General features: G+C 38.1%; 2 protein-coding genes across 2 annotated transcripts; both read left to right on the top strand.

Moving 5' to 3' along the window:
* The first annotated feature begins 15,981 nt into the window (after positions 1–15,981).
* Positions 15,982–26,096, top strand: LOC139712113 (uncharacterized). The gene is made up of 8 exons (XM_071623948.1): positions 15,982–16,017; positions 17,392–17,647; positions 18,463–18,596; positions 19,664–19,857; positions 20,572–20,746; positions 21,957–22,758; positions 23,503–23,706; positions 24,330–26,096. The coding sequence occupies exons 1-8, from the start codon at positions 15,982–15,984 to the stop codon at positions 26,075–26,077; spliced, it is 3,549 nt and encodes a 1,182-aa protein (XP_071480049.1). The 3' UTR covers positions 26,078–26,096.
* Positions 26,097–57,556: 31,460 nt separating this feature from the next.
* LOC139712103 (lipase lipl-1-like) lies at positions 57,557–68,224 on the top strand. The gene is made up of 2 exons (XM_071623938.1): positions 57,557–57,896; positions 66,229–68,224. The coding sequence occupies exons 1-2, from the start codon at positions 57,863–57,865 to the stop codon at positions 67,980–67,982; spliced, it is 1,788 nt and encodes a 595-aa protein (XP_071480039.1). The 5' UTR covers positions 57,557–57,862; the 3' UTR covers positions 67,983–68,224.
* Positions 68,225–72,089: the final 3,865 nt, after the last annotated feature.

The raw sequence follows: 72,089 nt of genomic DNA, 5'->3' as shown, positions 1-72,089 counted from the left end.
AGTCAAGCGGCAAAACTTCCCCAGATACCGGATGGCAATGCCTTTCGTTGTGCATTTAGCATGCTCAAAACTTGTTCCGAGTGAGTCATGGGAGTTCGCTTGCAGAGGTACACGCAGAACACCAGTAGGAGACCCTTACCGGCGGCACCTCGCAGGCAACTCCAACGAAGGTACTTCTCAGTACCCGTAAGTCTCTCGTATGAACAGGAAACGGATCGGTTTCAAAGCTCTCACGCTGGTCATACGGAATACACGCAAGTAGAAGGTAAAGGCCGTGTCACACCATTCCGGGCAAGCTACGCGGGCTTGTGGCGAGGAGGTAGTTTCCAGCACGAAGAAGATTTTCAGCGGGCGAACAAGAATGTTTGCAATTTTCATTCATGCCTTGTCATACCGTACGGGGGAACTTCTGCGGCTTGACTTGCGGGGAAACACATTTACTCCCCGGAGCTCTCCGCAGTTGGTCCGCACCTGACAGTATCTAGCGCGTAGTTGCCCGGAGGTGCTCACGCAAGTCCGATTTAACCGCAGCCAATTTTTTAGCATGACCAAAACTTTTCCGGGTGAGTCGCGGGAATGCCCGTAGAGGTCCACGCAGAACGCCAGTAGGAGACCCTTAGCGGCAGTACTTCCCAGGCAATTCCCACGCAGGTACTTCGCAGTCCCGTATGCAGCCAAGATAATGAAATTCTGTGAGATTTCAGCCATTCCATTAGAGGAATTCCTTCACTGAGTTGTCAGCCCCCACGCGACTGGTACAAAGGTCACACAGTGTACTCGCAAGTATAACGCGTCTAGCAAGTAAGACACATGCGCTGACTCGCACAAATCCTTTTCCGCCCTCAGGAATGTCCGGTATGCTAGAAAATCCCTACACGTAACAAGCCCGAGTAGCTTGCCCGGAAAGGTGTGACAGGGCCTAAACACGGTTGAGGGTAAAAAAATATGCGTGCGCACCTCCGGGCGACTACTTTTGAGATACATGCTGGGTACTGTCATGTGCGGATCATCTACGGGGACCTCCGGGTAGTCGAAATTGTTCTTTGCAAGTCGCAGGCAAGGCTGGCGTGACACGGCCTTTAGAAACAAATGCGAAACTGGCAAGCATTCTCGTCCGCTCGCGGAAAATTTTCCTGCGTGCTGCGTACTCGCTCCATCTTTACAGTGTGCTCACGCAACCACTCATACAACGACTCCCTCTTATGATCAAGGGTTGAACATTGATAGCCATTATCCCCAAAACTTGTGCTCTACTGAACAAAACAAAATATGAAAAATATCAGGAAACGTATGAGGGAATCAAAGGATGGATGATTAAAGCATCAACAACAGCACTTAAATATGGATCAGGAATACTGAGCCCTATAATATATGGAATTTTGTGAAAAGTCACCGTTTTGTCTTTTATGTGCGCTCTCTCATGCATGACAGAACAGATCATTCTCTCTTAAATAAATGTAAAAATGTCCTTGCCAACTTGTCTTGCTCAAAACTGTTAAAAGATTTAAAAATTTATGCTATTTTGATTAAGGGGGATATATATTCAAATATTTGCCTTTTTTACTGTATTATCTTAGTGCTTAAAAATGATGAAAATATGGCATTTTATTGTAGTAACATGTTCATGTGATTTCTTGTGTGAAAAAAAGGAAAAGTAGCCCTCAGAGCCATGAAAGTGACGAAACCTGGAAAAAATATAGCTATTTCCCATGAAGATTAAAGGACAAGTTCACCTTCATAAACATAAGGATTGAGAGAATGTAGCAATATTAGTAGAACACATCATTGAATGTTTGAGGAAAATCGGACAATCCGTTCAAAAGTTATGAATTTTTGAAGTTTTTGTGCAGTAACCACTGGATGAGAAGACTATTGCAGTGTGTGAATAACTTAGATGTCACATGCGTACAACAATATAAGGAAAATATAAAGAGAATTTCACAAAATTTCATCTTTTGAAAAAAGTACACATTCCCCAGACTCGTTACCGACAAATGTTATGGGTAATATTATTCCCCCTGCCTTTAGAAAGTGGCAAGTCAAGTGCTCTTTTATTATGCGAAAAAAGTGAAAATATGTTGAATTTTCTTTACATTTTCTTTATACTGTTGTACGCATATGACTCACAAGCTGTAGTAGTCTCCTCATCCAGCGGTTCCAACACAAAAATTTTAAAAATTCATAACTTTTGCATCGATTGTCCAATTTTCCTCAAACTTTCACTGATGTGTTCTACTAATATTGTTGCATTCTCTCAATCCTTATGTTTATGAAGGTGAACTTGTCCTTTAATAAAAAGTATACTGAGTACATATACATCGATGTAGATTTTGATTAATCCAGTGGATTAATCAAAATCAAAAGACAAGTTGGCAAGGACATTTTTACATTCCCTTGAGAACGGCGAGAACATGCTCGCCGAAACGTCGGGATTGGGTAGGCCCTTTTCTGGGCCACTCACTTACTCCAGAAAGAATACGTGGTGCACCGTGAAGCCTTCTACCACCCAACGTTCTACCACCACGGAAGCCTTCAAAGATTTAATCCAGTGGAATCAAGGGGCAGGTGGGGAGGGTCACCCCCCCCCCCCCTCCACACACACACACACATTTTTTACCCCTGAAGTGGCATGAGAAAAGATGAAACTTTGAAGTATGAGCGCCGTTGTTTGTAAGCGGATGAAACCCGGAAGTGACACCAAAAGTATAAAGTGCCCTCCCCCCCCCCCACCCCCCTTCCACTTTTGAAAACGTGGCGCGCCCATGACAATCTGTTTGGCTAGAATAACTTTTGAAAATCACTCAGGGAACAGTAAGTTTCTTCTTCCGCTCATTCTGTCTGGCTGGGGAGCATTCACCCGTGATGGGCGAATGGGCGCTATACTGCAACAGTGTACCGCCTTTTATTGTTAAGACGTCCAGGACTTTAATCTCGTTTCAATAAGCAGATGAGGACCGCAGTGTATACGTTGATCAGTATGCGATCGCAAAGCCACACACAAACAGGCCAGCCTTTGCCGTATGGACTCTCACCCTGGCCACCCACTTATCTACAAACCTGAGGGGTACAAACTTTATTCCACGGAGCATCCTACCTCCCTTCATGTGAAGAGGGTAAAGGAAAAGGAATACCAACACATGCCCACAGCTCCTTAAAACAATCACGTGTGGTTACAGAAACTGGAGCTTTATTAAAAAAAAAAAAAAACCTTTACCCCTCGAGAACGCGACGCCAAAGCCAACGGGCATCTAACGCTACGTCCCGGTCGCGGGACAAGTCGGACTGCATAGAAAAGTGTCGAGAAGGAAAAGAGCTGGTTTGAACATGGAGCTATGTATTTCGATGGATTGAACATGTACTTTACTGAGTCGGTGAAGCCTGTGTATGTGAACACGGAATAATATCCTTTCTTCGACATAGAAGGGGGACTCCGACACAACCTACAACCACCAGGTCGCCGATCCGGATAATTCCTCAACGTTCAAACAGTAAGGACAGGAACATCGCCCATTCATTCATCACGGATGAATACTCACTAGCCAGCCAGACCTAAAAAAGTGACTCCGACAAGTTACGAAACTTCTTTCTTCGTGATTTTTCACAGGTAAGTCTAGCCGAATAGATTTATATTTACGTGGTATCTTACAAAGTACAAGTGATAAATATTTCAACTATGATTTAATGCTGATTTTCAGGGGGGGGGGGGACGGGACTTCCGCCGTTCTGTAATTTCTGCTGTTGATCATGTAACCAACGTCCTTATCGAGTATAGAATCTAAAGGAAGAATGTTCTTCAAAGTGTTATACTCTATGTTCTGTATTAAAAATGATGCAAGGCTCCACACAGTCTGAACTGTGTTGTTCAGCTTTATCGTAACCGGAGCCCAGGAGTATAATTATGGTAGGATATGGGAGGAAAAGCGATACAGTCATGTATACATGAAACTGCCAACCCATGCAGTGGTGATGGCTAGGTCATAAGTAGCGTGTACACCACAATAGTCCTCACAATAGAATACACAACACAATAGTTGTGTATTCTATATGCTACAGTCTTCAAAGAACTATAATACTCCATTTTCATTTTTACAGAAACTGAAACATGTTATTAAATACATAGCATGTTCCTGTTCGGAATATCACTAGCGTGAGTTTCACTTTGTTTGTTTGTTTGTTTGTGTGATTGTTTGTTTGTTTTTGTCCTCACTGAGTGAGCACGTCTTGATAACAGAGAAGTCCGCGTGTTAAAGAGAATGGACGGACGGACAATCGAAGTCGGCAGTAAAAAGCTATACTCTAATGCGCTACTATTACTACTACTACTAGTACATATTTATACTACTACTACTACTACTACCTTATATTACTATTTCTGCTACTACTACTACTACTTCTACTACTACTACTACTACTACTACTACTACCTTATATTACTATTTCTACTACTACTACTACTACTACTACTACTACTACTACTACTACTATACTACTACTACTACTACTACTACTACTACTACTAACTTATACTACTGTTTCTACTACATGTACTAGTACTACTATTATTTCTAGGGCCCCCTCTACTACTACTACTACTACTACTACTACTACCTTATGCTACTACTTCTACTATATTACTACTGCTACTTCTACTCCCACTTCTACTACTACTACTACTACTACAATGGAATATACAAAACAATAGTTGTGTATTCTATGCTATGGCCTTCAAAGAACTACACTCCATTTTCATTTTTACGGAAACTGAAACGTCATTAAATCCATAGCATATTTCTGTTGGGGAATATCACTAGTGTGAGTTTCACTATGTTTGTTTGTTGTTGTTGTTTTTTTCGAGCCCACCGGAGGTGAGGAGAGACTAAGGCCCGGTCCCACTGCACTTACGGATGCAAAGAGGATGCAAAACGTTAAAAAAAAACTTGCCATCCGTTGGAAAACGCTACGCATCCGCTGTGTACTCATCGCATACGTGTTTCATAAGCTCTATCCATCGAGCATCCATCCACTGTGATTTCATCCGCGCAAAAAGTTTTAAGCTGCTTAAAACTTTTAGAACGGATGAACTTTCCGCTGTGTACGATGTAAATCCGCGACATACGAGCAACAAACGTTGTATGTCCGTTATCATCCGTTAAACGTCCGCTGTATCCTCTCTGCATCTTCTGGGCATCCTCGCAACTCACATGCGCTGCAGCTGAAAACGGAAAGAGGGGGAAAAGATATGGTACATGGAACGTCTATACATCGTTAATAGCACGGAAATAGAAAGGATGTAAGCGTATGCATCTCGTATATAAAGTATTTAGAACGGACAAAGCGTTTGTTTCCGTTAGACGTACGTGATGCATCCGCTTCATACGCTCTGCATCCGCTCTTTCCGCTATGCGTCCGTTTCGCAATTATTCCCGGTAACCCCTTCGGAGCTGTCAACCACTTCCATCCGCTTTCATCCGCTAGGCTTCCGATGAACATCCGTTTAACATCCCCGCTACATACTACCCACGTCCGTTCTTTTTCCGTTTTGTTTTCGCCAATTTTCGCGAATTTTGTCAATTTCTGGAGCGGATGAAAGTGGATGGAACCATCCCCGAAATTTTGCTCGTCCGCTGTGTATTTTCTGCATACGTTTTGTGTCCATCGGCCAGTGGGACCGGGCCTTACGGGATCGCCTGCGGCGTCTGTCCTTCCGTCGTCCGTCCGTTCGTTGTCCGTCCGTCCGTTGTCCGTCCGTCCGTCGTCCGTCCGTAACGCTCCGAAACATCAATAACTCTTTACTCTGGGCTTCAATTGCAATCAAACTTCGAGGGAAGAGGGGTCATACAAAGTTTCACATTTTACCATGTTATATGAAAGTCACCTCAAGGTCAAAGCTCACAGGCAGGGGTCAATAAACTGTAAGGCCCAATGTTAAGTTTTTATGGCGCGTTTCTATTATGGGTCATTAATTTTGATCCATAACTCCATTTGTGACGAAACTTGGATGGTAGATGTCCCTTGGGGAGTGGATGATCACCACAAGGTCAAAGGTCACAAGCAGGGGTCAACGAACTTTTAGAGCCCAATGTTAACTTTTTATGGCGCGTTTCTATTATGAGTCATAACTTTTGATCCATATACTTCATTTGTGACTAAACTTAGACGGTAGATGTAACTTGGGGAGTGGATGGTCACCACAAGGTCTATGGTCACAAGCATGGGTCAACGAGCTTTTAGAGCCCAATGTTAGGTTTTTATGGCGCGTTTCTATTATGGGTCATGACTTTTGATCCATAGATCCGTTTGTGACCAAACTTGGATGGTAGATGTCCCTCGGGGTGTGGATGGTCACCACAAGGTCAAAGGTCACAGGCAGGTGTCAACGAATTTTAAGGGCCCAATGTTAAGTTTTTATGGCACGTTTCTTTTTTGCCATTAATTCTTGCGCTTTTATATCTCTTTTTATCTGTTATATCTCTTTTTTAAATCTGTTATATCCCATTCGCGTGCAATTTCTTGTACGTGAATGGGCGAGACACATTATGGCACTTGCCTTGTTTTTTGTCCTCACTGAGTGAGCACGTCTTGATAATAGAGAAGTCCGCGTGTTAAAGAGAATGGACGGACGGACAATCGAAGTCGGCAGTAAAAAGCTATACTCTAATGCACTACCATTACTACTACTACTACTACTACTACTACTACTACTACTACTATACTACTACTTCTACTACTAGGCCTACTACTACCTTATATTACTATCTTTACTACTACTATATCCACTAGTGTACTACTACTGCTACTACTACTACTACTACTGCTACTGTACTACTACAAATTGAAGGACGCATCCGACAATGCCCTTCCAACTGTAATATTATGTTTATCATCGGTGTTTGCAATATGCTCAATATCTCATGCCATGCAATAAACTATTTATACCTTGTATTTGAGATGTCTTCGTCTTCTGTATGGTAATCGTGTATGTATGACATAAAATAAAATATAATAATTATGTTACTCGGCATGGAAGCGATGACCCAAAAAACATGTTCTACAGTTAGCTATGACAGAAGAAATGGACAGATTGTCTCCGTAGATCTATCCTCTTTCGTTTTGTTCTCTATCCACCTGATCCAGTAATTCTACACTCTCATAAGAAGCCGCGAGTGTACGTATGTGCATTCAAGCCGGTCCTGTATGATGTTTTCATGGCCCATGTCCTCGATCCATATAAGAGTATATGCAATTCTTTGAATACAACCTGTTACAAAAGGCAAATTTTTAAGACCTTGAATCGTTTTTACTGCCAGATGAATGCAGTCTTTTACATGCGTGTTGTTGTTGTTGTTTTTGCAGGCATTGTGTCTATTTTTAGACTGACAATAGAGGCGAATAATCCCTTCACAAATCTATTTAGCTACAGGAAAGAGCGAAGAAAAAAAAAACTAGAATTAGGGAAAGTTGGAGATAATCTGCGTACAATGTATTAGACTTTGCATGTGATAGTCTTCTGCATTATCTCAAACTCTTCGTTCTAATTCTTTCTTTTTATCCTGCACGTTGAATGGATACGTACAGTGATTATCCAAGTAGGCCTATAAACTATGTTTAAAATCAGACACAACGACTGCAAAAAGTCTGTACATGAGCGGCGATACAGCCTCAACTTTTAGGTAAACGTATCCACAGTGTTACTGCATGTGAGTCAATCAATGCATAAATGTATGTTCATGTTTAAATATGTCGTTCCTCTCAAATTTTCAAAATGAAGCGAATGAAAGAAATTAGTGGGACGCGCTGTGCAATTTGAGGGAAATTATACAGTCAGTTTAAAAAAAATCTTTGTTCAAAAAGTTTTGTTTGATTGTATATTATGGTATAGTTCGACCTTTCTGTGTTGTTTGAAACTTTACAACTTATGATGTTGCAGTATAGTAAAAGAAAAAGAAAGAATGAAAACATGAAAAGAATATTGTTTAAACGTAATTCTTCTGGTACTCCAAAAGAGCATCTGACCTAACCATACAAGAATTTGCATGAGATAAGCAAATGTTTTAACACACAAGTAATGAGGCAAGGGAATACGTATAACGAATTATACTTTTCATACAAAATGAAAATGTGTAATATCCTTTTCCTACATTTCAGTTTTCTTTGTACTCTTATGAGATCACAGATTCTTGAGGAGTTTCAATGCTCCGAAGGGACCGAAATAATTAACCAATAATCAGAAAACCCAGGGATTTTTAAACAAATCAACGTTTGCATTTGGGGGAAATTTTCTCTCCAAGACCAAAAGACAAAAAAAGGAAAAAAGATGACCCTGCATATGTAGACGGCATTTCGAAGACTGGCTAAACCATTCAGTTTATTTTTCAAAGTGATACACAGGACAGAAGGTCCCTGTTTGATTATTGCCAGGTTATTTTTTTTTTCAGTTTATCGTGTATAATGTCCTTGTTATCCCTGTGCGTGCTTTGAGTGTTGATTGGCATAGAAAACCATGCCAATTATAACGTCCCTGGAACGGAAAGGATTTGGGGCATGTATGACACCCTAAGGGAATTTGTTGCAACATAATATGTTCCAACAACTTCCCCTAGGTTGTCCATGGTGTTAGGGTGACTATGGTGTTAAAACCAGGGTGACTATTTTATTATAGTCCAGAGGGGGGTCATCCCACTAGACCGACACCCATGCACGAATCATACAGCTCATGAGTTCGACATTGAAAAAGGTCCATGAGTCATACAGCCCGCGAGTTATTCAGCCCATGAGTTCGACACAAAGTAAAACACCCCACGAGTTCGACATTACAACACAGGGGTTAATAATGTCGGTATCTGGGTCCTTCCTGGACCTGGAACTCTAGTTTTGTATAATTACCTATCTATAGAGAAGGGGTAGCCGAACCGGGGGGGGGGGGGGGCTGCATGCTCCCAGACCCGCTCACACATACACACATACTTTTGCCCCTGTAAAAAAACATAAGCGAAAAAATATAACCGGAAAAAAAAAATCAAGAGCCCAGCAAATGCCATGACTTTCGGGGGGGGGGGGGGGGTTCTTATATTTTGTCTTGGATTATGGAAGAGCGGTGTATATCGAAACTATTTGCCAAGACCCACCCCCGTATGCAGCCCCCATAAGTCACACTAGAAATCCTTCTGCAGCCGCTGTTGAGTATCTCCATCATAAAGGTACTCTTGTCTGCCTGTGTATAGGGCCTTTGATAGTTTTGCCCGGCATTGCCAGCTATAACAAATCAATGGGTATGTACCTATGGAATTAAGCCACATGATATAATCAGGTAAATCCGTGATATAACTATGAAGTAGCCCCATGATATAACTGTGGTGCTACAAAATCTCTCTATGATGTAATTCAGACATTTTGGGCAAGGGATCGTGCCCTCCCCGAGGATATACGCAGAGATTACGATTTAATGCAACAATAGTTTAATTTTGTGTCTAAGCATTGTGCATTAGGCAACAGAGCTTCAACGCATGTGATGTCTACCGTGTTCTCGAATGAGTGAATCTGCGGAATGGCGTCCAAATTTTTCTTAGACAATGTATACAGTTTGAGAAACCTGGGTCGGTATTTCACAAAATAGATAAGCATGCTTAAGTAAAAAAATCTGAGCCATTTTACTCATTTTCTGGTTACGTCGACATTATTAGCCAAAGCGCATATTCCATAAGAATTGGCGAAGAATTTGTTTCAGCATTTGGATAGGAAATTTGCTAAGAATTTTGCCATTTAAGACAGATCTCGGCTTGTTGGCTAAGCGAATTTTCTCAAAACTCTGCCGTCGGTTTTCCATAATTATACTGACATTAATTTATCTAAGAAATTTGCTCTAATTTTGAGGCAGCTGTGAGTTGTTTTAAGTTGGGTTGCTGTAGGAAAATTTCATATGGGTATAGCTTTGATAATGTAGAAGAGATGACAACTTTAGCTCATAATTCCACCTCTTGTGCACCACAGTCAACATGAAATTAGACAATATCTGGCAAATAAACAGGACTTTCATCTGAAATGAAATGAGTGTTGATTTTACAGTGTCCTCTAACATGCTACCAAAGTCTCTAATTCTCACGTATTATATCAAATTGATAGATGGAACAATGGGTTGAAAATAAAATGCGAGTGTTTCGAATAAGATAGAAAGCGAACAAACGCATGTATGTGAGTGAATCGATTTGATATAGGCCCTATTCAGGTAGTATTTGTACAATATCAATTAAGTAAATACGTCAGCAGCATCACGGATCTCTTGATAGTTATAAAAGTGACAACACAGTTCTCGAAACCTTTGTGTAATATACTGGAGTATATTCATTATGCACTGTAACATCCTTATGCAACTTAATAAGCAAGGTTCGAAAAAAATAACACTTTTGTAATGGATCCACCATAAGGTTGAAGATTTTGATCGCAAAATGATTGAGTCAACTCCATTTTTGTTGATTTGAGGTATCTTTGATTAAAAGTTCCAAAAAGAAAAACAAAGAAAATGATATAAAAGTATCGAATATTCTTATTATCATCAACTCGAGAATGTTCTTTGCTATTGGACAAGAGAAGAATCGTTTTATCCGACTCTATTTGATTGTGGACCAAAATAACCAGAATGTATTGCAATGAGATATTACATTTCGTGTATTAGACGCTAAGTGATAGAACGCGAGACCTATATCAAGAAGACCACCAATCTAGTATGTCGAACAGCAACCCGATTCTAGGAAGAGAATCCACATCGGAAATCCAAATGTATAATTTTAACCCACTTTTTTTTTTTTTTTTGGGGGGGGGGGGAGCGCAAGACCTATGAAATAATACTCGTAGGCTTCAAGTTTCACACTTTCCACTTACATTACAACCCGCATTACAGGCTGGATTTACTCGAATTGTCAAACTTCCGGATGTCATTGGTGGATTGACAGTGATGATGTGCCTCAGGCAAATCTTAATTGTGGTAAATGTGTGTGTTCAAAACCCATAATTACGTTCTTTTTCTCCCGTCAGATATTTTCCCAAGCATGACATTGTCCTATGATTAGTGATTACAATCTGTGGCTTTTCGAGGAAAATGCCACACCACGAAATATTCAATGTTGAATTCAAGGCAAATCTATTTCTCTCAGTTGTCAATAATCGCTTCGGCTGCAGCAGAATTATTGAAACACGAAGAAAACCAAAGTCAAACGTAAAAAATCATTTTCCCCTTCCTCTGACTGCTTAAATAAACTCTGCTAAGAGATCGGTGTTAGATTGAACACAATGGGTGTCAATAAAGGACCACACCGACAGGTGTAGAAAGTCCGTTGTGATGGTATTGAGAATTGTTCACCTGGCACTTCGTGGCGTTTATTTGACACTGGAGCTGGTGATATTTTTACCCTGTGCTGGTGTTAATTCAACAATGACACTACATGGTGTTGATATGATATTGCTTGTGTTAAATATTGATGGTATATGAACACCAGCCCAGTGTCAATAGAAGGCCACACCGACTGGTGTTACTGTGGTTTAAATGTGTTCACAATTTAAGTACTTTATCGACAAGTTCTTGTTCGTCTTGTTAAAGTTTTAAATCAACAAGAAGAACAGCAACTACTAGTAATTACGAATCTAAAATGTTTTATATTTTGAAGTGACACCCGGAGGTATCAATTTAACACCACAAATGTATGAGCACCGGAAATTTAACATCAGCTCGGTGTTTCATATTTAACACCCGACTTTTTCCGGTGAAGTTACTTCGCCCATCACTGAATGATGTCAGGGACTGTTTTTTTTTTTTTTTTTTTTTTTTTGTCTTCTGAATTGAGCGTGTCACACAGTGCTATCATAATCACAGTTTAATCTTTAAAAAAAAAATAGAGCGGAATGGTATCACTGTCATTGCTTACGCTGGAGAACAGAGCGATATCTAACAAATCAAAAGTCCGAGTTTAATCATTTTGTCAATAATTATAGGTCAGTGACCACAACTTCACCGCATTGTTGTTGTTTTTTAGTCGAATATACACAACATTCGCATGAGTGATTTTCAGTGAAAGGCACACTTGTTTCTGCGCGAATTAGTACCTGAAATAGCGTGTTTTTACTTTGCACTTGTATGTTATGTAAAGTAAATATGATAATATTAATAAGCAGTAGTTGATTTACATAATCATCAGGTTAGGAGTAAATCTAGGTATTTGTCTTCATGTATCTGTAAATTTGTACATAGTCCCTGTATATTTATTCATTTGTTCATTTCTTAAAATCTTTATTTATTCATTTAAATTTTTGTACTATTAAAAACAATTTGATCTTTAGTAATGTCACAGATAGACGAGGATTGAAAGAAACTGCAAAGAGTATTCAACATACATATTTAGGATAACATTTGGCTTACCTCTTTCAAAAAAATGAATAAAATAAAGGAGAATAACATCCTCAGAAAATGTCGGTATTACAAGCGGAAGAAATATGTCCGATCCATATGAAATGAACATTTTGTGGAATCCTTTAAAAATTTCTGTATACGTGTATTGTTTTCAAAATTGTGACATCATAAATTGATGGATTCTTTTCATCTAGAGACTGCAGTACAAAACTATATACGAATATCAGTAACTTTTGAATGGATTATCCGATTTTCACTGATGTTTCTTCGAATGTTTTAATAGCATTCTCTCAATCCACATTACCATAATTATATTTCAGCTTCAATCTTCTTTGAAACCAACTCAAATGTATCTTGAAACTGCACTTTGATGTCATATATAAAACATATTTCCTTTTTAAAACAATATGCATCAGTAGTTTGGTAGTCAGTAGGTAGTTATTTTATGATATGTCTGCAAAATAAAGGCTTTACTTTTCAGCAGCCTCCTCCATTTCCGACAATTTTGACTTGTCTTGTCATAAAATTCACATTTATTGCACTTTTGTTTGTTCGAAATGAAATGAAAATATAAATATATATATATATATATATATACATACATACATACATACATAATATATACAGATATCACATACATACATACATACATAATATAGTCAGATATCACTCTACAAAAATATAGATGCGTTGCTCTGGACGGCTTGTCCCAGGAGTAACATCGTGAATTCTTTAATTGGGTCAACCACAGCAAGAGGGGGTGCGGTGGTGTCACTTTTAGTCTGTGAGATATAATTTACCTTGACAACGCCACAAACCGCCACAAAATCCTTGATCATAGTGCGTGTCATGTTCCAAGTATTCGTCTCTCTGGTCAATGTCAATGCCGAACAATATACCACCAACACAGCAAACATCCGGGTGAACGCCAAATTTCGCTTTGCTGCACTGTCAAAAAGAAATGTGATTATCACTCGCAAGATTTGGAAGGACGATAATGATAGTGCAGTGTACCGTAGTAGTGATCGTACAAGTAGTATTAGTAAAACTTTCGAGTACTAGTGCTGTAGCAATAATAGTGGTAATGATGTCAGATATAATGATGCTAATAAAGGGGATGATAATGATGTTTAAATAGATAATACTGATAATAATGATGATTATGACGATGATAGTAGTGATAATAATAAGAACAATGACAATGATAACAATATGATAATAATGGGAAGAAGAAGAAGAACTGTGATGAGGATAATAATGATAATATATGTAGATATAACAGGTGTTATATACACATTCCTGGTGATTATGCCGATAATGGTAGTGACTATAGTTAATGTTTGTAACAATATTAATGACGATGAAAATAATGACAATGATAATTGGCGAATCAATATCGGTTCCCTAGCGAAGGACGCGAGCGGTATTTCTCGTAAATAATTGCAGTGGTATGATGTAAACATATTTATGATCCATGGATATGCCAATGGCAAAACAAAAGGAGAAAAAGTTCAACGTCTTTTCTGTAAATTTCAACCGCATAGCAAAAAAGGAACCGCATACTCAGTATACTCCGTCCAGATGAAAGACCATGGTCAGATGGTGGATTCGCTGCCTTGGTATTTCTAGGGTTGTTGGTTTGCTAGTTGGTTGTTGGGTTTGTAGAACTCTGACCTATTTCGTTCACAGAATTCAAGTGTGAAAAATCAGAGGGTCACAAAACAAACAGGGAGTGATATGGGAAGGGTATCGACAACCTCATGTGGAATTTGAAGCAAATTTTTGCACACCACTGTCATCCCCTCACTTTCCTTATGTCCTCGGCCATCCGAAATTCCAGAGGAACCGATGGGGAAAACGTATTGAAGACAATGGCGATGATGTTTATGATGATGATGATGATGATGCACAGAAAGAAGATCAAAAACAAGGATAGGGGGATAGAAGAACGGAAAAGAAGGCGGATAGCAAGTTGAAGGGAAAGTGAAGAAAATGGAGGCGTAGAATAGGGAACATGTAGAATGAGCATGATTAACAGTGATTAACGCAAACGTCATTTTGAACGTTGAGAACTGTTGTGATGTGCGTTTCAACAGATTCTGTGCGCTGTATTTACGTTGGCCAAATTTGTGAACAATGATATACTTCTGCATTGTTGCCTTGTCTTGTTCTTGTTGTTCTTTTTTGTGTTACAATTGTAGTTTTTTTCTTCTGGAAGAAATTCAGTTATTGCAGTTGCCTGTACTATTCACCACACAGTCACTGGTACAATAATCAGAGGCACTGTCTGATTGTGGCGTTCCGGTCAAACGGAGTTACATTACCCTTCAGATTGTATCAAGGTCGTTTTGTGTTGTCATATTCGTCACGATTTTCAATTCATATGCGGGTAGTAACTACCTCTCTCTCTCTCAACATCTCTCTCTCTCTCTCTCTCTCTCTCTCTCTCTCTCTCTCTGTTTTGCTTTGTTACAGCGTTTTATCTTTTTTTGGCATTAATACAAAACCACCTATGACGATTGTAACTTCGGACGTAACCTTCGGTGAAGTTCGTGGAACGTTTACAGAGGATTACATCTAGATAAAAACAGGGGCATCCGACACCGACTTCGTCATTTCGCATAGTAAATCCACGAGGTGCAGAAATCGTTCGAAAGCAGCTGTCATCGAAAGAACGGAGCTGAAATGGTAAGTGCAGCCAGTCCCCTTTCTAGAGAGACGGGTTAGGGAGCAGAGAGGAATAGCCCAACACGGTAGGCCTACATACTGGCAGAAGTGGATAGGGGCGTTTCCACCAATTTTACAATGCATACAGCGAAAATATTCTTGTGCAATGCTCGCTTTTGAGTGGTTAGTGGCCACTCCAGCAATCAATTGAATAAGTAGGAGAGTAGATCGTATCACCGGACGCTTTTTTTTTTTCTTGGCTTTGAATTCCGTACTCAGAGGATGAAATTTCGGCTAAAAATAGCACCACTTATTTTCAGACTCCTGGAAATTACGAATTCAGCTAACTTATGTCAATTGTTTGCTCCAGTTTTTAGAAAATATGCTTCAAACATACCCCTCTAAAAAGTTGTCTTTTTGAGCGGTGCAAAACCGCATTGTAGTACCGGACACGATTTTCGCAATGAAATAATCGACGTCTTTCGCACCTAGTCTTTGCACCAGAATCATAATTCATCCAACAAATCACCATACACATTCTCACCGAGCGGATGAAAAAGAAAAAATCGGCAAATGAGGCTCAAATTTCGTATTTTACGGTAAAATGTCTGTCTTGAACATTTCGAACAGTTCACGCAATAAAACCTTTTGAGAAATCGACTACTTCTATTTTAGGTGCTTTAATGGGAGCTGCAAGCGCGGGTGACGAGTTGCGGGCCCCTTCCTTAGCGCACAACTATTCCGCATCGTTCGCGTTTGAGGACGATAGCTACAAATTTCCGATATCGATCAGTGAACTTTTGGTTCTATTGGAATCTTCAGCATTTTTCCTGTGTGTGATATGTGTGTATTTCATAAAATTTGTGTCACGAAATTTCAGTCACGAAATGTGATTCAAACATGCATAAGTATTAACTATGACGAGGTGCGGGTCACTCAACTCTAAATTTGAGGTAACATGTGAATTTCTTCGTGCTTTCATATTTTTATGTCGCGTTTTTTTGCGATTTCAGTCCACACAAAGTTCTGTGAGGCAAATCTACGAAGTCTCGCGCGTACTGAATGTCATTAATACGCAAAAACGTGCGTGTCCGGTAATACCATGGTGTCCGGTAATACCACATTGCTTTCGTACCGGCATCTATTGCGATAAATCACAGCAAAAAAAAAAAACAAAAAAAAAAGAATAAAGATAAAAATAAATAAATAAATAAATAAATTGTCATCAACTGCGGACGTGAATTTAAAAGTTTTAATGCACAGATGACGGCGAAATGCGCAAACAATAATACTCTAAAGAAAGTCCACATCGAAACAAGCAAATTAAGAACAGTACTGAATAACTAGTACTGCGAAGATTATGAATATATATATATATATATATATATATATATATATATACATATATATATATATATACATGGTTGTAATGTCAATGTATATGGCACGTGCTGAATTCCAGATTCCGATGTAAACCAATCCACCTCAAAGGGAAACAAATATGATATTTCATTCTGCAGTTATTTCCTTTCAAAATATAAGTCAACCTATCGTTGGTGCATTAATGAAGGAATTCCTCGTCATTAATTTTCTCTGAGATAAGAGTATTTACTGCCTGACGACCAAATTCTATCTCATCGTGCTTCTCTTTGTTGCACTTATTCAGTGGATTTGTTGTTTCTTTTAACTACATTAACTAGATTGTAAGTGACATTTCATCGATGTGTGACAGAACCCATTTCATTTAATGAGCAGGTGTTACAATTCCTGTGCAACTTGTCCATATCTATACACGTAATATTGACGGATATCCGCGATGCCGACAATTATAGCAAACATGTATTGTAATCTCGATCATTATAATTGAACAAAATATATGTCTACGTGTGATGATTGCTCTCTCATACTAATCTGCTAATGTATCACGGATACAATTCTCTGCAGGATTATCAAAACATGACAATAATGTCGGTAAAAGCTCAAGCACGTGGTTTTTTTTTTTTTTTTTTTTTTGGTCTACATGATAATCTCTATCTGTGTGTTAGATGAGGCTCGTTTTTTTTTTTTTTTGTTGTTGATTTACTTCCGAATAACGTTCTCAGTTTAACACCTCCCAACTGCCTCCCGAAAAAGGCGGAAATTTGAAACGATTAGTGTTTTTAATGGGAATAGAGAGAAGTCATCGGTTTGATCAATCCAAGGCCAAAGGTAGTTGGCTAGCTAGTGCATATATAGCTGTCCGTCCACTAACACATAGCTTTCCGTGAGACTTGTGATTCGTTAAGATATGGTTTTTTTCCCCTTTCATTCATTTCCTGCAATTCCAGGGAGATCGATTCGATTACTCCAACTATCGGCTTTCGTCACCCCTGAGTGACGTCGAGCCCTATTATGACGTCATTGTGATCGGCTCGGGATACGGCGGTTCCATCGCGGCCAGCCGGTGTTCCCGGGCGGGAAAGAGAGTTTGCCTGCTGGAGAAAGGGAAAGAATGGTGGCCCGGGGACTTTCCCGAGGACATCAGGGCAGCCAGAGACATCCAGATGACTTACACGTCGGATAGACGCAACTGCCTTCAAGTTGGTGAGTATCTTACACTCGTCTCGATTTTGTTCATGTTGTTGTTAATGATGTTACTAATCATGTTGTTGTTTTTTATGCTGTTGTTCATGTTGTCGTTGTTTTTATCGTTGTTGTTGTTGTCGTTGTTGTTCATGTTGATGTTGTTCATGATACTGCCGATATTGCTGTTCATGTTGTTGTTCATGTTGTGGTTGTTATTGTTGCTATTGTTGTTGTTGTTAATGTTGTTGTCTTTGTTGTTGTTGTTGTTGTTGTTGTTGTTGTTGTTGTTGTTGTTGTTGTTGTTGTTGTTCGTGGTGGTGGTTAAGGTTTTGGTATCATTACCCGCATGTTATTGTAGTTATTGCATTTTCATGCTTTAACAGTAATATTCAGTGAAGATTCAGAGCAAAATTATCCAGTTAAGGTCTTTTCAGTCTTTCCGTCGTCACAAATAAAAGTATTACATCCACAATCGAGACAGGTGAAAAACCCGAATAAAACAAAAACAAAGGTAAAAGTGGGAATTGGAGAAGCTGTGTTGTAGACAGGGGACCATGGGGGGGGGGGCATTTTATGAAGCAAATCATAGTTTGTCAGACGAAATATCTGGCAAAACGCTTCATGAAGAAATGCTCCCCTGTTGTTGAAAAAACTCAAAGAATATAAAGTATATTTCATTGTCATTGTCGTGGTTTTTTTTTTCTTCCCACTTGTACTTGGCAAAGATATTTATATTATTCTTTTTATTATATTTTATTTAATATCAGTATTTGAATGTCACAACGTCCCAACGGTCATTCTTCTAACCCTTTTCATAATCATGCCTTCCGTAGGTAAACCAAGTAATCTGTACGACTTCGTCGTCGGTCCCGATGTTGCCGTGGTTCAGGGAGTGGGTTTAGGTGGGACCTCCCTCATCAATGCCAATGTGTGTCTCGAGGCTGACCCGAGGGTGTTTGAAGACGAGGTAAGACTCCAAAATACGTGCATGTGTGTGTGTTGTGTGTTTTGGTATGTGATGGTGTGTGAGTGACAACTGAGTGTGTGTGTGTGTGAGCGTGTGTGTGATTTTTTTTTTGTACATGTCAATACTTTCTCGTGAAGAAATGGTCAGTAGGATTGATTTATAATCGAGTTGTTTGTTATGTTTGAAGGGAGATGATTGGCAGTATAAGTTGGTAATGGATTTGTCTTTTGAATGGCATTTGTACCGTTTTTATGTTCATGTTACACCCAGAATGGGTTGATTTATGATTGATTTGAATGAAATCAATAAAATATCATTGAAAAACAAAAAAAGTGTGTGAAGGTAGTGGTGTATGTGCGTAATGGTTCATTTGATTGTGTGTGTGACGGTGTGTGTGTTTGACTAAACTTTATGTCGTGCATTTCCCTATCAAGTCCCGAGGAAACTTTACTCAAGAAATGAGAACCTCATCAAATTGGCAACTCTGATATTCACAGAGTAACCTGTGAGGGACAAAGGCTGGATGAAGTAAGAGAGCATATATTATGGACACGGGAAACATAGATATTTTGCCAATTTGTCAAGTAAAGGATCGTTTTTAAATTTAATGATTCAGCGGTTTTTGATAAATCTGTAATGGATATAAACAACGACATATTACATAAACTTTGGCCTGTTTCATAAAGATCCTTACGTTTGATTTAAAGGTCCTGTTTACCTTTGGGAGCAGATCTGAAAACCTATATCGCATTTGTATATCTGACATCAGAGACTTAATTAGTCGTTCGTGGAATTGGGAAAAACCTCTTCATATATTAAAAATATTGTTCAACCTTTATCCACATGAAAACAACTTTACCATATATTCATAATGATGATAATGATGAAATGACACTTCCTCCTCAGACAATTGCTCCGATTAAATATTTGCATGCTAAGCCAAACATAAATTCTACCCGCAAACATAACACTAAAACCCTAACCCTAAGTTCATGGAGAAAGTAAGGCCGGTGCAATGAACGTCGCGGACACAAAATGATGTTGAGTCTCCCATTTTGACACAATAGGCTTGGCCCAAGGAGCTGCGAGACGCTGTTACCGCCACGAACAACGTGGACCGTCAGCACTTCATGCAGATGATGTCCCCAAGTGAATACCCGGACGGCAATCCATCGCTGCCGAAGATGAACGCCATGAAGGACATCGCCCACGACTTCGTCAAGGACATCGAGGATCTCGTTCCCAATGACGTTTTCTACAAGTGAGCTTGCACATTTGGATGGAAGGGAGGGGGCTGATGACCGCTAAAATTTCGTGTTTGGCTTCATCAAGATCATTTGCCTTTGGAGAAGTGGCTTGCCCGCTCAGAAATTTTGACTTCAGTATTTCTGCTGGACGTACTCCCTATATCGATCCATCCTACAAATATTATTCTGTCAATATCTGTCATTCCTACATAATTAACCAGTTCCATACGGAAACTTGGTGTCCTGTGTATCAAGTCTATTGGGAATCCGGAAATCAGTATGGAACGGGTTACACAACGACAGATTCATGGGTTTATATGGGCACAAATAAGCATACCCAGTTGTACGTGTTTATGAATGTTTGCATTTTAAAATGCATGAACATAATTATATAAATCGTTTGTGCAAATTATGGTACGAAATACAATCGACGGAATATCGAGATATCTTAAATGTTCCACATACCTTAATGTTTAGAATGATGGTGAGATAGATACGGACGTATTATGTGAAAATTTACCCATGAGCTGATGTCCAAACACTCATGTATGATGAGTCTTTTGTTTAGGGTGTTGTAGCATTGAACTGTTTCTGTAAAATGCCAATCTCAGAGAACGGCGAAGCATTTTCAAATTGGCAAAAAAAAAAAACAAAAAACATGCATGCTGCGAAGAAACATGGTTCCAGAAGTACAAAATCTGAAGTCTTGTTTCAATCCGTTTACATAGAACACCTCTATACGTCAATTTCAAGACAACAAACGCCAACAAAGTCGGAATACCACAACCTGCGTGCAATAATTGTGGCAACTGTGTTTCTGGATGCAATACCGGTGCCAAGAGTACGCTCAACATTAACTATCTCCCGGACGCACATGCACACGGGGCAAAGATATTCACAGAGGTAAGTGTGTCTGGAACTGTCCTCAAACCTCTCCCAACTCATCTTCAAAAATCGTTCATTTAACACTGATGACAAGATATTTTGAATTTCAGAGATTTAAACTGGATTTCGCACTTATTCCCTTCCAGATTCACATAAGATATGACACAAAATGATCCCATGTGTGCTTTGAAGATATTATGTGTACACATATCGAAAATATGTATTGTATCTATATGTGGATGTTATGTATGTATAAATAATGTGATTTGATAAGAGAAAAGATAGTATTACATCATATCATGATATCTTATAACAGGATATAATGATTACATTATATTATGATATATCATATTACATTTAAATATAAATATTACTGTATGCTACTATGTAAAGAATAAATGAAAGTAATTCAAATTGATTTACATTACATTATACATTATATCATATCGTATATTATTGTAAAGCGATTGGTATTATGAGATGATTTAACAAACGAGTCATGATAAACTGTGACCGTGCACCACAAAACGAACATAAAGTCGCACACACTGATTTTGCGTGAGGACTGAAAATAAGTGAAATGGGTCAACCTAGCCAAACTTGACTTTTTCATATTTTCTGAATAAGCAGGTCTTCTTTTGCAGTATGCTAAAATTTGGTATCATAAAACGGGCGGGAAAGTGTGTTTTTAGCAGTGTATCTCGAACATTTTTGGTAGAATAGTGTGATTAGTTGTGTCTTTAGAGTCCCTTTTCCATTTTTGAAAAACCTTGTACACACTCTTCACTTTGAACTCTAATAACTTTTGAAAGGATAGTGCTACTGCTTTGATAGTTGGCATTAATTATAGACAGAATGTGTTAATGAGGCATGCTTAATTTCAGTTTCATCTGATAATCCCTTCATTGTTGTTACTGTGGTAGTATACTTCCTGTTTTTTGTCCCATTCATCGCACAGCCAGCACGGTTTGTTAAAGATTAAGCACTTGAGTAGACACTGTACTTCAGAGCCTCTTTTCTCAGTTCACACTTTTCCTGAGTTTGTGCTTTCTTTCCAATGTTTAGATAGGTTAGGAGAGTCCATTTAATTTGAGTTATACATCAATTTAAAGCTTAAAGTCTGCTCTTTCAGAATATGGTCTTAACTAAAAATTTGTGTCTGGTGACTTTTTGTTTGTTTTGTGGTGCAGGGTCACAAATAAAAAGACAATGATAATCATTCCAACAGGTTCAAGTCAATGCCATACAGCGACACGAGGAAGGTGGCTACTGGTTCGTCTTCTATCAAGACATTCATCAGGAAGACTTTGCCCAGGAGGAACGCATTGTCAGAGCTCACACAGTCATACTTGGTGCTGGCTCACTCGGTTCGACCCGCATACTCCTCAACTCCGCCTCTCGCGGTTTGCCAGTCTCCCCGCGGCTCGGACAGGGATTCACAACCAACGGCGACCACCTGACGATCGCCTACAACTGCGACCGGACGATCCGCCCGATCGGCATCGAGCTCGAGGACCTGAAGTCAACCGATCAGGGTCCTGGACCGTGCATCACCAGCATCCTGGACGTGCGGAGGAGGCCAGGTGCGCCTCTCGACGATGGCTACCTCCTGGAGGATGGAACACCGCCCTCAGCGTTGAAGACTATTTACAAAATCATGCTGAAGAAGCTAACCCAGGGCATCGACACGACACCGAACGAAAACGAATTGGCCGAGTTTATCCGATCTATAACCGGCAAATCGTTCGATAACACGCTCGCCTTCCTCTCCATGAGTCACGATTCCGCTAGCGGTCGCATCGTCCACGACCCCGACTCCGAACGGGTGTGGGCAGACTTTCCCGGCGTCGGGGACGAGGACAACTTCAAAGCGATCTTCGAGGCTGCCAGGAAGGCTGCGACTACGTTGAAGGGGGAACTCGTGGCAAGTCCAATTTGGAAGGGCGTTATACCCCAAGTAACGGGGAACAGCGCCATCATAGCTGTGCATCCCCTCGGAGGCTGCGGAATGGGACAGTCTGGAAAAACTGGTATATACGATTATTCTTAAACCAGACAACTGCTGCAATTTCATTTCCAGTCCATGTTATACAGCTAGTCCTTTGTCTGTGTAATTACTTTGACTCTTTACGTGCCACGTTCGCACGCCCGACTCGGTCGACAGCGTGCCGAGTTCACATTATTATTCTGCTCAAACGCACAAACTCGCACAAACCGATTGATAAATCGCCAAATGTCACACCACAATGAAGGCGTTTCTCACGATTCTGTTCCTGTCGCACGTAGTTTGCATTTTATGTAGTACTTGACTATCAAGCGATGTTCCCTAATGGACTTTCGAGTAAATTCTGTTTTAAGTGTCTCTCCCTGGTTTGTGTGCTAAAGTCATGCATCTACAATAATGTTGCTACTGGTCAACTGTTGAAAGAAACACAATTATAGATTTGTCATACAATTTACATCAAACAGAGCTTGGCATTTTCTCGACAACTTTGCTCACTACGTGTTCAGGGTAACGGAAATCTATAAAAATGACATAGATTTGAAAAACAGAATGTTTTCCCAAAGCATGACTACGTTGATGTGTCAGAATATTGTGGCACACAGGGGCTTTCCACCTTGGCACACAACGAGTGTTAATAGGGTTATTGTTTATCCCTTTGTTCTGCTACTTCTCTATACACCTAGAGGAATTTTAGTGTATCAAGCGTTTCTCTTTTTGACTTACAGGAAATATACGTTTTCATGAACTCTTGTCTCAAAATCATTTCTAGGAGCGGTAGATCATTCGGGAGCAGTGTTCACAGGAACTGACGAGAAGGTTTACTCGGACTTACTGGTCGTTGATGGCGCTGTCATGCCACGAAGTCTTGGTATCAATCCTTCACTCACCATCGGCATGGTTGCCGAGAGATGTGTCCGTCTGCTTGCAGAGAGAAATGGCTGGTCCATAGACTACGACAGTTCGAAGCAGCTAGGTGAGACTAACCTACATGTATCATTAATTGCATTTCTTCCACTTCATCTTGAAAAGTTCATGTTAGCAGGTTGCATCACAAAGCTGTTTTGGATAAATGAGCTATGAATGTCTTGTTACGAATACGAGAGTATTATTTTGTCAGAAGGTTGTACTGATAGCAATGAAAGGTGGCTGTTATGCAATGAGATGTTCCGAGTTTATTTCTTGTTTATATCAGATAATGGCTTTGGTATAATCAATTTTGTTTGGGAATTGCTCCCTCTTCTAATATATGTGCAGGTAGCATACAGGAACGTGCTATGGATGAGAAAATGCAATGCATGTTTTTTTATCTAAATGATTCATTTAGTTTGTCAGTTTGGTAAAAAATTCTACCAAAGCGTCTATGATTATTGTATTCTTGTTTGTATATTGTATTCCTGAAAAAAAAGTACAGAAATAGATTTAAATTGAAAAATTAGAATCTGGAAGGTAATATTCTGTTCCATCCTTATGATATGACTTAGGAGGTCAGATTCATCACTAATTATGTTTTTTAGAATAAACAGTAACAAATTATGCATCTTTCCCATGTTCTTGTCCTCTTTTAACTCCCGTCTCATGTCGTTAATCTTTATAAAGACGAATCGGCAAGGGAGAAGCGAAAACCTGGTCTGAGATTTACCGAACGCATGGCAGGACATCTGGACGTAGATGGCGCTAAACACCCCTGCGAGTTTACTCTGACGATTCTGACGGACGATGTTCAGCACATGCTCGAAGTTGACGAAAACCACGAAGCGTGCCTGCACGGCACCGTGAAGTGCCCGGCGCTGTCGGAGTATCCGCTGACCGCATCCGGAGGGAAGTTTCATCTGTTCAAACCCAGTGATCGTAGCGCAGGCACGCGGGAAATGGTGTACGAAATGTTCCTACATGACCACGAGAACGAGTACCACTTCAGGGGCATCAAGGTGGTGAACAAGGATTCGTTCCTGGAGGTAGGGGTCAGCGACACAACGACCCTATCTGTCACGATCAAGAAAGACGCTCGTGCAGACGGTGAGGTAGTCGGCACAGGTGTCCTGAAGATTTTTCTCACTGACTTTCTTAAGCAGCTCACGACGCTTGAGGTTACGTCGACTGAGAGTGCTGCAGACAAGACAGTATGGAAAGCAAAGTTTGGTCATTTCTTTGCTGGAGTTCTGCTTGATGTTTATGGTATCTTTAACCCGTCGGAAATGGGTGTTGTCTACAGGGAGAAAGTTCGACCGAGAAGACAGCGACAGCTCAAACTCAAGGATGAAAAACCAGAGATTCACAGGATAGTGGCAACAGATGGGGTGCAGCTCCTTTTGATGAGGTATCGTGGGGGTCACAAGGGACCCCTCCTACTTCTCCACGGACTGGGTGTGTCAAGCCGTATATTCACTCTTGACACTGTCGAGACCAATATGGTGGAGTTTCTGGTAGAGAGAGATTATGATGTGTGGGTCTTGGACATGCGGTACTCCGTCATGCTACCCTCACACAAAAGCAAAGGCTTTTTCGGAGACGCTGCTGAGATGGATGTCCCACCAGCCATAGATTACATTCTGGAAAGAACAGGACACGTAGACTTGGAGGTACTCGCCCATTGTGCAGGAGGCGTGACCATGCATGCCGCCCTCCTCGGCGGACACGTGGAGAAGGAGAAAATCAGATGCTTCGTATCGTCACAGGCGGGTTTCAGCCTGACCGTGGGCCGTCTGAACAGCCTTAAGTCTCGCGCCTACCTTCCGACAATTCTGCACAGCCTTGGAGTGAAGGGTATTACTGCCTATCCGGATAATCTTGCGGCGTTGAGAGAGCGCTTCGTAGATTGCTCCACGAAAATCGTGGCGAACATGACAACGGGCGTGCGAGAGCACTGCGACAGTCACGCATGTCACCGGGTCACCTTCACTTACAGCTTGCTCTGGTCGCACAGCAACGTCAACGAGCTGACCCACGACACGCTGCACGAGTGGAACGGCTTCGCGCACGCCTCTCGCCTACAGGGTTTCGCCCTCTGCACCCGCAAGGGCCGCATCGTCGACAGGAATGGGCGGGACACATACGTGCCGGACTTCGCCTCCCGGCACAGACTGTCCTCCAACAGCTACCGCGCCGCCATGAAACGCCTGGACCTCCCCATCCTCTACTTCAGCGGGGCGAAGAATGTCTGTTGGGAGCCCGAGACTACGGCCGACAGCCTCAAACGATGCCAGGAAGTGAACTCGGACCAGCACTACGAGCGCTTCGTGGTTGAGGGCTACATGCATCTGGACTGCATCATGGGATCGAGAGCCGCTTTGGACGTCTTCCCAAAATTCCTCCCATTCCTCGAGCGTTATGCCCAACCACAGTGATTACAATAATTTGACAAAAGACCATGGAAACACACTTTAAAGCGTCCAGAGGCTCCTCTTTACTGTTTCGTCGCAACTCTGTAGTCATAAACATTTATTCTTTAATCTATTTTTTATTCATTTATATTTATTTATCATGACATTCATTTGAAATTAATCATCCTAAGAACTGTCTAGATTCTGGAGCTTTATCTGAGTTTGTATCATCTGAATGTTCGAAAAACTCTGAATCTTCAGCACCCTATACATCCGCCAAGCAGCGAAGTCACATGTGAAAATTGTGCAATTTCTGACGGAACTTTTCAAATGTTCGCATCTTTTAAAATTTGTTGTAGTCCTTATGTAGATTTGTGTATATAGGTAAATATATATTTTCTTTTCGATGAGATTAGAGAAAATATTGATGGCTGTAATTATTGTCACTAAAGGAATTCGTATTCATCGGTACCCAGTCTTACTGTGAGGGCTAGGGAATTCCCGCTATCTATCTCTTCTGAATGCGCACATGATTTCTATATTTTCCTCAATTGTAAATGCACTCATAAAACATGTCTGTTTTTGTTATAAGCGAGGATAATCTCTTTATAAGATTTCATGATATCAATGAGTAGAAAATAGAACAATGCACGTTTAATAAGATTATCATCACTATGCGAAATGATTACACGTTTGTATAGATTATGATTATTGCTTAGAAGTAAGAATTTATTGGTGCCCGGTATTTTAAAGATTGATGAGTAAAAATCGTGTAAAATGATGTCGAATTTTGGGAGAAAAACATAAATACATATATGACTTTTCCACTTTACAAGTCTTAACCGAAGTAAACATTTACGTGGTTTGAGTGTCTCGAGCGTTCTATTTGTCGATCAAACTTGATTGCTTTTCACAGCACATTTTTTGTAACCCGCAGTACCTGTTGACCGTTCACATTTGAATTGCCCACCTAAATTCGCGAAGAACATATTTCTTTTACGCTCAATGTTCTTGTCCATCTTTTTACATGCTTGCGATGATGACATGAACATCCAATGTTCTAATCATTTGAACCAAAATAATCAGTGCACAGCGAATCCTAACGCTCAATAAGAACTTGCTTTAGCTGTGTACAGATATCAAGTAAGATAACTTCATCCTAAGCATTGATATTTCTGTTCTATTTTGTCATTTCCTCCCTCTTTCTCCTCCTCCTCCTTCCTTCCTTCCTTCCATTCGTCTCCTTGTTTGTTTATCTTTTTCGTCTTATTTCGTGAAAATGGGGTGGGCGTGGCATGTGGGAACAAGTCAAATGCGTCCTTCCACTTATTTCATTTTCTAGTACACCACAAATTCTTCTTACATATAATGAACTTCTCGAATCTTGGAAACACCACGTGGGCGATGAGATATCTCTGAAACATCGCTTCCCCTTAAAGGTCCAGTTTACCTTTGGGAGCAGTGATTTGAAAAATGTTCAAGATGTCGCCTTTCATGCATAATGTGTAGGTCTGTTGTACCACAAAACACCCTCCCATACAAAATTGTTGCAATAAAGCCTAAATATATGTATAAGGAGATGTCAGTATTTTTCTCAATAAACCGTAACTGTAGACGGTTTAGTCTGGAAACATTCTTATTATAACTATTGTTCACATTTTGTATATTTAACAATACTTAACATCGATTTTACTGATTCAAATTTTCACAGTGGTTGTTTCAATCCCTAACTCACATTTTAGAATCATTTTAAAGCACTAATGCTCGGTTTTTGTTTCATCTGCAAATGGTCAATTATGCCTTTAAATAATGTTTGCATACATGTTTTTGTTGTAGAGAATTTCATTTAAAATGATTTAGAAGTGCTTTGACTCTAAGAGAAGAAAACAAAACAAGTACACCAATTTTGTTGTTGTTTTAATTTGTTCTTTTTCATCATCAGAGTCAAAAACAAGTAAGAAAAGATGACTTGCATGGAAAACAAAACAAAAGAAACTTACTTATCATGAGTAGTGACAATGATTGTCGCTTTTTGCCTTCCTTTGGACCGAGCAACACATCCTGCAAAACGCACATTGGCAAAGAAGTTCAAATATTCCAGACGATTTTTCATAATTTCACATCATGTAGCACATAAATCGACATCTCCATGTATAGATTTGTGGAATTTATTGTGGTCCTTGAGCAGAGAAACCAATACTCTGAAAAATCTTGAACAATGTTGATGACATATAGGAGTCTCACATATTTCAGAAATGTAGCCAGTGTAATTCCAGTACAATACTGTTTACTTAACAAGTTAACCTGTGTAGAATGTATGCATGCCTTCTTCTTTTGTTCTGCTTCCTTGAGTCTCAACTCATGCATTCTTATGGTGAGGCTGCCATGTCATCATCTAGGCTTGTTCATTACAATTTGATATCATTTTGAAAACATTCTTATTCCTCATCCTGATCACTATAAATTATGAAGCTCTGTACTCACTATAACTAATTAATTGTTAAAATGCAAAAGTCTGAAAATCATCCAGAGGTCTCCTTTAAAGATACTATTAATATTGATATCAGAACCAAGAGAAATTGTGACTTGCATTAAAGTTAAATGAATATAGAAGAAAAGATGTGTTTGCATCAAAATATGATCAACTGACCGACAATTAGTGTATTAACGACCAGGAATTACGCATATAAATGAATCATACAATTGTATGTATCATTCAATCTGACTCAGCTTTCGGTAAAGCCGATAGGGGGAATAGACGGAATAACGCTTCGTGTGAACAGCTAGTGCAGAGTCTTCAATCTAGTGTGTGATACGAGGAGCTAGTCATGCTGCTCTTAGTTACAGTTAGTGTCCATGACAGCACTAACCGTTGGTAAAACATATGCAAATATCTCATGCGAAATGTGGTAATTTCGAAAAAGCCGGTAGGGTATACGGAATAACGCTTAATTTTTGTGTTTTAAAAAAAAAGTGGTTCAGAGTTTTCAATTCAATATATGATTTGAGAGGCTAATTATAGTATCCATTACATCATTATCCTTTGGTCACAGTGTTGGTAATATATGTATATGTAAATATCTTATGCAAATTGTAATTTAACAGAAGGACCTACTATAGTCGTTTGATATTATCTGTTTCCATGAACATGAGCTCATGAGCGGGTAAGATACAAACTCTCGCATGCGCACACACGTACTATATACGTACTAGCACATACTGGTAAAACAGTTCGTTAATCCGTAGCAACAGACTGTTTGGAACATCATTTAACGTCAAGTCACCATATCACGGGGAATTGATGCTATTTTGCCACGCTGTGTAGCGGTGGTCCTGAATGCTATGAAAAAAGGAGGAAAAAACAGCGATGAGACATATTCAAGTTTAGGTATTTTCCCTCGTCAGTGACAGCGTGGGTGTGAAGTATGTTACCAATGTTGCCTTTACTCTTTATTGTTTGCACATTGCTTTGTTATCATTGCCACAGTGACCATGATTATACCTGTTTGTATTTCTTCGGTGCCGACAACGTGGAGGAGGTGTCAACTTTCAAAAATAAATGAATAAATAAGTAAATGAATAAAATACGTGTTTTCTGTGGGGGACAATGATCACTCTAATCATCAAAGAATTACAAAAGAGGATAATCAACGCCAGCACAAACATGACAGACAACATTAAAGGACAAAGTCCACCCTCATATTATACATGTGGATTGAGTGAATGCAGTAATAGTAGTAGAACACATCAGTGAGAGGTTCAAGAAAATCGGACAATCTGTTCAAAAGTTCGGTTTGTTTGTTTGTTTGTTTGTTTTGAAGTTTCTGCTCGCTCACTGCTGGATGAAAAGACTACTACAGCTTCTGATGTTACATGTGGAGGACGATATAAAGAAAATATAAAGAAAATTCAACATATTATTTTCACTTTTTCTCGCATAATAAAAGATCGTTTGATTTGCCTCTTTCTGAAGGTAGGGGGAATAATAATCATTATCTTTAACATATATTATGCCAGTGACAAGTCAAGGAAGTATTTTGTGACATTTTCTTTATATATTTCTTATATCGTTCTACACGTGTGACATCATACACTCTAGAAGTCTTACAATCCAGCAGTGACTGCGCAGATACTTTAAAAATTCATCACTTTTGAACGTACTGTCCGACTTTTCCCAAACTTTTACTGATGTGTTCTTTTGATATTGCTGCATTCATTCAATCCACATTTATATGAAGGTGGACTTGACCCTTTAAACAGGAAATTATCTTTCAAATTTTTCCAGATGATCATGTGACATCGCTCGTGGTTCAAATGGAATTGTTTCGTCATCGTCTAACCATCGAAAGTAATATGAAGCGCCATGACTCGTGGCTTCAAACAGAATATTACACTTCTTGTTTCGCGTTGACAAACACACACACACACACACACACACACACACACACACGCATCAGTCTCATGAATGCAAGTGTAGACGCATATTACTCTCAATCGTTCTGGTGATACGTGCCTTTGTGAACAATTTGAAAAATAAAACCAACAACTTCAAGGGGGTTTTGCCTGTAATGAATATATTGATTTTCTTGGCTGGAAGATATAATCACATGTCCATCTGAGCAAAAGTGAACACTTTCCACTGTGAATCATTCCAATTTCGTGCCGCCTGACGTAGTAAAGCGATCAACTTTTGACAAATACATTGTATTCTGTCGATTCGTTAATATACGAGGGGTGAATATTCTTTGGGCCGAGTTTAGATCAAATTAGAAAGTTGAAGGTTAATCACCGTCCACCTTACGCAAATGGAAATAATCAAATTAGATCATTAGTAATGCTAATGTAAATGGGTATATTACTCATCCACGCTGTTACTGTTTGTTAACAACAGAGTTGATGAAAATAGAGCTGATGTAGTGACAAATTTATTCGTATGACTTGCGGCTTTACCATTACATGAATAGATAATAAGAATATAATTATGCAATCATACATGTAGCTTATTTGATTCATTTAATATTATTATCAATATTGCTATCATTATCCTAACTATCATTGATATTGTTGTTATCATCATTATTAGTATTATCATTATAATTATTATTATGATTATCATTATAATTGTTGATGTTAATGACTGGCAGTAGCTGCTGAGTTGCTTACAATTCTAAAGGTGTATTTTTAAACATGCATACATATATGAATATACCAAAGAAGCCTGTTCATACAAGTTCAAAATCATGCAATCACGAAGTCACAATTTACTGTATACACAGGATAAGAATGATACAATTATAGAAGCTAAATACCTTACGGGCATTATTTACTATTCGCAGATGAAACAAAAACCCATCTTTAGTGCTTCAAAATAATTCTAAAATGTGAGTTAGGCATAGAAACGACCATTGTAAAATTTTTCATCAGGATAATCAATGTTTAATATTGTTAAAAATACAAAATGTGAACAATAGTTATGATAAAATTGTTTCTAGACTAAACCGTCTGCAGTTATGGTTTAATAAGAAAAAAGTGATGTCTCCCTGCATTTTAGGTTTCATTGCAAGTTTTTTTGCATGATAGAATATTGTGTGATACAACTGACATACACATATGCATCAATGTGACAACTTGAACATTTTTAAATCACTGCTCCCAAAGGTAAACTGTATCTTTAATACGGAGACTAGAGGTTACCTCTTTTTTGTTTAGAAATTTAAAACTGCTGGTTTACAACTATTTTGTGAAGGTATGTCTGAGTTTCAGCATAGTGTGTAATTCTGAGAAATGCAAAATGAATAATGCATGGTTGTTATGAGTTGCACATGTGCGCTATGTATTTCTGTCTTAACATGTAACACTGCATTGTGTGACGGTGAAAAAATCAATTTGTGTAAGTGTAAGATGGTTATGTGTGTACGCATGTGTGCATGTGTTTGTTTGTATGTGGGTGTATTTTTTAGTAATTGTGTACACTAAATGGGTTATGACTGTGAGTGTGTATGTTTACATGTGTGTATGTACGTGCCCGCAGTACGGCGGGGTCAATAGTTCTTAGTAATGAAATGAAATATCAACATCAAAATAATGGCAGTAAAAATAAGAAACATGTTAATGTATACAAAATATATAAAATTCAATATTCTGTTCAGTTTTTTTCTTAATTCAATATAATCATTTATTTCCACCCAATAAAACAATGAAACAAAATATAAAGCTACAGCATCACACAAAGATTGTTTTATCAGTTTATAAGAAATACGGCCCGTTCTCAGTAAAAGCGTTCAAATATGGAATTTTGGTGTCGCCGACATTCCATGACAGTTTGCGGTTCCCTGAAACCTATTAGATACTATTTAAATGTTTATAATATATCACGAGGACTTTATTTGTTAAAAATAAACACGATCAAGTGCGGTTGTCTGCCTTTTTGTATAAAATTTTGCTGTTAAACTTCGTTAAGACCCCCAAAACGCAGTGTCGCCGGCTATTTCAGAATTATGTTTTATTGCTCCTCTCCGTCCACAAACACACTTTCCAAATATCATTTTCATGGACGATGAGCATATCATATGTGCTAATCACAATACTCAAAAAGTTCCAAAATTTTTATTGACTTCTTTTTTTATAGCCTTTTGAAACCTGTCGCCAAATTCACCGCCAGATACGTTACCAGTTTCTTTAGTGTTACAGCATTGCGAAAATAACAAGACTATGCAATGACCATGTGTATATGAAACCCTGAGGATATACTTCATACATTGCAAGTACTTAGATTTTTTGTGCAACAGCTATTTATTGAGAATACGGTACAATGTTTGAAATATTGGTTTTCTACACTTTTATTTGGACAGATACGTTACATACTTTTCACGCCACCCACCGCGACAGATATTGCAATGTCAGACAAATTGTATATTATACATTACTCCTCGGAATGACGCATTGATTCAACATTAAAGTTTAGTACAAGTGAGAAATGTTTGGTAGATATCGCTCTCATAATAATATGATCGACCATATACGTTACCACAGATACGTTACCCCAGATACGTGACCGAATTTTGCTCATTGGTCTTGTGCTTTCTGGGGATCAAATCTGGTCAAAATTCATCCCTACACATTACATGCTTCGTTTTGTTGGACCTCAGGATTATATTCTTACACCAAAAGGACAGAGAGGTGAAAAAGAGCAACACTTCCACATGATTTTTCTTTCTGCGTCAGTGTCTCACAACTTAATGCCAAGTTTTCCGACAGATACGTTACCACATAATCAAAATGCTGAAAAGAAATTGTAAATGTTTTTAGAAACAAATCGTTGTGTGCTCATAAACTCCAAAGTTCTATTCTATAAAACCCAGCCACTTTCATATTCTATGCAACAACTTTGAACGTTTATTTTACAAGACGAAGCTAAGATTCAACATATCAGTTTTTTGCTTTTCAGATTTAGCAGATACGTTACGTATAATTCAGGGCACCCACGGTGACAAATAATGTTATGTAAAACAAAGTGTTCATAAAACAATTCTGCATAGAATGACGCTTCCATAAAAAATTAAAGTTATGCTCAAATGAAGAATATTAAGTAGAAATTGCTCTGTAACTTCACCGACAGATTCATTTACGGTACGCCAGATACGTTACCAAACTTTGAAAGAGTAAAAAGTAGTTTATGAAACGTTTCCAAGAAAAGTTTTAGTGTTCTGTTGCATATTTATTCTAGTGTTTTTCAACATATGAAGAACTACTCAAGATTCATTGATAAATTGAACAATTATTTATTCATTTTCATTAAAAGGGATGAGCCAAATACGTTACCATAGGTCAAACAACTGTTTAGCATATCGAGTTCATAGAGACTGTACATACTTCCTTCTAAGTGCCTGCAAAAATATATTTTTTAAACCTTGTTTGCATTATCCATCAAAACTTAATGAATATTTATAGTCACATGGATAAATACATTCAGACGTAAGATGAGAATATTCTGTGAATGAAGAACTCAGCTTTCACATTTAGGGCTCTTTTCCACTACATTTCATAGTTTGAATATTACGTACAATTTTTTAAAATGGTTAATTTGGGCTTACATCATTCATTTTTACATCAATTCATGAGGTAAATGATTAAACAGGTGATATTTATAAATTCATACAGAACTAAAATTATTACTTATATTTTACCAGATACGTTACCAAAGGTGATTCGATGTTTTTCAATAGTTATTTCCCCAGGAAAGCAATTCATATTTGTTTCCTGCGGAAATTCCAGATCGGATCGTTACCTTTGCATGATTTGTGGGATTCGAAACTTTATTTGTAAGCGAAATTTGCTAAAAATACAAAGTGAATCTTAAGGTTATATTTCATTTCAGCAAAAAGCATATTTCAACCTACCACACAGAAATAATTTCTACCAATTAGCAAGGGATGACAACATCTTTACCTCTTGAAAAACCCCAATATCTTTAGGGGGACAGATGTCTTTTCCTGAACAAAAATTAGATCAAAACAATAAATTTAATTCAGAGTTAGGAGTCCATTACAACATGTAAATTTGCGGTAACGTATCTGATTGGTGATCAAAAATCATATATGATGCTCTATTTCAATTCATTTTTACTCAATGAATGGCCATCATTTAGAATGTTCCACTTTTTGTTTCGTATTTGACCGGTTTTGAAGTTTCCGAAAACACATCTTTGAATGTATTACTTTGTGGTTGATTTTTCGGTTTTACTCACATGGAATTGAACACTTAATCTGAGAATGGCCCATACATAATGTTGTGCAGATCATAAGTGACCGTGCATCACAAATCCAACAAAAAGTCGCACTCCTTGATATTGCGTGAGGACACAAAAGAGGTGAAATGGGTCAATCATTTAATTCTGATTTTTTTTTTCATATTCTCTGAAAGAGCTATCCTTCTTCTACATTATTCCTAAGTTTGGGATCATAAAATGAATGGGAAAGCATGTTTTCCGCAGTTTTTCTACGACCCTTAATTTTGGAGAGTAGTGTGATCAGGTATGTCCTGGAGGTCCCTTTTCAGTTTTTGAAAATCCTTTGCACACTCTTCACTTTCAACTCTAATGATAACTTTTGGAAGAATAATGCAACTATTTTGAAAGTTGTCATTAATCATGGGCAGAATGTGTTATTAGAGCATGCTTAATTTCAGCTTAATCTGATAATCCTTTCATTGTTGTTGCTCCAGTGGTTTACATCCTGTTTTTTGTCCCATTCATCGCACAGCTAGCGCAGTTTGGCACAGATTAAGTGCTTGAATAGACACACTTTCTAGAGTGTGTGCTTTCTTTGCAATATTTAGATAGGTTAGAAGAGTCCATTTGTAATGAGTTATACATCATTTTAAAGCTTAAATAGAGTCTGCTCCTTCAGAATCTACACTTGAATAAAAATCCATGTCTGGCGACTTTTTGTTGGTTTTGTAATGCAGGGTCACATAAAGTAAATTACAAAATACATGAACAATTAAGTACAATAACTATAGAGAACAGCTGCAAAGCATACCATGCAAGGTTGACACAAAAGTAAGTATGGAAAGAGTTGTCCACTGAAAAGCTTGGGTTGTAAAACTTGGATCACTCAGAATGTAATATACACTCAGCAAAAAAAAAGAAAGTAAACACTTTTTCAAGTTAATATTTCTCATAGAATATTTGGCTAAAAGTAATGTATCATATACCATATGAAAGGTAATTTAATCGGCTATGAACCTGGCAGGTCAATAAAAAGGAAAAATTTACGCATGAGTGAACAACTTTGTTTTTCTCTTCAAAGGCACAAAATTAAAAATTGCAAAAATGAACAAGATGTCATTCATATGTAAGTGCTTTTCCATGTAACAAGACACAAATTTGACACAATTAAAATCATGACTTATGTTGCAGCAATAGATTTATGATCTCTATAATATCTTTGAAGCCCAAAAGATCAATAAAGGCTAAAATAATTGAGGAAATGAAAAATCTTCTGTTGAATCAACATTCAAATGAAATGAGAGAAGAAGCAATGTAAACAAAAATGGTAGGAAATTCAATTAATTTCTCAAATTAGGAAAATTATTAATGATATTTGGGTCGTAAATCTAAGTCATGAATTCTTACACTACTGAATTAAAAGAATGAAATACAGATATTCTGTTCATTTAGTCATCTTTATGCACTTACTCCCTATGTCATTTGAATTTTGAGTTGACAGAAATTCTTATTTTCCCCCTCTAGTTTCCCATTTTGATTTTGTTTGAGATTATAAAGAGATAAAGAGAACGAAAACTTTTTTTTCTACTTCATTAATGTCTCTCATTGTGTTAAACTGGTCTTTTCTTATCATTATTATCTTAAAGGGCATTTTTAATTGAAAGACAACATGTCAATTTTTGCAATTTTTGCTTTTGTGCCTTGGGTGACAAAACGAATTTGTTCACTCATGCGTAAAATTTCCGTTTGTTTTGACCCACTGGGTTGATAGCCAATTAAATTACCTTTGATATGGCATATGATACATTGATTTTTATTAAAATCGTCTATGAAAAATAAGAACTAAAAAAAGTGTTTACTTTCTTTCTTTTTTTTTGCTGAGTGAATAATAAATGACTAAATATCAGGTAAAATATATTTGCGTACAGTAACATCACAATTATTAACAGTTACAATGAAAAGTACAAGAAATACAGTATATAAATATAAATATAAATACGTATACAGTTATGCATACATAGTCCAGTATTCTGTATAGACCATTTCACATTAATCACGGTCATGATACTTGAGTAGATCATATCCGATATCTATTTTAAGGAGGTGTGGTTTGAAAGGATGTTGTCGCTGTTTCTCGGAGACCTGTCAACCGGAAAGTGTAGTTTCACCATTGAGGGGGAAAAAAAGCTGATATATTCCTGCAGGAATTAAACATGCTATGAACTTGTTATCTATGAACTTGATTCTAGACAGTCCGAAGAGTTTGTTCGCAAAAACTGATAAGTCCATATTTGCCAAATGGAGATATTTGCGATTAAAGGTCAAGAAAAATAAAGAGAATAACATGTTTTGCTTCTTTTGACCATAACTTCAAATATGTACCTTTATATCATGTAGTGACCAATATATCCTTTAAAAGGTATTATTTTGTACTTTATGACTGAGACCGTACTACAATATCTTCAAAAATGGACTTATCGGTTTTTGCGATCAAACTCTTTTGGTGTTTACATACTTGTGTATTTATATGCTATTTTTTTCACTCAGTTCTTATTCTTCTTCTTTTCTCCCTCCGTGTTTCTGTTTTCTTTTACTTCTTCTGCCCTTTTTGCCTTGCTATTAGCTTTCATAATACAATGTAGTTTCGTCGTACGTACACTGTGTCCTATATCTCCATTGCAAAGCATATTTTCATTGGTATTTTTTTCCCCTGGAACCTGAAGTTTTGCTTTCGCGGTTTCTTCATATTTCACTTGTTACACAGAATTGTCTGTTATGTATACATATATAATGTTTGCTGGCACACTTTCAAGTCATGACCATCTCTACATCATGTTTTGTATCTTGCTTGTTTTTGTTTTTATTTGTTTTGCTTAGTTTATGTAAAGATGTCAAGTGAAATGTGGGATTAAACGTGCTGGAACTGTTCACTGTGTTTCGAGTCTAAGACCAGTGCAGTTTCAGTAATTCAATTCAAAACATAAATACCTCCTGCTTGATGAGAAGACGGAAGAGGGTAAGACGCTTGAGGAGGAGGAGGAGGGATGTGACGAAATGGGAAGTGGCTCAGAGTGTTAATTATACACTGCGAAAAGTCGGGTGTAAACATGAATCACCGAGGTGTAAGACCAGTGTAGTTGCAATAATTCAATTCCAATCATATCCAATATCTATTTTAAGGAAGTGTGGTTTGAGAGGAGGCTGCTGCTGTTCCTCGGAGACCTGTCAACCGGAAAGTATAGTCTAACCATTGAGGGGGAAAAGCTGATTATATTCCTGCCGGAGTGAAACATAGTATGAACTCTTTCTGAATTTGATCCTAGATAATATATACTTGTGTATTCATAATTCTATGTTATTTTTTCACTCAGTTCTTATTCTTCTTCTTTTTCCCATCTTTCTTTCTTTTTTCTGTTACTTTTTCTGCCTTTTGTATCTTGCTATTAGATTTTATGTAGTTTCGTCATAAGTACACTGTGTCCTATATCTCCATTGCAAAACAAATTCTTTATTGATATTCTTTTTTTCCTGGAACCCGCGGTTACAAGATTTGCTTTTGCGGTCCCTTCATATTTCACATGTTATAGAGAATTGTCTGCTATGCACATAATTATGTATGCTGACACACTTTCATGTCATGACCCGCTTCATAATGTTTTGTATCTTGTTTGTTTGTTTGTTTGTTTATTTTTGTTTTGTTTCTTTGCTTAGTATATATATATATATGTATCATATATATATATATATATATATATATATATATACATATGATATATAGGCCTATATTCATAACAGTAGTTCAATATGAAAACTACGTCTCTCACGTAGTTCTTATATTGAAATACTGTTGTGAATCTATACTTTCTTGAACTCCGAGCAGAAACGTATTACTGTTATTCATTTATATATATATATATATATATATATATATATATGATAAAAACATATGTTTTAATATCAAGTGAAATATTAAAATGAACGTGCTGGAACTGTTAACTTTGTCTCAAGTGTAAGACCAGTGTAGTTTCAATAATTCAATTCAAAACATAAGCCTCATGTCTTGATGAGAAGACGGAAGAGGGTAAGACGCTGGAGGAGGAGGGGGGGGGGGATGTGACGAAATGGGAAGTGGCTCAGAGTGTTAATGATACACTGCGGAAAATCAGGTGTAATTAATATGAATCACCGAGGTGTAAGACCAGTGTAGTTGCAATAATTCAATTCAAAACATGTACCTCCTGTCTTGATGAGAACACGGAAGAGGGTAAGACGTTGGAGGAGGAGGAAGGGGGGATGTGACGAAATGGGAAGTGGCTCAGAGTGTTAATGATACACAGCAAGATTCGGGTGCTAAATACGAAACACTAAGAAAGTGTTAAATTTCCGGTGTTCATTTGCGGTGTTAAACCTCAAAATATACCACTCCTTTTTTATAGATAATTTCGTTCATGTTCTTCTTGTTGATTTAGAACTTCAAAAAGACGAACAAGAACTTCCCGATGAAATACTTAATTTCTAAGGGGAAAAATCAACACATTTATGCCACTAACACCTGTTGATGTGGTCTCCTATTCACACTGAGCGGGTGTTAAACAATTGAAATTAATACCTGAAGTGTCAAATCAGCACCATGCAATGTGGTGTCATTGTTGGATCGACACCAACGAAGTGCCAAAAATATCACCAGGTACAGTGTCACATTAACACCATGGAGTGCCAGGTTAATACTATTCAACATCATCACAACATACTTTCTACACCTGCATGACCTGTCGGTGTGGTCCTCTATTGACACTGGTTTGTCTTTGTGATTTAACATCCGCGTTGTTAAGTCTAACACCGATCTTTTTGCAGTGTATACACTTCAGTATCTCCTTCTTTGTGGCTCCAACGATGACGGTGTCCGCAGGGATGGCAGGGTGTTGTCGTCGAGCATTTGTTGTGATTTGCGTCATGTGACCACTGTCACATGTTTGTTTGTTTTTTATCTCATATCTTTATATTATTATTTGTACAAAGCAGCGAAATCAAGCTGTTTTTATAATCATAATTGCCCCCGCCCCTCCCTTTCTCCCTTGCCCATGTATACATATCAGTCCCTCTCATATTCGCCTTTCTGTTCTTCTTTCTAACAATCTATCCATTGATATGGGCATGTATCTGTCTACCTCTCTCCCCCATCTCCCCCCTCTCCTTTGTGTTAATCGGTATACCTCCCTCCCTCCTTTCTTCTCTCTTTTTTTTCTATCCCGTCCTCCTTGTTTGTTGTTTTTGTTTGTATGTTCTCTCACTTCCTTCCGACTCAACCCCCCCCCCCCATCCTTCCTTCCGACTTCTGTGTAACCGCACATTATAGAACCGCAGATGCACTTTCTCTTTTGAAAGCCCATTCAAAGGCTCATTAATTAATATGACTACCGGTATGTATGAGTGATTTACTTTGTTCTGGACGAAACGTCGGTTTAGGTTACATGTGTCATAGTTATGATTGTCGAAAGTGATAAAGGGATTACTCGTAGTACGTAAGTAATTACTACTCCCTCCACGAGGGCAGATTAGGAAAGGCTTATCGCCTTATTAGGTCACTAAAGACATTCATGTATTCATGAACATCAGTGTATACAACCTCAATAGGGATCAATAATGAGAATGACTACAATGATTACTTTATTTGGATACTATTCCCCCCCCCCCCCTTCACTGGCACAATCACAACCATAATTGCCAACGTGGATAGGTGCGTTTACCCAGTTGTTGTTGTGGTGATGATGTTACTATGATTGTGATGTTTTTTCTACTTCTTCTTGTTCTTCTTATTCTTGTTATCAACATCCTCATTATTATCATTATTGTTATTATTATCATTATCATCCTCATTATTATCATTATTATCATCATTATTATTATCGGTGTTGTTGCTGCTGTTGCTGTTGTTGTTGTTATCATTATTAATTTCAAAAGGAAGTACATTTCCAACCCAGACGGACATACCGTACGTATCTAAGAATAGTCAGAACAGTCCTTTTTCAAAGAGAACCGAAGCCTAGCCGTCAGACACCTCTCGCTGCGGCTTGCCCCTCCCTGAATGGCGGTGATGTCTCGCTTGACGACCCTCCCAAAAATGGCCTGCTTTTCTTGGTTCACTGCTACTGTACAGCGCGATGCTACAGTAAACCAGACGTAGGCGGATATCCGCTCAGTCCAGAGCATAAAAGCACACCGGATATTTGAGTTTTATCAACACGCAAATGTAACCCATCAAGGGTTAAGTAAATTTACTCTTTATGCAATTGTGTCTTTCAAAGATGGCATTTTTTTTTTTACAAAATTAATTTTCTCCTCTACTGAATCCACAAACAGCAATTTTCTCTAACTGTGAATTTGTTCCAGCCGTACACGGATTTTTAAAATCTATTTATTCATTTTTTTTTTTTTGGGGGGGGGGCGGTATACTTAGATGGGGTAATTCATAGTAGATTTCCGATTCCATAATTATCACCACACCGTATATGTTCATTCCATGTTAGCTGCATGATAATCGACTGTATTATCTGAAAATTATCTAGATCATAGAGAGATAGAAAAAAAAATCATCCATATTATATTGAATACATAACTTGTAATTCTTTTGAGAGCTAACATAAACAAATTTGTCTTTGTATTAAAATATAACTTGCTATTCCATTTGGACCATTGCGATGGAATTCGGAACTCAGACAATTCGTAAGGATACCCATATCGCATTTTTAACAGAAAGAAATGATACTGGCACAAGTTAAATGCATAGAGTTGTAGAATTATTTTGTTCCATGAGCAGGTAGACCAATACTCTGAAAAAACCCTGAACATAATACATTGTGCGTGAATAGGGATGTTTACATAAGGGGCTCATATTATATTCAAGTAATGTAGCAAGTTAATTCCATGACAATATCACTTGTTTAACAAGTTCACCTGTGTAAAATTCATGCATGCTGTCTTCTTTTGTTCTGCTTCCCCGAACGCCAAATCGAGCATAATTCTAATAAATGAAGTTGCTATATGTCATCATCCTCATTCACTGTTGTTTTTCATAAATTTTGAAAATATCCTTATGCCTCCTCCTATATATTCACGTATACATTTTCTGAAACTCTGTACCCATCATGACCAATTTTAGATGTTCAAAAGCATAATTCTTCAATTCATGTGGAGGTGCATTCCTTTAATGTTATGAAATTGAGAAGAAGTTATGATGTTAACTTACTTAAATAAAGCACCCGCTAGTTATAGAACATTGAGGTTCATCACATTAACCTTTTCTATGCCAATGAGTCAAATGTGCACAAATTTCAAACACAAACACAAACGCAAACACAAACACAAACACAGGAAACAAACGTGGAACACAGAGGGTTAAATGACGAGTCGTTGAGACTCGTGACATCCAAAATCCCGTTGACTATAGCCATTTTTCAAATAATGCATTGTGAACCGTATAGACAAAAAAAGCTCAAAGCTTTATCTCTTCCGATACTTGAATGAAGTGTACATGGTATAATACTACATGATCAATAGGTACACTTCGTTCCCTTTCAACAAAAGTGTCGATCATTCCGTCACACACGTATGCAATTGCATAATCAGTTGAATTTCAAAGTTTGGATCAAAATTTGTTAACTTATCGACTGATCGTTTGTCTGCAAAAGCAAGGACATTTGAATTGATAATTATGTCCATAGGTCTTCTGAATGTTCTCTATTACTTCACATTTCTTGCTTTAAATACACAGTGATCTATACACGGGTTGATGAGAAGAATGATTATACAATACTCTGTTAGCAATTCACAGCCGGGAGAGGGGGTAAGTTTTAAAAAGATAATATATTTGTCAAAATATGTATGACTGGTGAGTTTTTTATATAATGTCTACATTATTTTAGTTTCACATTTTCATCTGTTCTTCATGATCCAAATCAGTGACTATACTAATCAATGATTTTTTCAATCAAATTTCGGTATAGTAACTTGAGCTTTGTTTAACGGGTTTAAAATATTCTACATATATATATATATATATATATATATATATATATATACATATATATATACGGGCTTGTTTTATATAAACAAACAAAAGTGCATCATTGCCAATATGATCACAGTTCTCAGTAATATTTCATACTGATATCATATTTTGTGTATTTTTCTTCCTATTCATCTCCTGCTCAATTTTCCGTAATTTCATAAGAGGGTACAGTGATTGTATAAACCGAAACCAGTACTCACACCCGGACTGTAAATAATTAGTGCGTGTGTGCAACGGATTGAGTATCTGAAATTACAAACTCCTTTTACTAAATACGATAACCCAACACTATAAATGACGGTTTTAAACGCCGTGCTTAAGAGATCGTTTACACCGTGACAGACAGCTGGATTGCTGTGACAAATTTGATATGTATCGAAATCTTAAAAGTTAAAAAAAAATCAAGAAAGGAAAATAATGATTACATTTCTGAATATCCCGAAGCTGAAGGCGTATACAAACATGGCCCTATATCAGATGAGACATCCACAAATGCAAATAATAATGAAAAAAAAAATGAATCAAGACTATGACAATTGTGTGTTGATGTATGGTCATTATTTGTGTCTTTGCAGTTCAAAGGAATCGAACCCATTTTGCCTTTGGACCGGCAAGAAGCAAGAGTTTGTCTTTTTCATTTTTACGATAGGAGCTTTTGTATATTTACGACAATAACATATACGAGTGTGAAGCTCGCATTATAGGGTAAGTCCTTGGTTGGAAAACAAATGGAAAAGGGAAGAGAGAGAATGAGAAAAAGGAGAGATAGTGATGATGTGAAAACGAAACCAAAAAAATAAAATACCCGGACAAAACAAACACGAAGGCACCGACCGCATCATCATCATCTGCTACAAACTGGCAAACTAACTGAAGGAAAAAATGCCTACGCTCAGTTACTATGCGCGGTCGATTACGAACCAAATTACTACAGTATGTCTATTGCTGATCCGGAATATCTTTTAGGCGAGCATATCAACTATTCGGAATAATGACGGGATTCAACAACTCTAGGCTTGACCTGGATCAGGCACATGTTCTTCTACCACCCTTCTGGTTCTACATGCTCATGAGATAGACAGTACTGGCTGTGAAACAGTAAATGAGACGTAGATTGACAAAGAGAAAAACAAACACGAATTAAGAAAAGAATTAAACATTTTGAAATTCAACCTTTTACCTACTTAACATTATGGCTGTTCAAATGTTCAAGTGAGGGAGAGAGATAGAAATACGTGTGGAATTGCACAGGAGGTGAATATCTGTATTTATTTGGACAGTATATCTATGTTTCAGTCTGCTGCGGTGTGCAATGAATAACAGCAAGAAGGACTGAGCTGGTAATGTCACGCCTAGCATGCCTTCAGTAGGAGTAATTTATAAAATGATGAATTACAGGAATTTGCTCAGAACAGAGGTTTGTTCCCAAACATGGAGATGCAAATAAATTTGGTTGCTTTCTTCAAGCAGAGTGCGTAGGCTATTCAGATGGCCTTTAGCTCAATGATAAGGTAAGCATTTGAATTTTCGATGAACAATGTGCTCCGGTATGTCTACTATCAAAGCCAAAATTTGAATTGAAGTAAGTAGATGTCAAACATGAACAAAGAACTGAAAAATCGATATAGCTTTCAATCATTTTATTATTTTTTTTTTTGGGGGGGTGGGGGTCACAGTTCATCTCTCGCGAAAAGTAGAATAGGTTTGCAAATCTTTCAGGAAACCAATGGATATTGCAGGCTGGATATTGCCTTCATAAGATTTTGATGCCAACATCATGGGCATCGTCATCATGGGCATCGACATCATATGATTTTGGTGTAAAGCAAAACAAAGATCACTGTTATAAACTGGGATACGAAACTTGAAGTATAAAGATGAAGGATACTTTTCTCTGAGTATTACTCTGTCTAATTTAACCATGCCTCCATGGCTCCATCCCTCGCAAATTTGGGGGTTTGAAGCTGGACTCTAGTACCAGTGCAGGCTGGACGAGTGCTGGAGGCAAGTTCGACGGTCGTGGGAATGCAGCAGTCGTTCACGGTCCATCATTCGGGCAAATCAAAAAGGAGAGGGGCGATCTGAGAATCCGAGCTCGTGTTTCCACGATCGTGAGGGTGAGCATTGACGAACGGAATCAGCGTTGGCTTTTCCTTTAAAAACGTACTGTGACAAGATACCCAGATGAACACTTTCGTAAATATATGTGTTTTTTTTTTGTTTGTTTTACGAGATTGACGGGATGATCCATAAACGAATATAGTTCCTGTGGATTTTGGTAAATGTATGAAGGCCGGAAGCGGGGACCGGACGGACTTTCATTTTCCACAGCCTGGACTCGATCAGATTTTATATCTAGGCTGGTCTTCATTATGTTCTTTCATTTCCAACAAATATGCAACTGCAAATGGGCCTAGAGCAAATAAATATACTGTATTATTTCCTCCATATCTCAAGTTATCATAGTGAGTTCGACACTGAGTGAGTTGGCTCAGTCGGTAGCGCGTCTGCCTCACGATCACGCGGCCCGGGTTCGAACCCGAGTCTGGACTGAGCAATGTTGTGTGTAAACATACCGTCCCCTCTGGCAAGAGGCAAAACACTCTGTCCCTCGGATAGGACATAAAATGGAGGTCCCGTGTATGAGAGAGTCACAGCTCATGCACGTAAAAGATCCCGCTTCATTCATTCATCGAAAAGAGCAGGGTGTCTAACCCGGTGAAGTGGTGTCTAACCCGGTGAAGTGGTCCCACCGCACATCCAACTGGACCCCATGGAAGACCAGATTAGTGTAGCTGAATATGGGCTATCCAGCCATCTTCACAGATGGAAAATGAACAACGACCAACAACGACCAACGACACCATGATATACCATGTCAAGTTTTTTTACTAATTTGGCAGGATCTTTCTCTGAACTTACCCGTCGTTTCTTCCACGAAAGTGATCAGCTTCCCGATGGCGTCGAAGTAGCACTCCCAAGTTTGCCCCCCGGTGGGGTGGGCATACCCTACGATATCGGGGGTGAATATGGGTATAGGTTCCCTACTGCTGACACCACCCGTGGCACCATGAGGTTTTGAATATGTTGGGACATTGAGAACAGCGCAAAAAAAGGATTTACGGATAGCTTAGCGCCCATCGCATCTTGGGTCCTGTGGTTATAATCCTTCTTTCTGGTGTCACCCATTATCAAAAAAGGTTCTAAGAACAACGCATATGTACATCCTCCAAATCATTTTGCTTTTTCGGGAACGCGTGACACGTATGCTCGTGCGACTCCAGCACCGCCTGGTTAAAATACGTACTGTTACAGTAAGCACTGGTTAGTGATTTAAGTGTATATGACACGATTTTGTATTTAGTTATTTGATCTCGATCCTTCACCATCAATGTAATTATACATATAGTTAATACCAATATTCGTCAGCATTGGTTTAAATGAACATTTTTTGGCAATATCTACTATTTCAACCATTAATATTTTTCTTACAGAAAAAAGATTAACCATACAAGGAGGATAAAATCATATCTCTCACTTTTTTCAATCTTATATGATTTGACTATAGTGTTGAACCATTTACCCACGATATCATTAAATCTAAAAATTTTTTGACAGGACCCACCATGTAGCCGTAAGGGTTGTGACAAATACACATTACACTTGTCTTATCACTTCGCTGTTACCGGGGAAGGGGCTATAGCAAGAGCAATTCACTTTGATACACAAGTGTAAAACCCAGTTTGCCTTTGGTTGAACACATGGTAACGTTTGATGAATTTTTGGCTGTTTGATAGTTGTTTCTTTTGACTGCTATTATCGACATTTTGGGTTTGAATCTCTCGACGCTGACCTTTTTCCGCTCTCAATCCAAATAGATCTGAGCCACACTGTCCTGCTGTTTAACTCATTTACTTTTCTGACGTAACAAGCTCGATGCCATAGTCATTCACACACACACACACACACACACACACACACACACACACACACACGCACACACACACACACACACACACACACACACGCACACACACATCTTGTTAATCAACAGGAAAACATACGAAATAACTCTATATTGGTTAGATAAAAAAAAAAGACTTAACATCACTGCGATTAAAACTCGTATTTTCACAGTACTTATAATCAACGATTATGACGTCACTATGACCGTCGGCAGCAATATTGCACACTGTATCTGTAATACAAGGAGGTATATACTAGTAGCTCCTTGGTTACACCGGCATAGCGCATCCTGTTCTTGGGGAGGTAATCTCCTGTCAGTCTATGGTGAAACATCAGACAGCACTCGACGGCTTCTCTACAGTAGTAACAGTTGTTGCCTAAACCGATTTTCGTCTGTTTGCTGCTGTTGTTGTTGTTGTTGTTGTTGTTGTTGTTGTTGTTGTTGTTGTTGTTATTTTTGTTGTTGTGTTTGTTGTTGTTTTAGTTTGTCAGTACTTGCCTATAGGCCTATCTCTGCGTCTGTTAATCAAAATGGCGGGGTGACATCAAAGGCTTTTTAGACAGACAGTGAACCACAACTTACAAAGAAGACAACAAAAAAGAGGAAGAAAAGAATATGAATAGGATGTCTGACAGCATCCCGGTTTTGTGTTCATGGGATATTAATAGCACATTATGTCTATCAAGCTCCAATGAGCTCGTTCTTTGGAAGCTATGATATCTGGTGGTAATTGTTATCACCCCTAGACATCTTCCGGGGGGATGTCCGGATCCGTGTGTCACGGTAGCAGCCCTCTTTGTAGCCCTGAACGTGGTGGTTTCGCACTGTGTAAAGATTTCCTTGAATTGCACAGGCATGCCGTTGAGTCAACAATCTCAGTTCACACATCACTTCCTATGCCGAACCGCTCATTGCCAAATACAAAATGTCCATTACACGCTAGGGGTTGGGTATATGTATTCAAATATATGTATATAATTGAATAAACAAATGAATAGATATTTATACACTCAGCAACAAAAAAAAAAGAAAGTACACGCTTTTTCAAGTTTATATTTCTCATAGAATATTTGGCTGAAAGCTAACCTATTATATACCATATTAAAGGTAATTCAAAATTGGCCATCAACCTGTTAGGTCACCAAAAAGGGAAACTTTACGCATGAGTGAACACTTTTGTTTTTCTCTTCCAGAGCACAAAAGTAAAAATTGCAAAACTGATGAACAGGTTGTCATTCATGCGTACGTGCTCTCCCATAGAACAATGAGAACAAACAACATATTTCAAACAAAACGAAACATGAAAAAGTCACAAAAATAAACATTTGATCTTTATGATATCTTTAAAGCCCAAATGATCAATGAAGGCTAAAAATAATGGAGCAAGATAAAGAATCTTATGTCAAATTTAAATTAAAATGAAATTACAGAAGAAGTAATAATTAACAAAAATGGTAGAAATTTGAGCTTTTTTTTCAAATTAGGAAATTGTAAATAGTGTTTGGTTCTTGAATATGTCTCATAAATTCTTAAATCACTAGATTAAAAGAAATGAATAAAGAGATTCTGCTCATTTAATCATCTTTATGCTTGAAGTTTGACTTGACAGAAAATTTTTATTACTCCTTTAGTTTCCCACTTTGCTTATCTTAGAGTTTTAAAGAGATAAAGAGAATTAAAACCTATGTTTGCTATTTCATGTCTCTCATTGTGTTAAAGGGATGGTACAGTATTGGTGGAGATGAGAATTGGGCTTTTAACTTTTTGCGAGATACCAAGAAAACACTTACGATAAAGTACAGAGCATACCATTTTAAGAGGAATTCAACGTTTATTTGATGAAAAACGGATTTGGAATGACTGAAACATCCAAAAACAAAGTAAAACAAAGCGATCGTAATAAAGTGTGGGTCCCACACTTTACTAGAATCCCTCTTTTTTTTTGATATCTCAATTATTTCAAAACCAATTTTCACCAAATAAACGTTGAATTCCTCATAGATTTACATGCTCTTTCATATTTCATACGAGGTTTCTCATTATTTCGCTAAAAAATGTTAGAAACCTGAAATTAGGTCTCAACCAAAACTGGTCTTTTGTTGTTAATGTTATCGTGAAGGGCATTTGCAAGTGAAAGAGAACATGCCAACTTTTGCAATTTTTAATTTTGTGCCTTGGAGGAGAAAAACGAATGTGCTCAAGTTTTCTTTTTTATTAAATTACCTTTAATGTAGTACATAATAAATTGATTTTCATCAAAATCTTCTGTGAAAAATATGACCTCGAAAAAGTGTTTAGTTTCTTTTTTTTTCTAAGGAAAAAAAATATATATCATATTCATTGATATTATATATATATTATATATACATATGTATATATACATATGTATATATATTTATATACATTTTATATAAATAAATAAATATATATATATATATATATATATATATATATACGTATATACAAGGAAGAATTATGATCGAGAAAATGGATGACAGAAGATGTTGCAGGATGCCGGCTTTTGGAAGCTTTCGACCTTCGGTCTTCCTCAGCTTTATTGTCTGCTAAGCAGACGTGTGTGTGTTTCTTGGGTTGTCTTGTGGCTGTCTGTCCTCATATATGAATATATATACATATTATATATATATATATATATATATATATGAATATATACATAATATATTTGGTCATTTATTTATATGTTTATTTATGTATACAGTAAACATAAATGGACGAATAAATGAGAGATCATCTAGTGACGTAGCTTTGCGAACTGCGCTTTATTTCCGAGCTTTCGGCCCTAGGTCTTGATCACGGCTGATGTGAATGTAATATTAGAACGAACATGATAATTATTATTATAATAAGTAAGATGTCAACAAATAACGTCATAAATAGTGTAAATATTACACAAGCGTATGTATATGAATATATCTGGACATATATACGGAATGATAAAATTTACATTTGATTGCGGAAATTCTCATATAATAATCGTAAATAGGTCTAATAACACACGGCTATCAAAAGATAATCAGTGTGTTTACTTGACGTGTTTGTGCGTGGTTTGGTGTCTTCCTTCGGAGTGTCACATGACTGGATTCACAAAATAAACAATATAAAAATTACAAAGTACGAATTAGGCGAAACCTTCACCTGAATATACATATCTCGATTTAAAAAAAAACGTAATGTTTTGTTTACAGTAGTATTGGACTTTAATCTTATGTAGGGGATATCTATAATGGAGCCTACATAAAAGCAATTAAACCTCTTCAGTCGTAGGTTCCAGAATAGAATCAGGTATGAAGAATATGAAGCATGGATGTCTTCTCTGAATAATATCAACAGCAAAAAAATAATTGAAAAAAAATGATGTTACTGTATAAGCTCAGAGAAACTACATGAAGCAACAGTAAGCACTTATAACCATTATTATTACAAATGTCATCCTTATTATGACCCTCATAATCTCTAGTAATAGTAGTAGTATACGTAGTAGAAGAAGAAGTAGAAGAAGAAGTAGTTGTATAGTAGTAGCGGTAGTAGAAGTCGTATATAGTAATAGTATAGTAGTAGTAGTAGTAGTAGTAATAGTAGTAGTAGTAGTAGTAATAGTAGTAGTAGTAGTAGTAGTAGTAGTTGTTGTTGTTGTTGTTGTAGTTGAAGTAGTAGTAGTAGTAGTAGTAGTAGTAGTAGTAGTAGTAGTAGTAGTATAGAAGTAGCAGTATAGTAGTAATAATAGCAGTATGAAGTAATGGTATCATTGTTACTATACCATGGCGGTTTTCATTCGTACAATCGTGAGATAGCAGCTGTGGAAAGGGCGTGTTTGAATTGTGACCATATTTGGTGTTTCACCAACTACGTCCCGGTACGCACAATGGGAACGTGCCCAATATAACGGCTGCTGAAGCATCGATGCTTTAATCGGGGCAATCGCTGCCGAAGTGGAGGCTACCTTTGACGATTATATAGGCCATCTTCATTCCAAAATTATTCTGATAATCCCTGTGATAAGTAATAGCAACCTCAAAGTCGAATGATTATTCTACACAATGATTAAATTCATCCATCATTATTCCATTCATAAAACGTATGTTCATTCTACTACATTGTAAACAGAGTGGAGAGAGAAAAAGTACAGCTGACTGATTACTGTATGGGGATTTTCCCCTCTTATAGCCGTGTGCTAATTTATTTGTGGAAAAATCGCGTAGGATATCCTCTCCTAAATTTTGTGCTTCGAACAAGCGATAAAAGTGTAAGCTCTCAGATAATAATTCACCTCGCTTTAGCTGAAAATAGTTCTAACGTTGTGTCCTGTATTTAAGTTTTCCTGTAATGCCTGTTGCCGGATATGCAGTGCAGTTGTTGTTGTTATTGTTGTTGTTGTTGCTGCTGCTGCTGCATGCTGTTGTCGTTATTGTTGCTATTGCTGTTGCTACTGTTGCTGGTATTGTTGTCGGTGTCGTCGTTGTTGTTCTTATTCTTGTGCGTGTTCTTGTTTTTGTTTTGTTTTTGGGGTTTGGCATTTTTTTTTTTTTTTTTGGGGGGGGGGGGGGTCAGCCTGGCCTCGAAAAATGAATGCGGAATGATTGAATATGAATTTAGTTACGTATAGCACATGGCAGTCACACTCCACGCGCTTTTAAGTACGAAAGCGACGTGGTTCAAGGTGCTAATTTGCAAGATATTATATTAATAAGGGACTCTTGCTTCTCCTTTTTTTTCCAGTCTTTCTTTGCTCTTTCTGTTTTCTCTTCTTCTCTTTGTCTTCCTCTTGTTCTGCTTATTTTTCCATTTTTAAGCACTTATTACTATTTTGTTATTACTATTTTCTTAATTCTTTGTTTTCTCCTCCTCCTCCTCCTCTTCCTCCTCCTTCTTTTTCTTCTTGTTTCCACTCGTCTTCCCTTGTGCCACTTCTGAGCGACAAAAAAATAATAATAAAAATGAGTATATCATGATGACTCGCCATGTGAAAGCACCGCAGGAAGTTTACGTGTAAAGACAGTGGTTTAAATTCCTGCTTACGCTAATATGCTCGTACTGTATGTGCATGCTGTGTGTGAATGAAAAGTGATCTGCCATGTTATTATAAGTTAGCGCTGATTCACCTGAGAGCAGAATGAATATTGTAGGGCAAGTTCGACGAATGATAAATCGAAGAGAGGGTGAGATTTTTTTGTTTGATTTTTTTTTTACAACCTATTGACGGTCACGCTTCAGCACCGCAATCACCGCAAAATCAAAATGCAAACACGGAACGACGTGACAAGAATAGACTTTTTTTTTGTCTGCCTATTGAATCCAAATTCCACAGTGATTGGGCTGGCATTACTCACCACTTATAAAGAAAGATATTTCGAGTTGGGGTATACAGAACAGACCCAACAATAAAGCAGTCTACTTTTAGCAATTGAATACAATGCAATGAAAAGCCGAAGCGACAAAAAAAAAACAAAAAAAAAAAAAACAAATGAGAGAGATCGCGATAGAAAGAGAGGGAGAGGGAGAGAACGAACAAAAAAAGTTTCTTTGAAGAACCCGGATGATCATGCAGTTGTGACCTCTTTCATGGAAAAGGAGAACTTTGATGTGAAGTTTTGACCTTTATATTGTTTGTTTTTTTTTTGTGTGTATTGTTCTTTCCAAGGGGTAAGGTAACCATGTGTGTAGTTATCACTCTGTCAAACTCATTTGAAGAATAGGGAGAGCGGCAATGATCTTCACAATTAGCGACACACATGATAGGTATTAAAGCACATGTTGATACTCTCAGGATCATCTCGTCAGCAAGAGGCATAAATAATGAACAGTGTCCGTAGCATACAATCGCTATGTTAATCCACGTTTATATATTTAACATTTTAAATAGTTACTATTTACGATATGTACTGAATAATTTACATAATATACATATCAATTTTTAAAAAAAAAGCTTGAACGGTGCATAGTCATTTAGATAAAATTTTGGGAAACATAGACCTATATAATTGGTATATTGTTATTTCGAGTGATCTACGTTTTATAAGCTTCGCTTCTCAGTATAGACCACTCTTTATCAATTCTCGGTTTCTATTGAAAGTGTGCATTGATTTCCCGTCATGTAAATCTTTACATAATATGTTGCATTCTATTCCATGACTTGTCAGTTGACAAATATATATATATATATATATATATATATATATATATATATATAGGCCCTATACATGTATATGATTAATAGTATTATTATTGTTATTATCATTTTCATTATCACAATTATCATTATCATTATTATCATTATTATAGTAGTAGTAGTAGTATTTTCATCCTTGTTATCATCATCATCATTATAATTATTATTATTAGCAGTAGTAGTAGTATTAGTATAAACAATACATATATGTAACTTGAATTTATAGAGAAAAACAGAACTCAACATATTTTCATGTTTCTATAGAGAAATGAAAGATCTCACAAGTTACCTCTTTCAGAAAGCCAGGGGAACAATATTACCCTTAACGTTAGATAAGGGTAATATAATTTTTTTGTAATGAAGTTTTTCTGGAATTGTCGTTATATTTCCTTTATATCGTTGTTCTGCAGTAATGTCACATACTGTTGTAGTCTTCTCATCCAGCGATGGCGCACTGATTTCCTCAAACTTCACTAATGTATGGTATGTGGTTGCTGCATTCATTTAATCCACACAATAGTGAGGTGAACTTGACCTTTTTGTTTAACCGGCTATATAAAAGCGTTCAAATCGTATGACTTGAATGTATTGACAAGTATGCGGTATATCTTACTATGTTTTTGTTTGTGATTTAAGGTTAATAACAAACGTCCTATTCTTCTGTCATTCAAGTCTTTTAATCTGCACTGAAATAAATAATCCACTTATATTGTTCAAAATCAAATCAAATCACTTATATTGTTGGGTATCTATGAATGAGATCGTGGAAATAATCTTAATTTTGTTTGAATGAAAATCTATTAATTTCTAGTACATGGCAAACACCCAGACGCAAATCATTACCAGGAATATAAAAGGAAAGTGCACAAAATGTTTTAAGTATGATGAACATTACATAGATTTTATTACTGTATGAATCACGTGTTGTAACCGAAAGAATGCGAAAATCTAATAATTACTGTATATCAACACTCAGCTTCCTCGTATATGAATATTATAGCCAGAGAATTCTAAACCATGCATACGAGGTCTACACCGTCTTATTTTTCAATGTAGATGTCGTTTATTAGCTGATTTTAAGTTTACTTCCTGATATCCTTCCGAGAAGACACTAGTATTATACTATAAGTTTTCCAGCTCAATTTCATCAGATTTGCGTTCTACTTAACAAGATTGTGATCATTCAAGTTCGAGTGAATTTGAATGATCACCGAGATAAACATTCAAAAAGGTAACTAGTTCATTCAATTTAATGTCATCAGCATGCGATTTCATGAGTTTCTCAAATAAACATGTAAAAAAGGGGGCGTTCAAATTAAAAATACACGTGCAACGCATTCAAACTCACATCATCTCGGCCGTGAAGAAAGTAAGGAATTCAAATTCACGATAGGGCAAACTTTTATAACATTTGGGCAGTGCTTTTCGTCACTGCTTACTCATGTTTGGATATGCAAACTCGATGTACCTTGAAATGGGACTTTTTGCCTAATAAAAGCTAATAGCAAGAATAACTCCGCTTTTAAACATATACATGTACATTTTTCATACACGGCTTAAGCGGCTGCTAGATTAGATAAATATAGTATACATGAATATCCCGAATAAGGAAAAATTAGTGAGTGAAGCATTTGACAACCAGCAAGACAATATCACTGAAGATACCCTTGGGTGAAACAGGTCTACGCAGCTGAGCCGATGTGGTAACTTATGATATATGGACACGGGCAAGGCAAATGTGGAATCCAAAATTTAAACATAAATGTGGACATAGAAGAGATTCTGAGATATGGCCATTCCCTACAAAATAATGTTAAATCCATGCTTGGTGTTGGACAGATTGAAAGTATAACAAAGGCCGGGAGGAAAGAAATACACACAATGCAACTAGAATTAATTGATGAAATGAAACATTGAAAATGTTGTGTCTGTTTTATTTTTTTTTTTACATGGATCTTTGAAATTCCATACTGAGTAACCGATGAAGATCAGAGTGGGAAAATGAATAGGAATATTTGAGGTTTTTTTTTTAAAGCATTGTTAAGGGCTGCTATGTCCAGCTTTGATATCATTTACAATCAAATTATTAGAAATAGAAAAGCTTCCACATGTTATTTAGACTTCGAGTTAAAATTCTTTGATTGCAATTAGGATTACTAGAACACTGTCTAACACTTTATTGAAGCCGTTCGTGCATGCATTTCATCATCTCTTCAAGAACATTTTCATTTCACATTACCCAGCTAATTGTAGCACGCAGAGAAACATGGCAATCAAAATTTATCGACGAGTTTCATTTGAACAACCAGTATATAGGAGTGGCAGGAAGATAGCTATAAATAAAATCAAGCATCACGCTATGTCATATCCTTGTGACTGTCTAAAAATGTTACTTCGCTTTTCCATTTTGCAATTCTTCTTCGAAATGACGTCCATCTCCAGCAGAATGAGATAATGAAGTCTTATGAATGTTCAAAGTGAGAGACGAAAGACAATCTAGTCTTAATAAAAGACTATTTTTATACATTATTATGATTATTATAATTTTGTGTAAACTATGAGTGCATATCCTTCACAAATTTGACAATACTATCAAAATAGCAACACAAACCCAAACCCAAATACTACATCCTTGCGAATACAAAATTGATAAAATATGATATAAATTTGTTAAAGGGGAAATCCAGTCCAAGTATAAGTTAGTCTGATAAAAAAAGAGTAAAATCTTACGAGTTCAATGGTAAATGTTTGATTAAAATCGGAGGAAAAATAAGGAAGTTATGACATTTTGAAGTTTTGCTAATTTCTGCAAAACAGTTCTTGTACAGTGGATATGAATAATCAAAAGAGAGAGTAAACCATGTCGATAACCTTACAATTTTCCGTTGACCCTGTACAAAAAAAAGACGAAAATTAAATGCTTCTGTCATTGCTACCTGAAACATGATGTTATTCTTGGTTGAATAACTTCAGAATAGTGATCAGTTAGATATACCAGGAATTGAGCCTTATTTGAGCATAATTGCGTTTGAATGGAAAACTGGAAATTTCAAAATTTTATGTAGAAACTAATGGCAAGTTGTGAGGGAATGACATGTTCACTTTGCCATTTGCAGATTCATATTGACTGTTCAAGAACTGTTTGCTGAAAAATTACTGAAACTTTCGGTCAAAATTTTACCGTTGAACTCGTAATATTTTACTCTTTCTTATCAGAATAACTTATATTTGGACTGGATTTCCCCCCTTTAATTGCAGACCTATCATAATATGTATATAGTATGATTATTATTCTAATCTGCAAGAGCTCGATCCTGATCCTCGATCCTTAAACAATGATTAACAGTTCAATGAAGAGCTATGTTTAAAGTCTTAATTTGAAGGACCCTCCAGTTGTGGATTTTGTGATTTCTCATATTAAGTTATTCCAAAGTTTCATGCCTAGGGAGGCAAATGCCCGGTCTCCTTAGTGCTCTTTATTGCTTAACATGTTGCGACTTGTGAAAGAAGTGTGTCTTTAGAACTTCGCAGGTTATGAGCCTCAGCAGGATATATGCCTAACAAGAAGGAGTCAAATTTAGCGTGTACAAATACAAGTCTAAACGTGATCAGTTTAATAAAGATACGGAAGATAAGATGGTAAATTTGATATTCCCTCAAAAGAAAAGAAAAGAAATGTAGGCTCTGTAGTGATCAGGGAAGTAAACTTTATCAAGGAACGTTTTCTCCTTTATTGTTGGTTCAATGCTGATCGATACGGATCTGTTTCTACGAGGGAGACGCCACTCCCGCTTTCCAAAGATCGATTATTACGTCAATGGACTTTATTCCACGATCAACTAGCTTATCTCCATGTGAACGACAATGCCGTTAACTTGAGTTGAAGTAAACTGTAAATTTCTCTATAAAAGACTTTCTATACAAGGACAATCTTTGGTTTGTGACTCTACCGTCATCTACATGCATATCTGTCCCTAGAAGGTTTCTTTCCCACGTCACAAGCGGTCTTGATTGGACAAAAGTGACCGATGAGTTAGCCGGTCGGGTATGTTATTGTTGAACACGATGACGTGGGGCGGATGCACAGTAGTCGGTGATCCCCCGAACGATGGTTCGTAATAAGGGGGACAGATCTTCCATGCCATCAGATTCACGAAAGAAAATGCGTTGGGAAAATTATGTTTGTTTTCACGTTCTTTCGATATGGACAAAAGAACCTCGAAGAAAATGATAGTCAGGAATTAGAAATCAAGATATACCGAAGAGGGTATGGCGAGGGGAAACAGACAGAGGAAAAGGGGAGGAAGACGAGGAGAGAGAGAGAGAGGGAGAGAGAGAGAGAGAGGGAGAGATTTTGTTACATTACTTCCCAGCTTGCTTTTGTGTGCATGGCGATGGGGGCGTGACTTAGTGTCTGACGTCACGACAAATGCCAACCGTGCACAGCTCTTTTCTTTCATGGCTCTCTACTTTTTTTGTTCATGCGCTGTCGGAAAGTTTAGTCAGCCGATTGCGACGCCGTTCAATAAATACCGGGAGTTACATACTTTGGCCATTAAAACCTCTTTCGTGCACAACCAGGCAACAACTGAAGTATAGCATAAGGCTGTTGGTATAAGGTACCCTCCCAGATCTTCTGGTTCTTCAGAATTTGCAAACCCCAATTCGTTCTCCTCCTAGATATTTCGCAGTGCGGTGGGTACACCAGGAGGAACATAGCTCTGAGAGCACATTGTAGTGGTGACTTACTTGTTTGCACTTGGACTTCACGCTTGTAAGTTCTTGCTGGTAATACAGCAGCCAGGACCAGGTTCGCCTAAAGTTGTCGATAGTGAGGACTGAAAAAAAAAGGAACCACAATGGGACAGCAGGGCAGCAAAGACGAGACTGATGGTAAGAATAATGAGTAGAATATAGTGTGCACGATTATAAGCATTCTCCTGTTTTGTCGTTGTTATATGGACCTACTGTGTTAATGTAGCCACCAAACAATTATTCTTCCAACAAGTAACACGTATATTCCGTTCAAAGTGATCGTGCACCAGTATTGTATACGGGGGAAACCTATTCTATTTTGGGTATGTAAATACCAACCACTCGCAACCATAAACAGTGTGTTGTGTACGGCTACAGTAAATACACACATTAATGTGCCCACGGTGTGTGAAATTGTGACGGCTGCACAGAACAGCAGCAGCAGCAAAAAAAAAAAAGAAAAAAAAAAGAAAAAAAAAAGAATGCTGATTCAACAAGAGGAAATAAACTATTCAACTATTACAAAACACCATTAGAGATCGGCCTCTGCATGCTGATATGCTCCGCTTATCACTGTAAAACGAATTTGACTAACAAAGCAACCCCATTGATTACTGTAGACCCGAGTACCCTCTTTGAGGAAGGAGAGTGGGGAGGAGGATGGGGTTAGGTAACTGGGCAGTAATCGTATATGTAGCCATGTTGTCTTCGTAGGAACACACACCCACTGTTAATCATTGTCTTTGGCTGATTAAAATCTGTTTTCTTTTCCAAGTCTACATCGTATCCTTAGAGGTGTGTAATAACACGTGTGCACCTAAATGATAAGAAAAGCTGTTCTTTTAGCCACTGGATCGCTGAGCTAGATTATTGCATGCTGTGACGGAGGGGTTAAACAACAATGCTTTCACATGTGAAACGCACATATACGTCCTCCTGGTTATAAAACATATAAGGACCACTTTTTGCTGTTGTAGCGCTATGCAATCAAGTTATAGTTTGTCAGTGTTTGTGATACTGAAAGGATTGGCTAGTCCTTATGGCATATGATTTGTTTTTTGATCCTGGGTTTGGGTTATCTAGTGTATAGGGTTTGAGTTGGAGTTTAGGGCTAGAGGTCCGACTTTCACAAATTGTCATTTCATCTTAAAGTATTGCAGTTTGAATCAAGATAGACAGCCGTCAGAGGAGAGACCAGTGTCATTGATACAACAATCATAATCCAGACAAAATGCTGAGTCAAAGTTCTGATACCATGATAACAAATAAAAATGTTGAAAGCTGATGAGAGTGGCTATTATATTCACAATCAAGCGAGGTCGTTAATGCAATAGGGAGCTCTGTTGCTTAACTTTACTCATCCTACCAGGAAGTAACTACAAGCGACATTATATGGCAGATGCCATCCCTTTTTAGGCCTGTTGTTGGAGTGCTGGGCAACTGCGTTTCTATTCATCACTATGTAAATCTGATTTGACGCATTAGCGAGAATCTGGCAGGACGTTAACTACTTGAATGGCAAAGACTCTGTACTTTACAGAAGCTGTCCTCAAATCTGGACCAGAGGTCAACAGAACATAAAAGGGATGCTTTGTCCCGGACAATTATCTTCTGGAATTAGATGGATCGAGTCACATCGAAGTATAATAGTGAGCACTAGTATATTTTCCCTCAGCTTACGCGTGTCCTAGACGTCCTGATCAAGTATTACAGTTAATCATATCAACACAAACACTGCAAGGTCTGGCATCCTGGACGCGCGAAGTTTCTGCTTACCGAAGAAATAATTATAATTAATTAAAATCGGTTGCTTCTTCCTCGTCATACATTTTTCAGTGATATTGCACTCTGGCTCTTCTTTCATTTTCCCACTCCCTTGAAAGCTTGGTGTGCTTTTTTTCCTTCTTTGCAATCATTATTTTCATCATCTTCTTCCTCCTCTGCCTTCTCTTCGCCTTCGTCTTCTTTTTCTCCTCCTCCTCCTCCTCCTTCTCCTCTTTGTTCTTCTGAAAGTTTCTCCGCTTTTAGACCTTCCTATTGATCTTATTCATTGAGGTCTCTTTGTTGCTGTTTTTCTGATCTTCTAGGTTTCTTTCGTTCAAGCATTGATGGATTTTAGCCCCATGGTGAGAAGAAATAGCTAGGATTCCATTTTACCCACGGTTTCTCAGGACTTTCTATATCGCCCAAATGCAAACTGCCTGTTGCCTTTTCTTTACCTAATGCGCCTTCAGAAGACGCGACGTGATGCCGAAAAGATACTATTGTGCTATTACCCGAAATTACAAAGTAGACAATCATATACCGCCAACGGGCAGAGCATAAAAAGATAGGAAACTAAATGAAACGATATTATTTTCTACCATGAAATCACATTATCGACTGTCAAGGTGTGTTTTTCTTAATCTTTGTCTCTTTTCGTCGCACCCAGCTGTTGAAAAGGTAAGCATTTCTCAAGCCCGACGAACCTTCACATACTCTTTATTCCACGTCATGTGGCAACGGGTAGGTGCGTCTTTTTTGACTTAATTTCAGTCTTCAAGAATCTTTGTCTGCTTTATACGCACGCTTTGCGTTTATTTAACCCGAGGAAAAGCTAAACGCCGGAGAGGAGAAGACGATAGGGTGAGTTCTAGTATGAGGAAACCCCTCCCCCCCCCAAAAAAAAAGAAGAAGAAAATAAATGAATAAATGAATGAATAAATGAATGAATAAATAAATGAATGAATAAATAAATAAATAAATATATATATATATATATATATATATATATATATATATATATATATATATATATATATAGATAGATAAAGAATAGCTAAGATAAAATATACTCTAGCATGTACGCTGATACACCACAGGTGGCCTGTACTTTATTGAAAGAAGAAGAAGAAGAAGAAAATGTAGGCACATTTTCCATTTCAGGAAGTAACTGTACATGTATGTGTCTCCAGCAAGTATTCAGACAAATGTCAGAGCTGTATCTTCTCCGTGGTTGCATCACTAGCACTTATCAAGCTGTATAGTGGATTTGCTCTTGATGCTGTGGATATTCTCTTAGGAAAACAGCCTTGCTATAATGAAGTTTTCTACACTAATTGAGTAATTTGTAGGGGGAAAAAAAGGTACAACACTTTTGGAAAATGAACTGCTTTATGGCTTGCAGAGCTAGCTTGCAGACGACATTCAACAACATAATCCAGGCTGCTCATGCTTATTCTCTGGAGTTTGCGCTACCGTTCACGTTCACTGTTAACCGATCACATTTTCTTCCTCCATGCATGACATTCAATGAGTTTGCCTTTGGAAAGGCAAACATCGAAAGAATTCTGGTAAATGAGTACAATGTATTCAAGGTTTGACGATGGCGCGTTTGTTATTCTGAGAATGCGAGGCATAGAAATATGAGAACAACAGACTCTCGAAGTTCCCCGAGGGGTGTTTTTAAGGGAGAACATTCAACAGTGCCCAGAGTGGCCTAATATAACATCCTTCATTATCATTGTGCTGCCAGTGGAGTTTAACGAACACGATCAAGTTTCTCAACACAATGCACAAGTTTGCATTTGGAACTAATGGAAGGAAAAGAACTGAGAGAACTACAATTGAAGAGTTTGTTTGCAAAAAACCGATAAGTCCATATTTGCCAAATGGAGATATTTGCGATTAAAGGTCAAGAAAAATAAAGAGAATAATAAGAAAATTTGTGCTTCTTTCGACCATAACTTCAAAAATGTACCTTCATATGTAGTGACCAATCTATCATTTAAAAGGTATTATTTTGTACTTTATGACAGAGACCGTACTTCAAAATCTTCAAAAATGGACTTATCGGTTTTTGCGAACAAACTCTTCAATTAAAGTTCCTTTCTTTTCCAAGCTTTCGATTTGAAAGGAGAAACGGAGAGGCTGAGTATTCGGCTGCGCATCCTCTCGTTTAGAATAGGAAGTGCCAGTTATGTTGCACCGAGGTCATTGTGAATATTTCTCTGAATATAGTTTGTATACACGCTGATGTTGCATCGTTGAGAGTACAGTGTATAGACAATGACAATGGTTATTTCTTTTCCTTTCATGCAAGACTACAGATAATATGGTTATTTCTGCTTTTCCGTGTCCTCAGAGACAGCTTTTAGAATTATTATGTCTCAGCGGAAATATCAAAGAACTGTTTGAGGAAAAAAAGAGAGAAGACGACGATGTAGGGATAATATCATATCTAGAAACAATCACACCAGCAATAGAAACATAGTAGTTTCGAAACTGTGGAGATCATACAGGCAAAAGATTCTCACCATCATGGCATCGCTATACGCCCTCAAAAAAAGCTTAAACCAACAAACTTTCACAAAGTGTTTTTCATAATTCTATAGAGAGAAATGAAGCTGGTTATCGTACTTTTTAGCATAACATTGGTACCTCCTGCTGTCTATACTCTTCAGTGCTACATAATGTAGCCAATAGTTCACGATACCCACCCAGGCACGTGGTACCACACGAGAAGGAGAACAATTACTAACACTATGTCCCAGATTTAATCACACTGTAAGAGGACATCTCTAAAAGCCCTGCAGACCTAGTTCTTTTTTGTCCACGATTTTTTTTAAAGGTTATGTTTGTTTTTTCCACGCTCCACGCTGGCGGTACGGATGAAGGACTCCCTCCGGATGTAAAAGTACAGGGTCACTCGGGCTGCGGAATTGCAAAGTCAAGGCCTGTCCATGTGCATATAGCTTTCCCCATAGCTACATGGTCTGCCTATATGCGAGAGTAGTATAATGGATGTCGACACCAAAGAGATTAGCACAATTATGATCTCGATAAACGTCACCTACCCTTCCAGGAAGATCAAGGACTCACTATTCACCTCGGATTTTTGACTTTCTTAAAAATTAAAGATAAAAAAATTCTATGTCAGAAGTACGGCAAAGGTCGAGAGACTCGTGTTTGAATTACATAAAACAGAGGGGAAAAGGGTGACCGGATATACCCTCTGCACAGTCCTGACTAACAACCAGCTCAACAGTGTGTTTTCCTACATCAGTTATAATCTGTAGTCAATATCTTCAATGTCGGTCAAGCAAATATTTGTCTCTTTATCCCCCCCCACCCCTCTCTCTCTCTCTCTCTCTCTCTCTCTCTCTCTCTCTCTCTCTCCCTATGTCTTTCTCTCGTTCGTACTGTTTTTCTTTTCCTCTTGCCCTATATACTGTTTGTTGTCAGACGAAATAAACTTAAAACTTAAAACCACCGGTAAAGCCAAAGGAGAAAACCTATTGTTTGCTCTCGTCCCCGTGCTCCCGTAAACTTGGTGGCATAATTCTTCCCCATAAAAGCGTCGACGAAAGGAAAAACGTTGTGAAGCTACACCTCGTAACTCTTGTCAATAACATGGATTGCTTGTGATTGGCGATGTTAAAGATGTGGGTAATTAATGCATAGTCTAGCCCCTTTGCGGAGTAAGGAAAGAAAAAACGTCGATAGCATAATGTTCATTAGTGGCGAAATGGCCGTATAATGGTGCTGTCTGGGCAAAAGCAAAAGTAATGTGAATAACGACAATATAACACTACTGCTAATTACAGTGATTAAAGATAATTAATAACAAGAAATCACGGTGTTTATTTCCGATTTAACAATGCTGTCTTTCAAGAACTGTCACTGGGCGTGTATGCTGACTGACATTCACTATTCGGCACCTTTAATATTCATCAGATAAATTATCATGGGTATATCGCGTGCTTGATGTCAGATTCATAATGTGTTGCTTGAGAGAGCTAGCTGTTTATCATATTTTCCTCCATACTGTTCACACGCGAGGTAGCTTGACATGATACGTTTCCGGCAAGATTTTTCCCACTATATATGATGCCGCTCAGGGTTTTTTTTTTTCTCTCTCTCTCTTTTTTTTTCTTTAACCACAATCCCTGCGGTGTCATCCGGTCAAGTATGCATCCGATTTCGTTTCGAAAAGCGATATCCTGAACAGCAATGCAATTTTTCAAGAAGTATTATTGCTGCTCGGCATATATGATCGGACACCAGTTTTGGTTATCATGTATCATACCCAGTCATTGAAAATACCAAACAACAACAACAACTAAGCTTAAAGGGAGATTCCGCATCATGTCGACGTTGACTTAAATGATGATATAAGTAACTTTAATTTACATAAATGCAATGACCGAGATTTCATCAAAACCGGGTTTATACAAAGAAAGTTTGGTTGTACAGTATATTTGTTCAAAACTTTTTTTTTACATGTTTTCAGGAAAAAGTGGCAACTTTAAATGCGAGTTTGATACAGTCATGATGCAACATCTTCGCTGATCTCATAGCAAGCGATACACACAAATTTAACTGAATTTCGAGTTGATTATGAAATCATGAAAGAGACTGACGCGTATCCTCGGGAATCAAAAGTGTATCGTATTCTAATAATCTATCCATGATGATATTAATTGAAATAAAGCTATATCAAACTTATTTCATCATTGTCCAATAACCTAATCTATCCATGATGATATCTATCAAAATAGAGCTACTAAACTTATCTCATCGTTGTCCGATAACATCATATATATATATATATATATATATATATATATATATATATATATTTGTTTATATCTCTTTCATTTGTGTAGAATTTCTTTGTCATTTCTGACATACGAAATTTAAGTGACAGTCGTGAAATCATCGTCTCATCAGATAATGTGCACATGGGGTGGAACCCTCTGAGTGCCACATCGATTACCTCTCCATAGGTTTGTGTGCGAAATTTGTACACAGTCGACTCACTGGCACTGAAGGGGTTAAACTAGTCCATGCATGACAACATATCAAACACGGACTTAGTAAATCCATTACTATTTCAAATTTTATCACAATTCGATGAAGCCTCTGTATTCTGTCTTGCTTGGTATTTTCTGTTTATATACAATATAATAAATCAAATCATGACGTGAAGTTACACTTCATCGCTCAAGTGTTCACGACTTTTATTTTTCTGCCCTCAAACTATTGTTGCCGAACAAAACTGGAAAACAAGAAAAAACAAATCTTATGGATATAATGCTGTGATAAAAGGATCAGCTGTTTAATCTTTCACTAGGACCAGATGCTATCTGGCACAAATGTTTTCATGATCGTGGAAGGGGTAACTATTCAGAGGGGAACTATGCTCAACTGAGCAATGTAGTTATTTCCGGTATTGACGTCACGATTCCAGTGACACCGTTTAAAATGCAGACACACGCGATATCATTTTGATTACCGTTTATGGTAAAATTTGACAGCGCATGATGACTATAGTGTATTCACAATCGTGAGACGTATAATATAGAGTCACACCATATACACGGCATACGAGGTCATGCTTCTATTTCTCTCTCACGTAGTTTGCACACCGATCAAGGTACACTTTGGGCAAATACTGGTTACTTGTTGTTGTTGTTTCTCTCTTTCTGATAACCTATCGACCTTCTTTTCCATTTTTTCCTTGTTTTAGAGTAAAGAAAATAAAAACTGAGGCTGTTTCCTCCCTCTCACTGCGTACCTCTAAATCTCACTGCGTACCTTATATAAAAGAAAGGTTAAGTGGAACTTTCTTTCGTTACACAGTATCTCTACAAAAATAAAAAAGAAATTAATGTCGAAATGTTGCCAATTTGAGAGAGAGAGAGAGAGAGAGAGACAGAAAATGTCAGTCTTCCAGAATGTCTTGCCAATTTTAGAGTCCGTTTCAAATTTAGTGATTAAGAGAATCTTAAAATTACTGCTACCGAAAAAAGAATTATCTATATGAGCAACAAATGAGATGATTTTTCGTTATTCTCCCTTTAAGAAAAAAACTAACATGGAAGGTATTAAAACTTACAATAGATAGGCACAGCAACGAACCGATCCACATTTGTCAAGGTTGCTTGGCGAGTTTCGAGTACCAAGACTGCTACAGATATCAGCGGCATTGATGACCCTTTTATCTCAATTGCCGAGTTTCTGCGCTTTGAAGATATCTTTATTGTTGAGCGAGTTTTTTGGTAGCCAGCTGTTAATGTTCGGGAGATAATTTTCGAGACGTTACCTTCCTTTGCTTCGATTATACCTTTAACTTTTTCCTTTCCGTCGTGTCTATTTCCTCTTTCCCTTTCACATGTCCCATGAACCCTTATTATTCTTATTGCTTCATTTCGGTTCTTGCTCTTTGCTTGTTCTTGATACTCCTTATCTGCTGTGTTGTGTGATGGCTTGTGAATTGCAATAGCGTTTTTTTCTTCTTCTTTTTTAGTTACGGTTGTTAATTCATGTAAGGAACATTATTGTTAATTGAAGGACGAAGCATTTACATTCACATGGCAATGTATTATAGGAGTCTTCTCTGACTGGCCCTTCTCATTGTATACAGAGTGCGTTTCATGACGATTTGATAACTATTTACCACTTTCTATCTCCCATTTTTTTGCTGCAGGCCACGGGAAAGGAGGCCGGACCATAGGGGTCAGTTATACTGGTCACATGACAGGTCACCTACATAAGAACGGCGCCGACCACCCCTGCGAGCTCGACGTCACAATGGAATCGGTGGACGTCGCACTGATGCTTGATAAGGACGCTCAGCACAAGGCCCACCTTAGCGGCAAGCTGACTTGTAAGAGTCTGCTCAAGGAGCCGGTGTCTTTCACCAATGGCAAGTGCTACGTGCAGTCTTCAACCAACAAGACTCTTGAATTCAAGAGTATGGTGTACGAGGCGTCGATGAATTGGGACGATCACGACTACTTCTTCAAGGGCGTCAAAGTTTGTCACCAGGACACGTTCGTCGAGGTTAACGCCACCGATGCGACGTCGCTGGGCATCGTCATCAAGGACGGACCGAATTTCGGAAAAACGACGTGGGCCGCTGGACAGGTGGAGACGAAACTAGTAGACTTGGCCAAGGAGATCGCAGCCATCAAGATATCTGGCTGTGAGGACGACGAATTGAAGGAAGCAGAGTGGAAGGCCAAGTTTGGATATTTCATAGGGGGTGTGCTCCTCGATGTGTCAAACCTTTTCTCCCCGACCCAGTTTTGCCCAAAAGCTGTGGCTCGCGAGAGGCGCCCTCTAAACCTAAAGGGCGTCAAACCTGAGATCTACAATCTCACTGCGAAGGACGGTGTGCCATTAGTCATGACGCGCTATAAGTGTGGCACCAAAGGTCCAATCCTCTTCCTTCACGGACTCTGCGTGACCAGCCGCATATTCTCTCTGGACACGATCGACATGAGCGTCGTCGAATACTTCGCCGAGCACGGCTATGACATGTGGGTGGTGGAGCTGAGGTTTTCGGTGTCACTTCCGTCTCATCGGAAGCCAACTCATATCAATGATTCGGCAGAGCACGATCTCCCACCCATCGTCGACTTTATTCTCAAGACGACGGGGTGCCAGGATCTTCAGGTGTATGCGCATTGTATTGGATCCTTAACCATACACACGGCATTATTCGGCGGACACATTCAGAGGCACAAAATCCGAAGCCTCGTCGCATCCCAATCTGGATTCTGCATGATTTCGACATCGATGAATCACGCCAAGGCCAACGTCCGGCTTGAGAAAGTTGCCACCGCTTTCGGTTTCGCTGGTCTGAACGCGTATACGGACGACAACGACCATCCGCGGGAGAAGCTCATGTCTGCCATTTCGCAGCTCCTAGTGCGCTCCACGCTGAACAAGAGCAACCAGTGCAACAACGTGGTGTGCAACCGCATCACGTCCATGTTTGGCCTTATGTGGGAGCATCGAAATCTGAACCAGCTCACTCACGATACCCTGACGGAATGGTTTGGTTTCGGCCATGCAGAGTACTACCGCCATCTGTCAGTCACCTTCCGCAAAGGTCGGCTGACGGACATCAAAGGCCGAGACATTTACATCCCAGACTTCAACAGCAAGAACAGACTGGAGTCGGCCAAGTATCGCAAAGCCATGACGAACCTTGACCTTCCTATTCTCTACTACGTGGGATCCTTGAACCAGGGCTGGGACATCGACGCGACGCGGCAGAGCTACAACCGATGTCGTGAGGCCAACCCGCATCAGCACTACGAGTGGTTCGAGGTGCCGGAATACGGGCATCTTGACTGCGTCATGGGACAAAATGCATACAAGGACGTGTACCCCCGCATTCTTCCCTTCCTAGAGAAATTCTCCTCACCTGAATCCAGCGACCGACTCATTTAAAGACACACAAACCCTCGTACTATTGTAAATGAGAAAGCGAGATTTTAGAGCGGCAAATTGACTCTAGTGAACTTGGCTCCTCATGTTACACCATCAACGAAAAATGTAAACTGCTCCTCGAATACCTATCCTAAAAGAACAAGAAATATAATGTATATCTGCTGTTCATATGTAAATTCCATGAATCGGATGTGCTCTCAAATTCATTTGTAGTGTCTGTAGAGAATATTGATGAAAATGTACCCGACTGACGTTACAATGAATATCAATATTGTAAAAATTGTATTGGTAATTTACGAGCAGTGAACGCTGCGGTTCAGAGGACATGATTTTATCGCAGTTGTCTATTTGTTTCGAAATGTAAATGGCGTTAATTGGTCATTTAAGGACTGCATATTATGAGAAAAATGTGTGGCTTCGACTTAAACAATGAGTTATGATTATTGCACGGGTATTTTTTTTTCTCTCAGAACAGTAATGTCGTGACTCTCTTCATGGCATCAAATAGTACAAAGTGACTAGTACACAACTTGCCTTCATCTCGTTTAGGGCCTATGGTATCCAGAAAAGGTTCTTCACACTTAAGAAAAGGTTGAGTAATTTACTGTATGTCGATTCACTGTTAGAATATGTAGGTCTACCAGGAGCCTATTCAACAGGTGCGACATGGCTAATTACTCAATTTGAATGATGTTATATGTTGTAAAGTGTCTCAACGTTCCTTGGGTGCAATGCTTCAAAAGACGCCTACGGGAAGGGTATATTACCTTAATTGCATCTAGAAAGATACTTTTTTTTGCAGTAAAATGTTGTGGGGATTATATACTACTTTTCGTATATTATTTCTTTTACTCTTCTTGGACCAGCGCTCTGCTTACACAATTTTTCTTTTGAATCAAGATAGAAATGAGAAGCGCAGATCCTTTAAAGAATCAAACCAAGCAGAAGCCACCATTGCCATGCACTTTGCTTCATATTCGGGACTTGCATGTCTAAGCACTTACACTAATATGCTTCGTTTCTTCATGCTATGTTGAAAATTGCGATTGTTATTTCTATTTTCCACCCATGAATATACAAGGTCGTTGAGCAAGTGCAACACGTGACAAATTGTAACGTCCATTTTGTATAATTTCTCTCCTTAATGCAGGGTCTTGTTTTAGAGGCTTGATAACCTCAAAAATAAGCCACAGGCTAGTCATTGCCTACATCAATCATGTCAATAGAGCCGCATATAGTATCTTTTTATTTCACGCAGTACAATATTTCAGTTTAAACAACGTTTCTTGTGACAAATTAGTGTTTCATTCTCGCATATCAAAATGAAACACCGGGGACTAAATGGTTTACCCCCAATATGACTGTGTTACCCTATATGGGGTACACACCTTTTACTATTGATATTCGTTGAAAACTTTGGAGGGCTAGCGTTACAGCCGTTGTCATAACCTCTTGTAACTTAATCCATTCTTAGTATTATAGGTCTGATATCCCCCAGATCGTCCATCTTGCCCGTAGAGTTCCCCCAAGACAACGGCTTCAGACACCATGTATCACACGCCAAAGGCTCATTCTCTGGAAAAAAAGAAGAAATTTAACTTCGGATATACTACGAGGAAGACAGTTGTCATATCTTGAGAGAGATATATCTTATGTAAGATAAGATTTGCCACTGTAAATGTGTATCATATGAAAAGTATTTATTTCCACATCGCTTTGATTGTAATTTATTTGCTATTTAGCATTATTGTCATCGTGAATGTGTCATTAAAAGCAGTGTCATCGCTGACTAATAAACCTTATGTGTTCGTTTTTCATCGTATTTATGTTGTTGTTCTACAATATGTTGCGGGATTTTGATATTCAACACCCGTGCTCTGCTGTATTATTATCAGGAGAAAAATAGCCTCCCTTACAGTCTTAAGTTTTTATAGGCATCAATACTCATACTTACTTTCTTGATCATTCCCTCAGACGTTGAGGGCAGTAGAGGCACTACCTCTCAAACATCAGCAACAGCGATGGAAGTTGAGACATAACGGGGACATTGAAGTGCAATGAATAACAACCGTATTGCAGAATTAAGTAGCCACCTGCATATCGACAGAGTACTGGATAAACAATATGCACAAACACACACACACACACACACACACACACACACACACACACACACACACACACACACACACACACATAAAAAAACACAACACTTTGGCAATTCCTCTGTTCATGTATGTGCGTGTGTGTGGGTGTGTGTTTACATCTGTCTAGTGTTCTTTTGTTTGCATGTCTGTTTGTCCTCATGCTATTGTTCATGAGAATTGTGACTGGGGAACCATTAGTGAAATTCCTCCTTGCTCATTGCACGGTGGGTATCATAGCTAAATTTAAATATGTCGGAGTGTGGCACACAAAAGCGATAACTTGTTGTATACACAATGGAACATGATTACGCAGGTCATCATTAGAACGACTTATTAATGAAGTTGTCTATTGGCAGCAGTAGAGCTAAAAATGGGTTTGCAATCTCATATTCGTGCATAAGTATACACATGAATGGCAACATTACATTAGGAGCAAAAAGAATTCAAAGATTCAGACTAGCGAAAGAAACGAACTTCACACACACAAACCACCACCACCACCACTACGGTGTGTAAGACACGTACACTTAAAGGGGAGGCTAGTAACTGATCAGTGGGAATCAGTGGGAATGCTGAGGGATGATTGCTCCAATCTTTGTTGGATTCATTTAAGATTACATTACATATCTATTGTTCTGTGAAAAATTATTTGCTTCAGAATGGTCTCATATTCAAGTAATGTGTAGTTTAATGTGTCCAGGTTAGCATGCCTGTACAGTGACGGGGCATTAAACTGCACATTACTTCAATATGCGACCGTTCTGAAGCAAATAATTTTCACACAACAATAGATATATAATGTACTCGTAAATGAATCCAACAAGGATTGGAACAATCATCCCCCAGCATTCCCACTGATTCCCACTGATCAGTTACTAGCCATCCCCTTTAACCCTATTAAGCCCAAGCTATTTTGACCCCTCGCAAGCCCAAGGGGGGGGGGGGGCACATTATTCCCCCTATATAACTTTTTTTTATTATTTCATGTATCATCGTCATATTTGGCATATGGATAGAGTAACTCATACTCTACATGACCGTACATTTGAATTTTCTCAAGGTCACCCATGGAGGGCGCTATTTACCAAAATATAGAGAAATACATAGGAAATAATTATGCTAAAACATGATTTTTCTGTAAAATTTCTTCATTCCCATTATATATGTCTTATTATAGACCAATCATTTTCACATTTGCCACAAAATAATAAGCAAGTGGAATATTATTATTTGTTGTGGTTGAAATTTCTCAAGGTCACCACATGGGGGCGTTATTCATATTAATATAAAGAAATACATTATGAGACCCGAGATGAAATGTTTGGGATGGCTACATGTATAGTTATGACATTTCATATATGAATAATAGTGGAATTTTGAGATTGCAAATTGATATATGATAAGCTATTGACATTAGAGGCATAACTTGGGTGAAGGAATCAAAATAACACAAAATAGAAGGGCAATCTTTAGAAAATATTATTGTTTTCAACTATCTCTATTATATCTATTGTTTTGTGCCTTTGTCACATAAAAACAAAGGAAATAATAAGAAAAACTTTCCAGAACCATAATCACTTCAAATTTTGCTCCTTCAAAAAATTTCAGCCAAGAAACAACTATTTCATACACTGTATATGCTGTTAAATGAAATGAGAACAGAAAAAAGATGCAAAATCTGACTGACATGTTTGTCAGTTTATGGTTGCCATGGCAACCAGCAATATCAAATATAGCTAAATTATATATCAAAATGTTTGCAATAAGATTTTAGGAAAAGTCAACAAATTTGGTTGAAATCGGATTAAGGGCGAAGGAGTGGCAAATGAAAATCTGGTAGGGGGCACAATGTGCCCCCCCCCCCCCCTTGGGCTTTATATAGGGTTAAGGCCCGTTTACACCGAGTATACGATACGGGCCCGGTTATGGCTATGATGGTGCGCCAAAAGGAACCGTGTCT

Source organism: Diadema antillarum, unplaced genomic scaffold (assembly GCF_040938485.1).
Source record: "Diadema antillarum isolate AM-2024a unplaced genomic scaffold, OU_Dant_1.0 seq00001760_RagTag, whole genome shotgun sequence".
Taxonomy (NCBI): Eukaryota; Metazoa; Echinodermata; class Echinoidea; order Diadematoida; family Diadematidae; genus Diadema; species Diadema antillarum.
The sequence above is the reverse complement of the archived record's forward strand: the minus strand, read 5'-3'. Positions and strand labels throughout refer to the sequence as shown.

What these genes read in the sequence shown, in the direction of transcription:
- LOC139712113 (XM_071623948.1), top strand. Translation starts at nt 15,982, where the DNA reads ATGACGAGGTGCGGGTCACTCAACTCTAAATTTGAG. An exon ending in ACGCAACTGCCTTCAAGTTG is followed by an intron (nt 17,648 to 18,462) that starts GTGAGTATCTTA and finishes TGCCTTCCGTAG; the next exon opens with GTAAACCAAGTAATCTGTAC. An exon ending in CCCAATGACGTTTTCTACAA is followed by an intron (nt 19,858 to 20,571) that starts GTGAGCTTGCAC and finishes CCGTTTACATAG; the next exon opens with AACACCTCTATACGTCAATT.
- LOC139712103 (XM_071623938.1), top strand. Translation starts at nt 57,863, where the DNA reads ATGGGACAGCAGGGCAGCAAAGACGAGACTGATG. An exon ending in CAGCAAAGACGAGACTGATG is followed by an intron (nt 57,897 to 66,228) that starts GTAAGAATAATG and finishes TTTTTGCTGCAG; the next exon opens with GCCACGGGAAAGGAGGCCGG.